This window comes from Mirounga leonina, unplaced genomic scaffold (assembly GCF_011800145.1).
Source record: "Mirounga leonina isolate KUSES-001 unplaced genomic scaffold, KU_Mleo_1.0 Mir_195, whole genome shotgun sequence".
Taxonomy (NCBI): Eukaryota; Metazoa; Chordata; class Mammalia; order Carnivora; family Phocidae; genus Mirounga; species Mirounga leonina.
In genome coordinates, this window is record NW_023270490.1 from 7395339 (window position 1) to 7457099 (window position 61761).

At 49.4% G+C, this 61761-nt stretch overlaps 1 protein-coding gene and 1 long non-coding RNA gene across 2 annotated transcripts; one reads left to right on the forward strand and one right to left on the reverse strand.

Moving 5' to 3' along the window:
• Window positions 1–17331: 17331 nt before the first annotated feature.
• On the forward strand, window positions 17332–21156 carry LOC118023996. Its single transcript, XR_004682972.1, has 3 exons — window positions 17332–17370; window positions 17801–17971; window positions 18123–21156. It is a non-coding gene; the product is annotated as an uncharacterized LOC118023996 (long non-coding RNA).
• An 11745-nt stretch (window positions 21157–32901) lies between these two features.
• On the reverse strand, window positions 32902–60410 carry CTCFL (CCCTC-binding factor like). Its single transcript, XM_035025671.1, has 10 exons — window positions 59904–60410; window positions 59231–59456; window positions 54512–54682; window positions 54067–54200; window positions 51516–51636; window positions 50047–50196; window positions 48002–48162; window positions 45524–45706; window positions 37983–38103; window positions 32902–33350 (listed from the first exon to the last, which is right to left on the reverse strand). Exons 1-10 carry the CDS (start codon window positions 60408–60410, stop codon window positions 33244–33246), a joined length of 1881 nt encoding a protein of 626 aa, XP_034881562.1. The 3' UTR covers window positions 32902–33243.
• Between the last annotated feature and the right edge of the window lie 1351 nt (window positions 60411–61761).

The following is a 61761-nucleotide window of genomic DNA, read 5'->3' on the forward strand; positions in this document are numbered from 1 at the left end:
TGTGTCTCACCTCAAACTCCACTTGTTTTGGAAGCCTCCTTCTCTGACCCCCAAACCAGACAACACTATACACGTTTTCTACTTCCCATCATAACATATCACCACCATCTACATGTGTCAGAGGTGCAGGGTCTAACCCAGCTCTGTGCAGGGTCTCACAAAGCCAAGTGCAAGATGCTGGCCAGTTGCACTCCCCTCTGGAGGTTCTGGGGAGCCCCTGTTTCCTGCCCATCTGGGTTGTTGGCAGGATGTGATGCCATGACTTGTGGCCCCTTCCTCCATCCTTAGGCCAGCCACATCGAGAAGGTCTTCAATCTGCTGTCTTTCTGCTTCTCTCTTTTAATTTTCTCTTCCACTTCTTTTTCCTTGAGGCATAATTGACATATAACATTAAGTATGTGTTATCTTCCACTTTGAAGGATCTCTGTGGTTCCATCAGACCCACCTAGACAACCCAGGATAATGTCTTCACCTCTAGGTCAGCTGTTTAGATAAATAAGTCCTGGGGATGAAATGTACACCACCGTGTCCATAGTTAATAATACCATATTGCATATAGCTAAGTTGCTAAGGGAGTAGACTTTACAGTCCTCAACACCCCAAGAAAAAAAATAAAAAAATTTTTGTAACAATGTATAGCAAGGGACATTAACTAGACTATTGTGGTGATCACGTTGCAGTGCACGCAAACATTGAATCATCATGGTGCGCACCTGAAGCTAACATAATGTTACATGTTCATTATGCCTCTGTAAATAAACGAATAAATAAATAATTTTAATAATTAAATATATTTAAAACAATAAAGATTTCCTCAATGTAAACTGAAATGCAAAATAAAACAAGCAGTAGAAATTTAAAATTAAAAACAAAAGACAAACACCATCTTTAATTTGTTCCCTTAGAAGTGGCTCATTCTAATTTGCCCACAAGCTCCCACTCCACTCTGGAATCCCCCATGCCTTTCTTTTTCCTGTTGGCTGCATAAGTGACCCCACAGCTTTAAGACCTTCTAATCTATGCATATGAAATTGTCACATATATCAACTGTACCTAACGTTTAAAATTAAAAAAAAAGACTCTAGCTGATATGTGAAGAAAAGAAAAAGGTCAGCCGTCCAGTGACCTTAATTCCATCTGCCGTCCTAATTCCCTATGCCACATGACCTAGGGTATTCACAGGCTCTGGGGGATTGGGGCGTGGACGAGTTTTGGAGACCATTATTCTGCCTTCCACACTTACCTTATTGATATTTTCCATCATGTGCCTGTGTCAAATTTGTTATTTATATTCATTGGTGAGATTCTCTGTTTTCTGTCTGTCTCCTTCCGGAGACCATCAGCTCCATGACTGGTAGTTGGAGGAACTGAGCACAAATTCCCTGAACAAACAGTAGGACCAGGATTCGAACCTGCACCTTTGCATAGTTATTTCTCAACAAAGAAGGTTGGATGCTCATTTTCTCCCATGCCCCCATCACGGCTGCTGGGACCAGTTGCATATGTTGTGGACTGCACAATTCCAGGGCTCTGCTCACACCTCAGACTGAGTGATCCTTGCAGTGAGGTAGGGTCCAGCCTTCAAGCCTGTGGGCCGTGGCTCTGCTGCTGAACCTGGAGCTTGTGTTCTCAACCTCGGTTGCCTTTGGAGTCATCCAAAGGTCTTCTAAAATCCTGATGCCCCGGCCATACCCCAGACCAATTGCCTTAGAATCTCTGGAGTAGGCCGAGACATCTGCATTTTTGTAGGTTCCCCAGGTGACCCCGAGTGTGGGCTGAGGTGGGAGCTCCCTGGGGCAGGGTCAGAGAGAGGGTGCTGTAACGCGGAAGGAGGGGAGTTAGCGGAGGCCCAGCAGCTGTGATGACACGTGTGCCTTCCCCGCCCACAGGCCCCCTGTTTCCCCACTCTGTGTGTCTGTGACCCGGCTTGGGGCTCCTGTGGCTGATGAGCTGGCCTGATTTATGACCAGCCAACTCTTGGCTGTCAGTGAACATGGGAAATACAGTGAACATGGGCCTCCGCTCCACGAGGGTGACGCTCATCCCTTCTGGGTGACAAGTTGGCTGCAGAGACAGGCGGGGACGGCTGGGGGCCCATCAGAGAGACAACAGCATCCCTTGAGGAGCGTGTCCTTGCGTCGTACTTGGGAGCCGCCTGAAGGTTGCCCGATCCTAAGTTGTACTTGGCCACAGTCAATTTGCTGGCACATCAACTGGGAATTTTCCCTCCGCGTGCGCTGAGCACAGCTTCCATGGTCCGGGCGGCTCACTCTGGGGGCCGGTGATGAAATGTGCTGGCGGCCGGGCCTGGGAGCGGGGTGAGATAAGGCAACAGGGGCTGTCTGGGGCAATGTGCTGTCGACACCACATTTCCAGGACACTTCTGCTCTGCCCTGCGCTTGGGGACCCAGCTTGAGGGAGGAAGGAAGGGGAGGGGCACCGAGGAGCCTGGGGTGGAAGCCAGCCAGAGATGGGAATGTGTATTTCACCATTTGTGAGAAATACTTATGCTCTTCCTTCTGGCCCCCTGGGAGGCTGTGGCTCTTGGCCGTGCCCCACCCCTGGACGGCAGCGGTCCCTGCTGGGACACTAGTCCCGCAACGGGCCTGGCAGGTGTTTGCGTTCCCCCAGGTCACCCAGCCAGGGTGCCTGGGGCCCATCAGGCCCGAGCCCCCTTCCTCAATTTGTCCTCCCCAAAGAGCTGCCCTTGCCTCACCTCTTGGCTGGGAGCTGGGCATTCAGTGTCTCTCGGGGTCTTCCAGAGTGAGGCTGGTGGTGGGGATGGAGACACTGCTCGGGGCAGGAAAGGGGGGCACTGGGGCTTCTTCCGGGCAACTCCCCCAAAGGCGAAGGAGCAACATAGCAAACCACTCCCTCAGCTGCCAACACGGCCCCTCTACCCATGGCCTTGGGACATTGTCGTACTAATGGTCTGTCATGTTCTCTGCTCTGGCTTGGCCCGGCCCGGGATCAGGCCAATCAAGTGCCACAGCTTGCCCCAAGAACGGGGGTGGGGGAGGGCCTGATGGAAGACCACCCTTCTCTATAGCACTGAGAATTTGTTTCTGTGGTAACACCTGCTTACTGGACACGGGCTGGGGCCATTCTCAGCCTGCACATGCATGAGTTCATTTAATCCTCAAGCAGCGTCGGGAGCCAGGTAAACTCTTGCTCTACCCATTTGGTAGATAAGAAGACCAAGGCATGGGGAAGTCAGTAAACAGGCCCCGGCCACACAGAATGGGGGGCAGATCTGGCCCTGGGATGTGGACCTCCACTCGGCAGGGGCCCCTGGGGAGAAGGCCGCCAAGCCTCCTGTTCACAGGAGCCATGAGGCGGGGGTCACAGCCCTGGCCACATGGGTCATGGGGAGTGCCTCAGCTGCTCAAGAGGAACCGGAACTTTGGAAACCGCAGTCTTATCTGCTCCCCACAAGAGCTGCAACTTGGCAGCACTCGTGGGCAATTAAGTTGGTGGCTCTTCATTCACTTCCTTGTTCGTTCATTCACTCACTCACTCACTCACTCACTCACTCACTCATTTGTTCAGCCAGCGTTAACCGAGTCCTTTTCATGTGCCAGTTCCCAGGCCCCGGGGCACAGGCTCTTCCCTGGAGTTCCAGATCCAAACGGGAGCTGGTACTGAATCGGCAAGCACATGGTATAGATGCTGGGGCGGGTGGAAGGGCTATGAACGCGGGTAACAGGGTGGTGGGTGATGGGACAGGAGCCTGCCCCAGACAGGGAGGTTGGGAAAGGCCTCTGGGGAGGTGACATTTGAGCAGAGACCTGAGTGAGGAGAGAGAGGCAGGCAGAGGAGAGGTGGGTTCATTTTCAATGCTGCATATTTCTTTTTCCTTCCCTTCCCTTCCCTTTTCTTTCTTTCTTCCTTCCTTCCTTCCTCCTTCCTTCCTTCCTTCCTTCCTTCCTTCCTTCCTTCCTTCCTTCCTTCCTTCCTTTTCTTTTTCTTCTTTTTTCAGAGAGAGAGAGAGAATTTTAAGCAGGTTCCACACCCAGTGAGGAGTCCCACACAGGGCTCGATCTCACCACCCTGAGATCATGACCTGAGCTGAAACCAAGAGTCAGACGCTTAACCAACTGAACCACCCAGGTGCCCCCAGTGCTGCAAATTCTCACAAAGTCAGTGGCTCACACAACACCCATTTATTATCTCATGATAATAAATGGGTGGGTCAGGAGTCAGCACATTTTAGCGGGGTTCTCAGCTTAGGGTCTGTCAAGGCTGCAGACAAGTTGTGGGCTGGGTTGTGTTCTCATCTGGAGTCCCAACTGGGGAAAGACCCACCTCCAAGCTCCCTCAAGTTGTTGGCAATTCAGGAATGAGACCCCATTGTTCCACTCACCGTTGGCTAGGGATGGCTCTCAGCTTCTAGAGGCTACTCATAGGTCTTTACCAGGTGACTGCCCTCGTTAGATCCCTTACACTTTCAATCCCTAATTTCAGAAGGGCTTCGTTCCTTTTAAGAGCTCACCTGATTTGGTCAGGCCCATCCAGGATAACCTCCCCCTTGGTGAACTCCAAGTCAACGAATGAGTAACTTACTCATGGGAGTGACCTTCAGTCATAGTCACTGCCCACATTCAAGGGAAGGGAATTCTGCAGGGGGCCTGTACCTGGGACCAGGATTCTCCCTGCTACAAGGGTTGTAACCTCTTCTGTGCTGCAAGAAGCACAAGAACACTCTTTGGAAGGACTCCTGGCCAAAGAGCCTTGGAAAGAAAAACCAGTGTTTCTCCAAGTCCTGGGCAACTGTATTGGGGAGCCAAGTGTGGGTTCTCTTCATGCATAACTGTATCCTTCACAACAGAGGTAGACAGTATATTGCTCTGGGCTCTTTCTGGCATGAGTGACACAAAACTTGACTCAACTGACTTAAGAAAGACAATGTTTATGTGACTGAAATGGTCTGGTCTAGCTTTAGGCATGGCTGGATCCAGGGGCTCAAATGCTGTCATCAGGACTTGATTTCTCTCCAAATCTGGCTCTGTCTTCCTCTCCAGTTGGCCCCTGAGTCAAAGTTTACATCTCCCCACTTCCCTTTCCAATCGAAAGTCAGGTTCTTTCTTCCCAACACTTTCATAGAATTAACTCAGATCATACCAATTTGGGTCACGTTCTTCTCCCTGAACCAGTCGCTGAGGCCTAGAAGGTGGAATAAGCTGATCGGCCAGGCCTGGGCCTCATAGCCACCCTTGGATTCTGAGGGGGGTGCTTTCCCTGCCCAAGCCACAGGGATTCAAGTGGGGTGGGCATCCTGTAAGAACATGCTAAGTGCTCTTTCCCGAAGATGTGGGCATGCACACTGGGGGATGGGAAACAGGGCCGAGAGTGGTGGCAAAGGTGACAGTTGTCTCTGCATTTGGTGAGACAAATGGGGTGGCATAAATGCCTCCCCATTCCACTGCACCCAGGGGCAAGGAGCCAGCGCAGGTAACTTCTACAGCCTAAGCATGTAGGGGGAGATCGGTGGGCCCTCCCTGAGGTGGGCGGATGGAGGGAAGAACCTGCGGGGCGGAAGAGGTGCAGCCATTCCTGGGAGAGCAACACTGCCCAAGACTGGGAAGGGGAGGGTGGCTAGCAAATTTCTTGGCGTGCAGGGTTGAGGGGTAGACAGCAGGCTCTCTGGGAGGACCATCTTCCTGGGCATCTGGTAAGGCCAAGCCCATCTTGGGGAGTTCCAGCTACAGCCAAGGTCCCCAGCTCCAGAACAGCCAGAGGCTGCAGATCTGCCCCTATTAGGGGCAATTTGGGCTCCAATAAGGAGCACATCAAGGTGATGAATGTGGTCTGGCCAGCCAGCACCCGGAATGTTCCACCTGGGGCGGGACCCTGCCTTTGCATGATACCTGGGACAGTGGGACAGGATGTGCATCAGAATTTGTAGGGGCAGGCCTGTTTTCAAAAACAATTAAGAACTTCCAGATGCTGACAGCAGAGCATTAAACCAAGGGCAGGCCTTTCTGGGTGCACACGTGATGGGGCGTGTGATCCCCCTGGGGCAGCCTACCTTCGAAGCCCGATGGTGGTGGGGGAGGGAGCCCAGCACTTCCCTCTGATAATCAAATGTCATTTGACTTAGAAGAACTGAGTCAAGTGATGCCTTCTGCCCCCACTGCTGCATCCTTGTCACCCCCGGCACTCCCCCCGGACCCCTGCCTTCTCTGGGTTGCAGTAGGAAGAGACTGATTCTGCTTGCGTATGCTGGAGGAGAGAGATGGAAGAAGAAGCTGCATGTGACTTGAATCTGGGCTAAATCCAGCTTTTGCTGTTGGTCAGCTGTGTGAGCCCAGGGAGGAGGCTCCTCTCTGACCCTCAGGCTCCTCTTCTATAGGGCGTAGCTATGATAGCAGCATGTCGCAGAACTGTTGCCGGGTTAGTTGAGCCCATGTGGAAGAGCATCGGGGTGGCCATGCGCCTGGGCTCTGGAGTCGGTCACCATGTCTGTAGAGAGAACTTACGCATGGCATGGGGCATGCTTGGCGGGGGGTGCTGTCTGTCTGTAATCGCCCCGGAGTCTGGACACCCTGAGAACAGGGCCTGCTCTCTGTCTGTGGCCACCTCTGCTGGTGTGAGGGGAGGAGTTAATCCCCTGCCCCGCATTCCCATGTTCCTCCTATCACGTGGCCTTGCCACCCATGGGCCCTTGCCTGGTGCTCTGGTAATGCCCTGCCAGAATCCTTTGTGAGTTTTTTCTTAAGGTATTATTATTATTATTTTTAAGTAATCTCTACGTGCAACATGGGGCTTGAACCTACAACCCTGAGTTCAAGAGTTGCATGCTTCACTGACTGACCAGCCAGGCACCCTCAGAATCCTTTTGCTTCATTTTCTTCCCTTCCCCTGTGTGCCCCGATCTGAAGGCCTCCAGGAGGCATCAGGGCCTCAGGCAGGAGCCTTCCCCAGTGTGGATCCCCCAGTCTGTAGGCTCCAGGCCTGTTCTCCTGGCTGCCATTGGCCGGAGGCATCCCAGGGTTGCTCTGGGAAGGTCCCCCCGTGCTACGGGGTTCTACCCAGTGCCGGGCTCCACCCCGCAGGGTGCCTAAGGGACGTATAGAAGGCTTGGAAGGCCTGCCCACTGCCTGGAACAGGGGGTGTCTCTCTGTACGAGTGGATTTTCTTCCTGGACCACAGGAACCGGAGAAGTTCTGTCTCTAGCATCATGGCAGGTGGCTGGCAGCTTGCTGGCTGCCTGCATCGATGGGCTTAATCTCTTGTAGCTGCCTGCTGACAATTTGACTTTTCCCAGAGCCCCTCTCCTCTTCCCTCCGCCGCTCTTGATAATGGTGATAACTGACCGCCAGACCCATCTGCACTTTGACCGATGGGGAGCCACTGGGGAGCCACTGGGGAGCCACTGGGGGAGGCTGGAGGGGCCCGGCTGGTGGGGTAAAGGCCTCTGTTTACAGTGGTTTCTAGATTTCACTTTCAAGGCAGAGAGGCCCCGAGGCAAGGCCAGCTTCACGGACCTGTGACCTGGTCAGCTGCTCAGGGCCCCGAACTCCAAGGGCCCCCACGGTTGGTTTAACGGTCTGCGGTCACTGTCTTGAAATTCTCAGTACTTTTGAAACAAGTGTCCTGAATTTTCATTTGTCACTGGGCCCTGACCTTGGATTTTGGAGCTCTCGGGGGCCCAGGGGTTGCCCCCACCATGGGAAGAGCACTTGTTTCCACATTCAGGAGGGACTACGTCCTCCTGTGTGGTGTCCCCTTGACGTGGCTCCTTCACTCGGGTTCAGGGTCCCCTTGGGGACCGTCTGGGTATTTGGCCACACCCCATTTTGATCCTACTGCTTTTTTGTCAATTTTTGACCTTTCTAACATTCATCAAGTCTGAGCCCCGGGCTCGCCGCCCTCTCTTACAGTAGCATCTTGCTTCGTCTCAGGATACGCCCCCGTGAGTTCCATTGTGCAGATGGGGAAGTCGAGGCTGGGACGTGGGTGCAGGAGCTTGCAAAGGCCACACGGGCTGTGGGGGCTGAAACAGTCCTAAATCCAGGCTGCAGAGCCCAGACCCTTACCAGAAGCTTCCCTGCCCACAAAGGGCAGAGGTCAGAGGAAAGAAGAGCGTGTCCTGTGTCCACACCCTCCTCCCCAGCCATCTCCCTGTCCCAGCACTTACTCTGTGCTGGAGGTGGTGTAAGTCCCTGAAATGCCTGGGGTCCATGGCTGCATCATTGGGGTGGGGGTCAGCCGCCCACCGACCTGCAGGGGGAGCCCTGTGTGGTAAGTACCGGGAGCCAGCCTGGGCCTCTTGGCCTTGCCGGGCCTGGCAGAGTGGCCTCCCCAGGGACTTGACGGACAGGCCATGCCAGGGTTCCCAGGGCTGGGTTCTAAGGGAGCTTTTTAAAGCCATTTCCTGGGCCGGAAAGAGGAAGATGCCAATTGAGTGCCTGGCTGAAGCGTGAGACCCGAATGTCCTTGAGCCGAGTCACAGAGCCTCCCGGCACGGCTGTCCCACTCTCAGCATGTGTTCCCGAGTCACAACGGGTCTGGGGGCCTCTCACTGGAGTCCCTTACAAGGGGAGAGGGTCCCAAGCAGACTTCTCAGACTGTATGTGCTCACCAGTGCCCCAGAAGCTCCTTACAATGCACACTCTGCCCCGGCCGGCTGGGGCAGCTGGAGGCCTTTCTAGCCAGCTCCCAGGTGGCACTGATGTTGCTGGTCTGTGGGGACAGGGACAGGGAGAGGGTCATGTACCCTAGTGGAAGAGAAGCCCCAGGAGGTTCTGCGATGTGGTGTGACTGGTGTGGGCTTTGCCATCGGGGTTCTAGGCCCGAATCCCAGCTCCATCCCTGCTGGCTGGGACTCAGGCCCTCAGTCTCCTCCTCTTGAAAATGGGGCTAATGACAGTCTCTGCTTTATGGGGCGACGTGAGGAGGCAGAGGGCCTGGCGCTGGGTGGAAGCTCAGACCATGTGGGTTTTATGTTACTTGAAGTGTGACCAAGTGTGGATCTTTCCAGAGATACCCCCACCCTCCTTTGGAACTCCTCCAAAAGGATGGGTCATCTGGTATCAGAAGATTCTTTTAAAAGAACTCCCGGGGGCGCCTGGGTGGCTCAGTGGGTTAAGCATCTGCCTTCGGCTCAGGTCATCATGATCTCAGGGTCCTGGGATCGAGCGCCACATTGGGCTCCCTGCTCAGTGGGGAGCCTGCTTCCCCATCTCCCTCTGCCCCTCCACCCTGCTCATGCTCTGTCTCTCTTTCAAATAAATAAAAAATCTTTAAAAGAAATAAAAGAACTCCCAAAGGCAAGGAAAAGCCACACATCACATTTTCGCTACCAGGGAGTGGATTTGGGGCAGAAGGGCTGAAAAGGACGTTAGAATTTTTGGCTTTGCACAGTTCTGTATATACAAGCTCCCTGGGGCTCCCTGTGCACTTCAAGGGTGCCCTTGAACTTGGAAGAAAAGTTGCAAAGACAGTACAGAGAGTTCCCACATATCCCTCAGTCAGTTGTAATCTGCCATTATGTTATCATCTACACGACCAGGGTACAGTTGTCCCAGCTAAGAGCCCTACACCAGCATATTATTATTCACTAAATTCTAGAGTTTGTTTAGAGTTTTTCCCTCCCTTTCCTGCTCTGGGGCCCTGTCACACTGCACTTAGTCCTTGATTCCTTGTTCCTCTGGAACACTTTCTCCAGTATTCCTTGTTTTGGATGATCTGGCCATTTAGGGAGCACCGCTCAGGGGTTTTGTGAAACACCCTCCGATCGGGGTCTGCCTGGTGTTTTTTCATGGTTGGACCAGGGCTATGGGGTTTTGGAAAAAGACACTAGAGGTGAAGTGGTCTTGTCACATCCTATCAGGGTAACATGATATCCATGTGGCATTGTTTTTACTCTTAAGCAATTCTGGGAGGATAAGAATCATGTTAGCTATAGGAGATAAATCTATTGAGATAGATAGATGCACATGTCAACCAAAAGTGTGGGAGGTGTGTAACACCCTCCTCTCTGCCTCCCTTGCTACACGATTTTTGAGGAACTTTCTCTGACATCCTGCAATCTGACTTGGCCAATTTCCTTGCTGAAATCAGACCTCGGCACAACACTGAACCCCCAGCAGCCTGACTTCCTGGAGGCTGCACCTCCCTGCTGGGCTCTTTGGAGAGGTAACGGGTTCAGGGGGATGGACGGGCAGAAGGCTGGTTGGTGGAGGTGTGTTGTCCTGGAGGAAGCAATGTCCTCGGATTCCAAGAAGCCCTCAGTCCTGGGTCTCCCCTCAGGCAGCTCTCACAGACAGAGAAACTGGAGGGTGCACGAGAATGTTCAGCATCTTTTGAGAGGAATTTGGCCAAAAATGAGTCCTCTTGGGGAGAGGCCCGCGGGGAAGAAGGTGTTTGTTCTGGAATTGGACAGAGCTGGGCGTCAGTGCCCCTCTACTGCGTATTAGCTGGTGAGCAACGTGCAGGTTACACCACCTCTCTGAGCCTCACCCTACTCATCCGCGAAAGGGGCTAATAACGGTGCTGATGACATAGATGAAGGTGATAAAGCAGACGTTCTACAGACGCCACGTGTTGGGGCCTCTGTGGTCGTGCGACACATTGCTCCGGAACTAAAGGCAAGGTGTGCTAAGGTGGCGCGACTCGCGACAGTGTAGGGGACGCCTCCTGGGGCCACTTTTGGGGACATTTGGGGGATGGTCACCCAGACCAGACTCTGCCTCTCCTAAAAGACTCTTCTGTTTTGTATTTTCAATTTGGTTTCCTGTGTCCAGGCCACCCCGGTCAGTCGCTGCCTCCCTCTAGGCTTGGACCATCCTCCAAAATGGCGCATGGGGTTGGTGACAGAGGAAGTGGTCTGCTCACTCAGGTCTGGCACCTGGGGAGGAGGCTGCTGGCATGGTGACTGTTCTCCGTGGCTCTCCACGCGGGGCTGGGACTTCCCGTCTCCCCGTCGTACAGACACACTGGCCCCTCCAGCCCCTCCCGGGCTGCCCCACTGCGCCTGTCTGCCTCCAGAGCTCCTTCCTCAAGCCTGGCCCTCGGGGGGCTCCTTCACCTGAGTGTCACGGATTTTCTCGGCCCATCCCTATCCTCTAGACCCATCTGGAGAGTCCCCAGCAACAGCCCCACTCGGCCTGTCCCAGGCTTTCCCGGCGTCTCCTCGGCCTCCACACCATGGATCTGAATGTGACTTTGCTTAACTACTATTTATCAGCCCTCCAAAGACCTTCTGTGTATATAATCTCATTTAAGTCCAGTGATGGTATGAGCACCACTGGCCCCATTTTGCAGTGGGGAGACTGAGGCTCCCGGAGCTCAGGCCGCTGCCCAAAACCACACAGCCAGAGGGAAACAGAAGTGGGGTTTAGACGCAGGGCAGTGTCATTTCCGGGCTCACGTTTTTTCCACGTGGCCACACGGAGCCCTTCTGGAGCCCTTCCAGCAGGGCTGGGACTCAGCGAGAGGCCAGGGAGGCCTTCCCTCAGGCACAGAAAACCCTGTCATCAAGATAAATACTATTTGAATGCAACTTTTAAAAAATGAAAATGCAAAAAAACAAAACAAACCCCCCCAAAAACAAGCTCCCCCTCGCCCCCAACGATCCACAAACAAGGAAGGCATGACCAGCGCCAGGCTGCAGATGTGCCCCGCCCCTCCTCCCCCCATGCAGTCCCACGGCGGCCGCTAAAACCCGGCCCTGGAGCTGATAAAGGTCATTGGCACAAACAGAAGGTGGCCTGAGGCTGTAGTTGACGGGTTTGCATTTACAGATAGAAGGCTTCACGGCTGCGCTGCTTCCCACCTGCCCGATTTTGTTCTGCACACTTCCGAGCACGCAGAAGAGGTGAAAGACTTCAGTGCAGTAACAACCTTTGGCGTGTGCCTTCTTTACCTGCCCCTCTGGGCCACAAGCACCTCAAGGGCTCGGGCAGCGCCGGGGGTGAGGGGGCGGCAAGGGCACGTCTCCCCGCCGCAGACCCGCCACCTCCGAGCTTGCGCTCCAACAAGGTCCCGCGCGTCCAAGCGCACAGTGAGGCTCAGATGCCAGCCCTGGCGTGAGGTCAGATGGCCCTGTCTGACAGTGATTATTAAGTGCGGAGGGAGGGGGGTGTCCCGCTGCGACCTTCTCATCAGGACATCAGCCCATCCCATTCATCTTCATAGCAACCCAGAGGCCCTCAACCAGCATTCTGTCCCCCTCGGGACGCTTGGTGGTGTCTGGAGACATTTTGGATGTTGCAGCGGGTGTGTGTGTGTGTGTGTGTGTGTGGCTGGCGTCTGCGGGGAGGGGCCAGGGGGGCTGCTGCAGCCCGTCCGAGGCGCGACAGCCCCCACAGCAGAGTCATCGAGCCCACAGGACTGTCTGCGAGGCTGAGACGCCTGCCTCGGGGGCCAGTCGCCGTCATTGTCTGTTCTGCGGAGGAGACCAAGGCTGGAGGGGAGGGTTCTGAAGCCCGCCCCCGTGTGGTGTGTGGGGGGTGTGACAGCCCCGCGAGGGTTATGGTAACAAGCCAACAGCTCCTGATTCATTCAGTGCACTGACGACTTTACCAAACCTCTGCTCTGGGTAGGTGCTGGGATCCCGTTGGCATGTGGAGCACCCAGCAGGCATCCAATAAATGCTGCTGATCACAGCAGAGGCACAGAATAGTTGTGGAGCACTCAGGACCTGCGGTGGCCGTTATCCATCGGGTTCTGATGACACCGGTGTCTTCCCCATGTTTGCCCTGGGAGGCGGCGAGGTCCTCTGGGCGGCTGCGGGCTCCTGTTTTCTGCTCCCTGCCCGAAAGTTCTAGGTCTCTGTGCAGAGCCGGGCTGCCCCGGGGGTCGCCGACGCGCTGGGGTCCGCGGCCTGGGCAGCACGCCAGCACGGCCCATCTGGGGAACAGATGTGCTGTTTGCAAACCTCCGCCCAGAGGCCGCAAGGTGGGACGGAGGGGCCCCAGTTCCGGGGACACGGTCCTGCTTACACGCCTAGTGGGTCTGGCAATATCCAGGACCTCCTTATGCTAAAAGGTGATTCCTTGTTTACCTGAAATTCAAATGTAACTGGGCATCCTGTGTCTTATCTCAGTGCTATTTCCTGGACCACCCTCCCCTCCTCACCTCCCTTCCCTGCTTTATTATTTCATGTAAACTTTTTATTGAGGCGTGAAAAAAAGGGCACAAATCTTAACTGACCGGATGCGTGAGACTTCACAAAGTACCCCGGCTAACCAGCGCCCAGAGCTAGAGATGGAATGTGAGCCCGGATGCCCCCCAGGCCCCTCCGGCCCCACCGCCCCCCACCCACAGCTAGCCACCCTCTGTATTCCCAGCCGCATGCATTGACTTTCCAGCTTTGGGGGCGTCTATGTGTGGAAGCCCACAGTATGTTCTTGTGGCTGTTCGGAGCTGCGTCCCTGTGGCTGGGTGCCTCATCTGTTCTCAGCGATCTAGAATATTCTATCATGATACAGCACCCTTTGTTTCCCCATCCCCTGTTGATGGGCATTTCTAGTCTGAGGGTCTTATAAATAGAGCTGTGAAGAATATTCTGGCACTAACCTCCCTCACACTTGACAGACATCACCGGTTACTGGAAGGGCACGGGGTATGTTTTTAAGGAGCACCCCCCCCCCCCCCGCCCAGGCGTGCGTGCCCTGGCCTTCCTGCTCTCTCTGGCAACCCAGCCCCCAGCACATCGCCTGCACAAAGCCCGTGCTTAGTATGCATTTGGGGGATGAAAGAACACGAGCTCCCTCTTCCTGGAGCATTCCGTTCAGGGCATCTCAGAGACAATGCCCGGCAAGGATTAGCTCTGGGGCACAGCACTTGGATTTGCATGCATTTTGACTGAGGACCCAGGCAACTGCCATGCAAATGTTTAGGGAAATGTCTTCCTTGGGCCCCGCGAGAGGACCAGATTGAGTGGATGTGGGGCAGGAACCTGCCTTCTTCCCCGTGGCCGCCCGCCCGCTGGGCTCCACCTGCGTGGGGTGTCCTGTTTATAGCCACCAAGGGCTGCCTGCCCTCCCTCCACCCTGGCAGTCACCAGTGGGAACATTCCTGGGCTTCTGAATGCCTCCAGCGCCCCCCCGCCCCGAGTCCATGCAGTGCTGGATGATAGAGGATAATAAAGGGTTCCAGTCCCAGCACCGCCCTGGCGCTTGGCCCCTCAGACCTGTCCTGTCAGAGTCCTGTAAAAATAGCCTGCCTGTGGCTATTTTGGGTCCTGGGAAGCCTCGGGGAGACTCCGTGTTCCGAGGAGGACCAAGAGGGAACCCAGAGCAGCCAGCTGAGAGGGGAGATGGAGGTCCACAGGCAAAGCTAGCGCAGATGGTGTCTTCTAGCAAACGGGAATGTTTCTAAAAATCACAAAAGAGCGGCCGGTGTGTAAGAATAATGGGCAATGTTCGCATGAAAAGGCAGTCAGCCTCTCTCTGCCGCCCATGCTGGTTGCCTGCCTGGCCTGGAAGGTATTTGAATCGTGGCCCTGGGAGGGCTCGATCCTGTGGGGGGCCTGGTTGTTGGGCGGGGGGGGCTTACGTAGCAGGAACGCGGTCACACATCAGCTGGGGAGTGGAGGGCAGCAGGGCTCTGGTGGGTAAAATAGCGAGGTCCCTTCAGAAGGCCCAGCTGAGAGTTCTCTCTTCCGTTTATATACCTCTCCCTTCAGATGGACTCCGTCTCTTTCTCCGTGAAACTAACGTTAGAATGTTTTTTGGAAACATACTCAGAGAAAACATACTTCGTCCGGTCTCTTCTCCCCACCCGCCCCATCCGTGCTTTATTTTCCCCAGCACCATGACCCCCACCCACCCTGCCCGGCAAGCCTCTTGCTTCTTTCTTTGGGGTCTGTTCCCACCATCAGACTGTATCTCAGCCTGTTCTGTCCCTAGCACTTAGAATACAGCCCTGCACACAGTAGGCGCTCCATAAATGTTTGCCGACGCAATCAACCCACTTCATAAATGGTGGGCTTCTTTCTCATTACTAATGCTGAAAGCACACTCTGATCTCGCATCTGGGACTTCGAGACGTCGGCGTCTCCCCAAAGCGGGCAAGGAGGTAGCAGCCCAGGGTTTCCCATCCCCGGAATGAGCAGAAAGGTCCTGTAGTCACTGGGGAAGCAGCCAGAACGGGCCTCCAGGGGTGTCAGGGGCCCATGCTCAGGCTCTAACACCCAGGGGTCTGTGATTAGGACAGAAGGGAGCGACGGAGTCTGGAATCTGCTCCTCATTCGTCTGCGGAGCCCACACCAGTCACTGTGAAGGACTGCCTGAGTGCTGGAAGCTTCCAGAAGCTTCTCGCCAGCCTTCAGATATCTGCGGCAGGAAGTGGACGCTCAGGCAGCGAAGGACCATTGTTAGAGCCACAAGCATTTCAGGAATGGTTTCGCAAGGCTCACATTTGCCCTCTTTCTCTCTCTGACAGGGACGGCTGGGGAGGGAGGTCTGCTCGGCAGCCGCACTGAGGAACGCCGGAGGCTGCCTGAGCTCCGACTGCCAGCGGAGCTCTGAAAATGCCCTGGTTTTCCGCCCCGGCTGCGGGCTGGGGTCCCTGGAGCGACGCTCAGCCGGGCCCCACCCCGGGGGTTCTGGTGTGATTGGTCTGGACACCAAGAGTTCTAAAAGGTCCCTCAGGAATTCGAGTGCCCATCCAGGCTTCAGAGTCAGCGTGTTAATGCACGTTTGCCTGTAGGGGTAGCCTGAACTACCCTTTACTGGGCGCCTTCTGCATACTAGATGGTTTTTTGTTTTGTTTTATTTTGTGTGTGTTGTTGTTGTTGTTTGCAAATGTTACGAACTGCGCTCCCTGCGGGGCTCTGATGGAAGCAGCAGACCTGCCCAGTGGTTGGACGGAGCCAGCAGGTGGCGGGTTTGGTGCTTTGGCTTCTTCCTTCACTGCAGTCTCCATGGGAGTTAGACGTGAGGAAACACACTCAGACAAGTGGTTTTCTCCAGGTTGCCGTGAGAAGCAGAATAATGCCCCCCAAGACGTGGCCCCGTCCTAGTCCCTGTAACCTGTGACAAGTCACCTTACATGGCAGGGGGGAATGAAAGTTGCAGAGGGCAGTAAGATTGCTGATCAGCTGCCTTTTCAATGGGGAGATTATTCTGGATTATCTGGATGAGCCCAGAGTCATCACAAGGCTCTTTTAAAACGTGGAAGAGAGAGGCAGGAGGGCCAGTGTCGGAGTGGAAAAGGTAAGATGGGCCTTTCCTGGCTTTGAAGATGGGAGAAGAGGCAATCCATCGCGGAGTTTGGCTGGCCTCTAGATGCTAAGAAAGGCAAGAAAACAGATTTTTCCCCAGAGCCTCCAGGAGGCACGCAGCCCTGCCGACACCTTGACTTTCAGCTCAGTGAGACCCATTCTAGACGTCCGAACTCCAGAACTGTAAGAGGACAATTGTGTGTTGTGTTAAGACGCTGACGTTGTGGTGCTTTGTTATAGCAGCTGTCGGAAACCCATACAGTCGCCTAGCTAAGTAAGTGACGGCGTTGCGCTCCGAATGCAGGCAGCCTGACTCCGTGGCAGCGGGAAACATGCACTCACAGCCTGGATTTTCTGGGACAACCCTGATTTCAGTATTCGTCTCTGCATAAGAGCTCGAGGTAGGGACAACACAGCTCTGTGCCTATACGACAAGAAGGAACTTCCTTATTGAATTTATTTTTCCTCAGTAGCTGTCAAACCCCCACATGGCAAGGACCTTAGTAACCTCTAACATCCTTTCTCCCCATAGTAACGGACCCCCGACGGGGAGCAGGGGCTGCCCAGAATATACCCTACACTTCCCAGCCTCTCTGGGGTTTAGGTATGGTCATGTGACTGGCATAGCCAATGGGAAGCACTCTTTGAGGCAAGGGGTGCACAGGGCTGAGACATCCTGGACCTTGCAGACAAGGCATCACCTTAGAAAGGGGACCCAACAGGCTCCTCCGCAGGGTGGGTATTTAGAAGGGTCAGCAATAGGCATGGAGGGCATGCAAGGTCTTTACTAAAAAGCTGTCTGTGAAATACCATGTTTTATCTCTCAGAAAACCTGCTAATTGAATTTCCCCTCCTTTATTGGTTAACTTAGTTTTGGCTAGAGAGGCTTCACCAAGTTTTGGAGTCTCTGCCTTTTTCAACTTGTGACTCTGCCATCCTCATGCTCCAAAATTGTTGCTTGAGCTCCAGCCATTGAATCTCCTTTCCAAGCTGGGGGTGGGGAAGAGAAAGGAACAGAGAAGGAACTGCTCCTTTTTTTCTTTTTTTTAAGATTTTATTTATTTATTTGACACAGAGAGAGAGAGACAGCGAGAGAGGGAACACAAGCAGGGGAGCTGGAGAGGGAGAAGCAGGCTCCCCGCCGAGCACGAAGCCCAACACGGGGCTCGATCCCAGGACCACGACCCGAGCCGAAGGTAGACACCCAACGACTGAGCCACCGAGGCGCCCCACCTCTGCTCCTTTTAAGAACATTTTCCACACTGCTATGTCCCATGGCCACACCTCACTGCAAGGAAAATGTGTCTTTATCCTGGGTGGTCCTGCGACCAGCTAAAATTATAACTGAGGTGAGGGCGGAACACAGATACTGGGGACACCCCACACTTTCTGCTATGTTCTGCCAAATCAGATCTGTTCAGAAGGACCGTCTGATGACAGGTGGGAGCTTGATATAACAGTGTCGTTCCATTTAAGTTGATTGGCTGTGTGGCCTTAGATGAGCCGCTTGACCCTTCTGGGCCTCTTTTGTTCACCTTCAAAATAACTGAAGTAGAATAACAAAGTCTTTAGTGTGTCTTTCGGCAGAACCCTCTTCTACGAGTCTGAGAACCGTCTCCTTTTCAGGCACAGAGGACGTCGTGATATTCAAAGAAAATGGGCGCACGGCATGCTTGGTGCGTCTTTGGTGTCTGGCTGACCCGGCCTCCTGTCCTGAGGGGCGGGGGGAAGCCGCCTTCCTGGCTCGCCTCCTCCTGGCCAAACGCAGATGCAGGTTTTGGACCAAATGACTACAAGGTACCCAGCACACCTTGCATCAGTGCCACTTCCACTGGCCGATCATCATTTTAACCGAAATAAAATAAGGACTGGGTCTGTTTCATCCTGCTGCTGTACCAAATGACCATCCACTTAGTGGCTCGAACAGCCGCGATTTCTTCTCTTACAGATCTGGAGGTCACAAGTCCCACACGGGCCTCGAGGGGCTGCGTTCCTTCTGGAGGCTCCGGGGGAGAGTCCGTTTCCTGCTCATCGGGTCGTCGGCAGAATCCAGCGTCCTGTGGCTGGAGGCCTGACATCTTTGGAAGGCGGCAGCCTGCTTACCGCGGGAATGAAGTCCTGGGTGTCCGTGAGGTCACGAACGGATTTGTTGCCAGAAACTGAATTGTCGTTTAGCAATTAGGCCCCCGGTTGTGTTCGGCCTGCACGTAGCCAGTCAGGTGGAGGTCAGGTGTGAGCAGGGAGGCCGGGACGCTGAGCCACAGCGTCCTTTTCCTCCCCACTTCTGAGCTGTCCTGGACGGGTCCTTGTTATTCCGGCCTCGGGGGTTCCCTGCCTCCCTGGCTAGCTCCTCCCCGAACGCACAGCTCACTCTTTCTGGAACACACTTCCGCATCCGACGATACCTCCTGAAATGTGCCCAAGGCAGAGAACCTCTCTTGTCTCCACCCTCCACCCGGCTCTCCCAGAGGACAGCTCTGCATCTGAGGTTAAGGACCAAGTGGCCAAGGGTGGTCGTTTCGTTGAGGCCTAGATGGTGGGGTGCCCACATCAGCCCCCAGTTCTGGCAGTGGCTGGGGAGGCAGGCCAGGGCGGCTCGGGCACCCGGGCTTCCGAGTCACACTGCCCGGGTTCAAATCCTGGCTCCACGTGAGAGCTGGGGAGCCTGGAGCATGTTTCTTGACTTCTCTGTGCCTTGCTTTCCTCTCTTGTAAAAGGTGAATAATGATGGCATTTCCCTCAAGGGATGGTTGATTGAATGAGATAATCAGCGCCAACTGCTTGCACTGGGGAGAGCCTGGAACTTTCGCCATGGGTTGGTAATCCCACGGTCATCACTGTCATGGGGTCAGCACATGCTCCGCGCTCGCACTGCAGCTGTGGGCTCGGTGGGCATCCCGCATCAGCCGAGGCTCCGTCTGGGCATCATGTGGGCAGGGGCACAGGGTGCTTGGGGGGGACAAGGAGCTGGCACGTGTTTCTCCCAGGCTTGTACTCCCTCTAAAGAAAAGTTCAAAAAGCAGCAACTTCAACTCTCTTTACTTGGGATTCTGTTTCTCTTTTACAGGCCGTGTGAGATGGCTTTGACCTTCGATCTCGCCCCGCTCAGCACCGGGGGTGTCTAGGCAAAGCTCTGGCCAAATTTCTAAGGCTCTTTCTAAAGGGCAGATGCCATTCAGGGCTATCCCATGTGATCCTCAAAGTCCCTTGCAGAAAAGGTGGGATTACCCTCCGTCTATATAGATAGTAATAATGGTAGGAGATACTGCTTAGCACTTCCTAGGTACCAGGGTCTGTGCCAAGCACGATCAAGAATCCAAGGGGTGGCCTGTCTTACAGAGTGAGAACTAGCTGGCATCCCTTACAAATGGGAGGAGGTAGCAGGAATCCAAGACCAGGCTGGTCTTACTCAGCCTGCGCTCTTTCTTCTGTCGCCTGATTAAACAATAATTCCAGATTTTTAATTTCCCCTAAAGCACCAGCTTCCTCCTTGACACCATGCTGAGCACATTTGGACGTGGGGAGAGAAGGGGAAAAGTCACCATCTCCTAGTTGAAGCTTGGTTACTCTGATAGATGTCCTTGCAGAGCCACATCACTCTGCAAAGAGAAACTTCGGTTGTAAAAGATGAATGTTGTGCCCATCTAGATCAGATTTAGAAAGCCCCATGCTGGGAGTTGTGCTACTTACAAATATTGCTCATTATTAGGTTGCTTTTACCGTTTGGTAAGGAATTTAAATCCCCCATCAAGTAAGTGAATTGCTATTAATTTAAAAGAATAGCCTTGGATTTCCACTTCTTTCTAAATAAAGTCTCAGGGAGAGAAAAGGGACAGGTGGACATTACAGGTGAATTTTGTTGCATATTTGTAAAATTCCAAGGTGTGTGCAAATGAGAACAAACACGGGGATGCGGATATTAGCTTAAGCTTGCTGCGAGCGTGCCACTTCTTAACTCACTCTGAAAAATCCAATACTTCAAAAAAAAAAAAAATCTTTACTATGCTGCTACAGTAAATGGAAAACACTACCGCTTGCCAGAAGCAATACTCATCATTGTCATTATTAGTGGGGACATTGTGAGCATTCACCCCATGGCAGGAACTGCCAGAATGCTTTGTAGACTGTGTGACAGGTTCTTCCTCGTGGATGTTACTCTAGGAGACTGGCTCCATTATTCCCATTTGACAGATGAAGAAACTGAGGTCCAGTCCTCCTTAGTACATCAACGATAGGGGTGTCAATGAAGACAGGAAACCTACTTCGATCCATCTTTTTAATGCACCTGGATTGCCTTGTTCCCCTCTCCCCGCCCCTGACTCCACTCACCTATCTCCTATCATCCTTAAAAGTTGAGAAACTTTGCCCAGTGTCACCCCTCCGCCCCCAGCCTAGGCTGGAGGAGGCCCTCTCCCCTCCCACCTCTGGAGCTCGGAGGCACCCACCACAGGCCTGTCCATATGCACCCTTCTCCTTCAGCAGGCGGGCTCCTCCGGGGCAGGGACAGAGCCCCCCCACTCCCCCTCCCCAGCCAGGGCACACGCTGGGGGCTCAGCGAACACTTGTTGAGTAGATGAGTGGAGGAAGCGAATGCGGAAAGCAAGTCAGAACCAGGGTCCTGCACAGCTGAGGTGCCCCGGTGCTTGAGGTGGTCCTTGCCTTTGGTTTCAGTGATGATGTGTCTCTTTTTAGGGCCACTGCTCTGAGCCTCTACAAAATGGGACAACAGAGGAAGGGAGCCACACTACTGCAACTCATCAAGTGAGTTAATACTGTGGCATCTGGAGCCGTTCCTGGCTCAGAGCAAATGCTCAAAAAGATCAGTAACATTATTTATTATCATGCTATATATTGTCTATCCACATATAATCACCATTTATGACAGGTGATGTTGGTTTTCCATTTACGGTCGTGTTGTGAGGTTTCAGTTGAAAATAAATGTATTTGATTCTTAAAAGTGAGTTGAAAAGGATTAAATATCAGCGAGTTGGTACCCAGTCTGGTCCAGTTCCTGCAGTGGTATTGAACGACGGGGTAACAAGACCCCAGGGGAAAGGAACTCAGTGTGGGGCAGCTTTTGTAATCACAGGCTGGTTGCCTGGAGTCCAGGGCCACGTGGCCATCCTTGTGGCCATCCTTGTGGCCTGGGGCACTGAGTGGCCGTGGAGAGGCCAAGGGTCATAGGAGGAGCCTGCACAAACCTGTCCCGAATCGTGGCTGTGCTCCCACCCAGGGCAGCCTGCACCCCAGACCAGGGCTGGTATTTTTAGTGCATCAGCACCCTGCACAGCCTCCTACACTCTGACCAAATTTAGAAATCTCAAGAGGTCTTTGCACTTCCACGCCTTCAGTGGGAGCAATGAATGAAAAGGCCTCCGGCTCTCAGTCTAGCTAGAGCCAGCCTTAACGTTTGCAGGGCTGTCTCTCTGGACTGGTGGGGAAGCCCAGGATTTATCCAGCGGTGAGAGAAAGCAAGCTGCAGAATCACGTGTGTGGTCTGGGGCCACTTCCGCAAAAGCACAACAAAATCCGCCACGTGAAAGCGTGTCTGGGCTGCGGAGCCAGGAGAGGGGTGTGGGAGGGACCCCCTCTGCACAGACTGCCAACAACGGGAATGGGGGTGGGGTGGGGAACGGGGTGGCACCGGAGGCTGGGGAGATGAGAAACTGTGTGTGCTCTTATCAGCGGTTTATATTTACCATTTCCTTTGTTACAACAAGTATGTGTTTCTTCTGAAATTTGAAAACCCTGAGCACCAAAGGTCTAAAAACATCTCAAGACTGAAAAGCCTCAACCTGAACGCTTCTAAGGAATCTCAGTGAACCCAGTGCTTCCAAGACTGCAAGTGGTAGACCCTCACTGCTCTGACAGCCACACATCCATCCCTAATTGCCCAGATGTTCCCCAGAGGCTCCTGCTCAGGGCTCTGGTCCCCCAGTTCTAACTCCACCCCTGGCCCCAGGGAGGGGCGTGGCCATGGCTGGCCAATCAGAGCACTGCATGTCCCTGGCTCTCCAGGACTGGGGCTGGCCCCTAGCAGGGAGATGACTGGAAACAGAAAACCCAAAACCCTTTGCTGAAGAGTTACTGTGGAAGCTCCTGTCCTATGAACCAATTCGTTCCCTGTTGGCGGAGATTGTCTGAGACTTGTCTGAGTTGGGATTGGGTCTCTGTGAGCAAAGGTCTGATGGCTGAATGACCAGGAATGTTGATATAGGTGGTTAAACAAGGCCGTATTAAAATTAAATAATATAAGTTTATAATTAAATGAATTATATTAAAACCAAAGGTAGTAAATACCCAGAACGTATCACCCCCTGGCTTAATTCACTACACTTTACTTTCTATGCCCTTGGGGTGATTTACCTCCACTGTTTCTCTACAGTGGAAATGCCCTATGATGGTGTATGCCTGGGGGGTCTCTTCCCAACTCCACACCCACGGAGTCATGCTGGTAGCTTGGAACATGTCATGGAGGGAGTACTTACACCATGGGATCTGGCAAATGCCACCAATAGGCTTCTCCCACCCAAAGCCCTTGTTAAACGCTTACCAGCAGAAAGGAGGCCAGGTAACACATGCAGGGATTCGTCTGTTCTTCAGGAACCCCAAGTAATAGGAAGGAGAGTGTGTAAGCATCTTCAGGGCGAGAACCCACACTTTATTTCATGTGGTTTTTCCCAGCACCTAGCTGAGACATTCAATTTCTGCGTGTTGATTGACTTACGGAAATGAGGATCCAAGAAGTCAAGGGCTTTGCCCAAGGTCACCTGGGGTGGGGTAAGGACCTGAGCATAGTTACTCCAGATCCTGAGCCCCACCTTGGGATCAGTTCTTTCTTTGTGCACTGCCCTCTGACACCTTGCTGACTGAAAGGCCCTGTGGGATGCTGGGCCAAAATGCTCTGTGGTCAGCAATGAAGGAGAATCTGCTCCTCCCAGTGGCCCTGATGTTCAAGGCCTCTGTTTTGAGCACTCATTCCTTGACAGCTTGCAACTTTGCAAGGTGATTTTAGCAAGTGCATGGGCACAGCATTTAATAACACGGAGTCCCAAGTTGAGGGGGGCATGGCTTTTCCAAAATACATGCAGCAGAAACCAAAAGGACAAATAGACAAATCCACAATTATAGATGAAGACCTCAGCATTGTCCTCTCTAAGCTGTTGAAAGAATAAAAAGACAGAAAATCAGTAGGGATATAAAAGCCCTGGACAATCCTATCAACTTGACCTAAGTGGCATTTTAGAACATTCCACCCAACAGCAGAATACACATTTTTCTCAAGTGCACATTGAACATTCACCAAAGTAGACCTTCCTCTGGACAATAAAACAAATCCTAACAGACTGAAGAGAAATGACATCAGACAAAGTGTTCTCTGATCATAATGTAATAAATTTGGAAATCACTAACAGAAAGGTATCTGAAAATTCCCAAAGATTTGAAAGTTAAACATACTTCTAAATAACCTATGGATCCAAGTGGTAATCTCAAGGGAAAGTAGAAAATATTTTGAACTGACTAAAAATAAAAACACAACATATCAAGGTTTATAAAATGCAAATAAAGCAGTACCGAGAGGGAATTTTATAACATCGAGTGCTTACGTTAGAAAATAAAAAACGGTTTCAAATGAATTCCCCAAGCTTCTACTTTAAGAAACCAGGAAAAGAGTGGCAAATGTAATCAGAAGGAGCGAAGTGATAAAGACAAGAACAGAAATCAATGGACTTAAAATTAGGAAAACGAGAAAGAAAATTAATGAAACAAAAAAGCTGGCTCTTTGGAAAGATGAACAAAATTGATAAACCTCCAGCTAGACTGACCATGGCAGAAAAGGAGAAGACAGAATTAACAGTGTTAGGAAGGAAGGAATTGCTATAGACTCTCCAGACATAACAAAGATAATAAAGGAACATCACAAACAACTTTATTCCCTAGAATTTGCAGCTGAGATGAAATGAGCAGTTGCCTGAAAGACATGAACTACCAAAGCTGGCTCAGGCAAGAAGACTCAGCCATAAAAAAGAATGACATCTTTCCATTTGCGACAGCATGGATGGATCTAGGGAGTGTAATGCTAAGCGAAATAAGTCAGAGAAAGATAAATACCATGTGATTTTACTCATATGTGGGATTTAAGAAACAAAACAAATGAACAAAGCAAAAAAGAGACAAACCAAAACACCAGACTCTTAAATAATTACAGAGAACAAACTGGTGATTACCAGAGGGGAGGTGGGTGGGGGGATGGGTAGGGAAAAAGAAAGAAAAGAAAGAATAGATAACCGGAATAATCCCGTAGTTATCAAAGAAATGAAATTCACAGTTACAACTTTCTAATAAAGAAAACTCCAGGTCAGGTGCCTTCACTGGTAAATACTACCAATCAAGGAGGAAATACTCTTAATTCTACACAAACTCTTCTAGAAAACAGGAAAGGAGGAAACACTTCCTAATTCATTTTATGAGGCTAGCATTATCTTAATGCCAAAGATATTACAAGAAAACTATAGACGAATATTGCTTGTGAACATGAATGAAGAAAATGCTCAACAAAATATTACCAAATCAACTTTGGCAAAATATAAAAAGGATAATAGATCATGACCAAGTGAGGTTTATCCTGAAATGCAGGGCAGGTTCAACATCAGAAAATCAGCCAATGTAATCCGTCATATCAGCAGATATAGAAAAAGCATATAATCATCTTAATTGATGCAGAAAAAGCACTTGACAAAATTCAACACTCTCTCATGATGAATTCTCAGCAAACTGGTAACGGAAAGAAATAAAGGCTTTTACCAAAAACTTATAGCTAACATCATGCTTAATGGCAAGACACTCAATGTAATTCCCCTAAATTGGGAGCGAGGCAAAGATACCTATTCTCACCACTCCTATTCAGCATCATACCGGAGGTCCCAGACAGTGTAATATGGCAGGAAAATAAAAACAGAGACAGATTAGAGAGGGAGAAATAAAATTGTCTCTATTTGCAGATGGCATGATTATCTACACACAAAACATAAGGGAATCTACAAACTACCAGAACTGATCATAAGTGAGTTTAGCAAGGTTGCAGGATACAAGGTCAATATACAAAACTCAACTGCATGTTTCTGTACTAGCAATGAACGATAAGAAACCAAAATTTCAGAAGCAGTACAATTTACAATAGTACCAAAAATCAAAACAAACCAAAAAACCATGAAAAACTTTGGTATAAATCCAACATCTGTGCAAGATCTATATGCTGAAAACTACAAACAATGATGAAAGATATCAAAGACTTAACTAAATGGAGAGATATACTGTGTTCATTGACTGAAAGCCTACATTGTTAAAATGCTAAATTCTTTCCAAAAGGACCTATAAATGTATATCCCTGCAAAGTCTCAGTAACATTTTCCTGTACAAATCAACAAGCGTATTTGACAGTTTATAGGGAAAGGCAAAAGATCTCGGATAACCAAAACAATTTAGGAGAAGAAGAACAGTGTTGGAGGACTCACATTTTCTGTTTCAATGCTTACTCTAAAGTTATAGTAATCAAGGCAGCCTGGTACTGATGAAAGGCTGGATCAGTGGAACAGAATGGAGTCCAGAAATAGATCCCCACATGTGTGACCAATTTGTTTTCAGCACAGCTGCAAGGGGAATTCAGTGGACAAAGGATAGTTCTTTCAATCAGGGGCACCGGAACAATTGGTCATCCACAGTGAAAAAATGAACCTCGATCCACACCTTTCAAATTTGACTCAACATGGATCACAGACTTAATTGCAAAGCATAAAATTATAAGACTTCTAGAAATAGACCTAGGAAAATATCCTGTGACCTTGAGTTATGCAGAGATCATCCATGCCACTAACAGAATGATTCATCAAAGATAGGATAAATTAGATTTCATGAAAACTTGTAAAAAATCTGCTCTTTTGAAAACACTGTTAAGAGAACGAAAAGGCAAGCCACGGACCATGCGAAAATACCTGCAAAACTTATCAAGATCAAGAGTCCCTAAATAACTCTCCAACAACCCAATTTAAAAAAAGAGTTAAAAGATCTGACCATTTTAGCAAAGTAGATATGCAGATGACAAAGAAGCCCATGGGAGGATTTTCAAAATCACTAGTTACTAGTGAAATGCAAATCAAATTAAAACCGCCCCGAGATATCACCACATACCAACTAGGATGGTTAAAAACAAAACAGTGCAAACCCTGACAAAACCGAGTGATGGTGAGGCTGTGGAGAAACTGGAAGGCTCATCCCCGGCTGGTAGGAGGACGGAACGGTGCATCCACTTTGAGAAACAGTTTGGCAGGTTCTTGTGATGTTAGACATACATCTCCCTTAGGACTCTGAATTCTCACCTCGAGAGAAATGGAAATGCATGTTTGTGCACCACTGTTGATGGCTTTGTTCGTTATCTTCCCGAACTGCGAACAGCTCGCGCGTCCTTGAGCTGGTGTACGGATAAGCAAATGGCAGAGTATCGTACGATGGAATTTGACTCACAAATAACAAGAAAGGAGCAAGTGAGCCACACAAGAGCAGGGCTGACTCTCAGAGGCATTCTGTGCAATAAGAGAAGGCAGACCCAAATACTTAGTGTATCATTCTTTCTCTGTGACACGCTGGTTGTGACAACCGGGGACATAAAGAAATCAGTAGTTGCCGGGGGTGGGGAGTGGGGTATGGCTGGCTCCAGAGCCAGATGGGGTGACAGACCTGCTCTGAGTCTTGACCCTGGTGATGGTTACACGACCACGCATCTGTCAAAACTCATAGAACTGTATACAAAGGGGGAATTACTCTGTAGGTAAGTTATACCTCAAAAAAAAAAAAAAGTAAGACAAAGAAAAAAAAGGCATTTTTGGAAAATGGCACTAAAGGATTCTGGTATCCATTTCACTTAATTAAAAAGTATGATTAGTAAACTAATTTGCATTTGGACTCCATTTGAAGGCCCCACCTTCCCACGACAGATTTCTGGTGTTTCACGGAATTTTTTTTAAAACAACACATTTGAAAAGTATAAGCAAATATCTGTCTGTACACATCCAGCCCTCCACGCTGAGATCCTCCCACCTGTCGAAATAAGAGGGAGGAATAATTTCTTTTAAAGATTTTATTTATTTGAGAGAGAGAGAAAGAGAGAGCACAAGCCAGGGGAGGGAGCAGAGGGAGAAGCAGACTCCCTGATGAGCAGGGAGCCCGATGCAGGGCTCGATCCCAGGACCCCGAGATCATGACCTGAGCTGAAGGCAGACGCTTAACTGACTGAGCCACCCAGGTGTCCCCTCAAAGGTAGGAATAGTTTTTAAGAAGACCCAGCTGTTCTTATTCGGAAATGGGTCTGGATGACTCAAAGTGGAACATTGCCCCCAACACAGGACAAAACAGCTTGCCAGGTCAGACAAATGCATTTTCCAGCGGTCAGTCCGTCTTGTGCGTGCTCTGCGTGATACATGTTCTGTCAGCTGGGAGGAGTCACTCCTGTGTCCCTCCCCTTCCCACGGGCTATGCTCTGTCACCGTAAAAAGGCTGTCACATTCGCTCCCCGGTCACCTGAGTGTGTGATCTCAGTGCTAAAGCGCGGAGGAGGTCTGGCAAATTCCGCAACATGGGTCACGTGTCACTCCCAGAGCTCTACCTTCTTCCATTCCTTCTGGAACAAAAACCAGTTGGCAGGTCATCAGAGAGATGCTGAGTCGCTCTCTTTGGGTAGAACCACCTAGAATGAGATGTTTAGGGCCTGGCGACTGAATACACCTTCGGTTTTCCCAACATTTGTGAAAACAGGGAAGAGACCAGCTTGGGGAATAGGTGCCCTCTGCCCCTCTCCCATACTCCCAGGGCTGGCTTTGCACCAAACCTGGCCATGGAAAATGCTGATGCTCGTGTGCCACTCCCCCAAGAGTATCATCCTGTGGGCCTGCAGGGGTCCGGTCTGGGGGTCTGTATTTTTCACAAGCTCCCTAGATCATCCCAACACCTGGAGATTCCTGAACCATGGTTGTTGAGGGCCTTGGGGTCACTGGAAATTCCCCCAAGGTTGATGGGATCAGATGACTGTCAAGTATGTTGTATGGCCAGACACATGCGGAGCCATGATTCAGGAGGAGCCCTGCTCACCAAGGCAGATGGAGTGACCAGGTGACCGGCACAGTGACAAGCACATATCCAAATGCCAGGGGACGCTGCTCTGAGCAGGACCCAGGCACTCGGTACAGGCAGCCGCCAGAGCAGGAAGCACCCCCAGAGAACTGGGGTGTCCCTGGAAGACCATGTGGGCGTGCCACCCCCCCTCCTGCTGCAGGCGGGGACAGGGGCTCCAGCAGCGTCCTCCCCGACCTGCCGACTCCACCCCATTCTCCCAGCTCCTCTGCAAACGGCAAACGCACTAGGCTGCAACCTGGCGGCTCGTGCATAACAGGGCTCTTCTCAGTTTCCTAAAAAATTACTTGCCTTGAGATTTGGCTCTTCTGAGGGATTGGATGTTCAGTAGTCAGATGGAACATGGATCATTTGTATGGGATTGTGTATCCGCATTTTTGGGGTCATGTTCTAAATTCCAGGCTGACAAAGTCAAAAAAAGATCGAGGTCAGCCATTGTGACCCCTTTCTAGGGGAAGTCATGGGGGGCTGACCCTGTGGTCTCCAGAGTTCGTCCTGGGGATAAATGTTCCAGGGGTCTCACTGCTAAGTGGGACACATCCATCCGTGAAGTCTAATTTTCTCCACCTCCTCCCAAAGGGTCCTACTTTCAAATACTAGCTCTTTAAAGTTAGAACTAGCATCAGAACTCTGGGCCGGTTTAATGACGCTCCATGGCTGGAACACAGCAAAGGTGTTTATTCCTGGATTTCCTTTAAAATCAATTTTTGAACTCCTAGGGGCAGCTGTATTTAAATCCTTCTATACCAGCAGCAAACCCGGGCATGCCTCTGTAATGAAACTTTTTTTTTCCTGCTCAAGACAAATTATTTAACTGACAACATGGCTGTTTTTATTGAATAGAAAAATCCTAGAATCTCTTTAAAAATTATTTTGTCCGTATTCCCATATAATTTCAATGCTGCATGCACCTTACTCTCATTTTTTTTAGGGGGAAGAGAAGTTCTCAGGCTTTGAAATACTCGCTGAGCTTCTCCCCACAAACAAGTGCGTGTTTCCAGTTTCCAGGTGGCCATTAAGGAACAGAGCTGCCTTGGGAAAACACAGCCTTTTCTACCAATATAGTGACTGATGCTGATTGACTTAAAGTAATTCATTGTCTAGCATGATCTTTTCTGTTATCATTTGACCGATTCTGATAGTTCAGGCCTCAGGATGTAATTATAGTAACTATCAGGATGAGTCTTTTAATCAGCGACCTTTGGACTCATATACAAACTGTCATATTTCATTAGCAGGAAGTGACGGCAACATGCTGTTTCAGCTCCTTGCTTGCTCCTACGGGGAATATTGCACCACGAGAGCTATTTGCAGCCTTCCTATATGGTCTCCTGTGGCTGGCTTCCAGCCATGGTGGCTCAGTTAAGAGGGTTTGTTTTGTTTTGTTTTGTTTTCCCGAATTTTTGGTCCCCGTGAGCACAGTTGAGTGTCCCGTGCAGGGCTCTCTGCAAATGCACAGAAGAATCAGCATGTGCATCTTTGGAAATCCTAAACTGTGCTTGCTTGTAATACAAGGATTTATTGAAACAAAGCTCCTAATCATAGCCATGCCTTGGAAATTATACAGAAGTTACTAAAGTAGCATCATAAACTAGGCTGCCACTTAAAATCCTTGTTTTGTCTGATACACTCAATTAAAAATCAACTGCCATAAGGAGATGGGGTCATGTGGAAACTTTTAGTTGATCATTTGAGGCTTTGACTGGACGTGTTTAATAGCGCTGCCCATTAACGCTGGATTGTCATAGAGACCACGTTCACGGGGGCTGTTCGGTAAGCTTCTCAATAGTTATCAAAAGGAGTTAACATTTCTAAAGGAAACATCTGGAAAAGGAGAGTTTCTTGCCATTTTCAAAAGGTGGGCACTTTGTAATATGAACTGCTCCCCGCTCCCCAAGCCTTTCACTGACTGACCTCGAACAATAAACAGCATCCGTCAGGCCTTTATACAGTAACGCTGTTGTCAAACAATGTTGTAATCTAAACACCCTTCCCCCAAAACAGAGACGTTAAATTGTGCAAGAGGTGTACATTCCAGAACGGTTTCCTGCTGGATCTCAAAACCGTTGTAAAGCGTTCTAAAACGCAGAGCCGAGCAAAGAGTCCTCCCGCGCGGGTTTTGCAAAGGCCCCTTTCTTAGCCACCTCGAGGGCAAGAAATCCTCCTGCTCCTCTTGAAGACAGACCTGCTTTTGGTTCATCTTTCTGTACCGTACAAAATCGATCCAACTAACCGCCGAGACTTTGTTATAATGGAAAAGAAAGAAATGCCTGCCCTCTTGTGGGTACGATTGTTCTTGCTCCTGTCACGGAAATCCAATGCACTCATCGTGCACTTGAGGACCAAATGATCTTCTCCTTTTGCCCGGGTGTCGGTCTGGGGGGAGTCTGGGCACATAGCTGAATCAAAGCTGAGCAGGCGCGTTTAGCCCTATGGGATACCTCATCCAGGCAAAACACTGCAAATGACCTGTAAGGTCTTGTTGAAGTGTTTGCGATGGTGTTCAGATACAAACTGGGCTTGCTTTTTTGACCATGTTTCTTTTTAAGTTAAAAAAATTTAATTGTAATAACATACACAGTGAAAAATGTACTTTTAACCACTTCTATGTATGCAGTCCAGTAGTGTTGAGTGCCTAACATCGTTTTGCGAGTGGTTCCAGAGCTCTGTCTTGCAAAACCGCAGCTCTATCCCCATTAAACACGGACTCCCATTCCCTCCCACCAGGCCCCCGGTAACCACCATGCTACTTTCTGTCGCTATGAACTGGATGATTCTAACTACTACATGGAAGTGGAAATATATGGTATTTGCCCTTTGGGTCTGGCTTACCTCACTGAGCATCATGTCCTTAAGGTTCATCCCTGTTGTAGCCTGGGCCAGAGTTTCCTTCAAGGCTGAATTATGTTCTACCGAATGGATAGTGCACATTTTATTCATCTACTCATCCACCGATGGACATTTGGGTTGCTTCCACCTTTTGGCTATTGTGAATAACACTGCTGCTCCCCTGGCTGTACGAGTCTCCCTCTGAGAACCTGCTTTCAGTTCTTATGGGTATATAACCGGATTGCTGGATCATACGGTAATTCGATTCTTAATTTTTTGATGGACCCCACTGTTCTCCACAGTGGCCGCACCATTTTCCAGTCCTATCCACAGTGCACAAGGCTCCAATTTCTCCACATCCTTACCAGGCAAAGGGGACATTTTTAGAACCATCATTCACAGAAAGCAAAGATAGCAATTTAAGCCATTTCATTTTATTGAGTTATGCAGAACAGCTTTAAACAACAAATAAGAAGGTGTTACAAAAAGTCAAAGTGTCACAATAGCATACAATAGGGAATTTAAGCCTCATCATGTGAACTCAATTAATTTGCTCTGATGAAAAGAATATAATGCCCTTCCAGCTGGAGAGTGCCCCTACGTGTTCACTTTATACAGGGCTTTTGGGCTTTGAAGATCAGCAGATCAGCATTTTAAGAATTTGAGTTTAGTTAACCGGGTGTATGTGGCGGGGGGGGGGGGGGGGGTCCTTACACAATGCACCTGTGTAGCAAATCATCGTGATGCACGCTTTTAATATCTCACAACTTCATTTGCCAATTATATCTCAGTAAAGGCGAAAAAACGGAATTTGGGACCTATGGATGATTTTAAACTAGGGGGAGAAAAGTTCAGAGCAAACACAGCTGCCAAGCTAAGAAGAAAAGTATGAAAAATATATCATTATAAAGATGGGTACTAGTTAATTTTAAGTACTAAAGGGGCATTTCACATGTTGCTCGAAGCTGAGAAAAGTCTCTTCAACTGGCAAAGGAGAAATACTCACCAATTACAGGGCATGACATGCGAAGTACAATTTCTTCACAAATAACACATTTCATTATCAGTACACATTTCATTACGTTTCTCCTCACTCTGCCACTTATTTTTTTTTAAAGATTTTATTTATTTATTTGAGAGAGAGAATGAGAGACAGAGAGCAGGAGAGGGAAGCGGGTCAGAGGGAGAAGCAGACCCCCCCGCCGAGCAGGGAGCCCGATGCGGGACTCGATCCCGGGACTCCAGGATCATGACCTGAGCCGAAGGCAGTCGCTTAACCAACTGAGCCACCCAGGCGCCCTAAAAAAGTATCAACAAAGTAGTTTTCGCAAAACAAAAGGGTGATGAACTGTATCCTAGTAGGTGACAATGGACTGTCACCAGGGAAATTTCATACCTGCCAGAAAACATAATTTATGAAGAATACAAACTCTAAAAGTGAACCTTGCTCGTAGACCAGAGTAAAATAATTATGCATGACCGTCTAGAGGTTTCCATCTTCTACTCAGCTTTTTTTCCCCACAATATCAAGATCTTTTTTGTTGAATTTAGAACTAATTAAAAGTATTATGGTAGCTTTCAATTTTATGGAAAATTCATTTGTATTAAAAAAGGATATATAAAATTAGGTTTTCAGGTTTAAAAAATCATATTAGAAATATAAAGGGTGTATACAATTTAACATAAAGGATCCCAGCTTTGGCTGTTGGCTGAAGCATTAAGTAGTCTGTACTTACAGCTGAGATAACTGGTGTCCCCTCCCCAATCACTGCCCATTCATTGCAGGCCACCCTGCCAATATCAGGTGAATGAATTCATAGGTTTGAGGTTTTATCCTCCCAATTCAAGATCTTGGCCTTTTATAAAATACTTGCCATGCTTTTTGAACCATCCAGTGGAAAAAAAAAAATAGGCAAACAATTCCTAGCACTAACCCCAAACTTTGGAAAAATCGAGACCCTCCACTGTCAATGAACTTAGTTGTTTCAAAGAAGACGCTACAAACTTCTAAGTTGAAGAGTTAACCGCTGCGAACAGGAACTCTGAATCTCTGTCGCTCAGCCATCACGGGTCACTTCTTCAGCCGCGACGCCTCTGTAGGGGACAGGAACCACCTCTCCCTGGCACTGCTCCAGTCTCACGGCGGGAACCTCCTTAGCGGCAGCTTCTTGGGGAAAAGACACAGGATTTGGGCAAATTTAAAATAAAGTCAAGAAAACAGTGCACGTACCTTTTGGAAACAATCCCTTGATGTTTTAACATAGCAAACATTCTAGAAAATGATTTTTTTCCATTTATAAGACACTCGTGTAAGTATTTCCGATGGCACCTATGTGCCTCAGGGGGTTCTGAACCTTGGTCCCCTAAGCTTTTAGGGCCGGATGATTCTCCGCTGGGGGGCTGTCCCGTGCGTTGTGCAGTATTTGCAGCATCCCCTGGTCTCTACCCACCGGAGGCCAGAAGAATGCCACTCCTCACTTGTGACACCAAACATGTCTCCAGGCACTGCCATATGTTTGCTGGGAAGCAGGCCCGCCGCTGGCCGAGAACCCATGCTCTACACCGAACGCAGGCCCTGCACAACTCAACAGAGGCTGAGCCGCTCGCCTGTCTTGTTTTGGAGCTCAGGGAATGACGTCCCCAGAATGACAAAACCAGCTGCTCACAGGGCATTTGTCCCTATTGCCAGGGAGCCCATGCAGAGTCGGTTTGGGGTCACGCATTGCGCTGGGCACCCACTCACTGTGAGCCACGCCCGGATCCATAACCATCCCTGCCCACCCTCCAGCGGATTCTCACCAGCACAACGTTGGGAGCTTAAAAACGCTGTAAATCCGATGATACTCATCCCTCTACCCATTTCCCAAATTACTCCCCAAGAACACCCACACAACTTCACTGCCTGTCCGTGAGAAGGGCAGACAAAGAGCCCACACTCACCAGAGCTTCACCTTCTGTGGGTTCAAGGTTGTTTGAAGACAGGTTTGCTTGTGGTTTCTGGAAGCATTTTGGGGGGAGTGCGGGGAGAGCACTAAGACCCGGGTCATGCGTATGCAAAGGAACTATGATTTGTAGAGACCTAGCCCGAAACGCTGGGTGACCTAGAGCTGACCCACCGTCACAGCAAAGTAGAAGCCAGACCACTATCTGGATAAAACAGGTTAAAAACCCCTGAAATGCAAATTAAGTATTTTTTGCTAGTATAAGCCGGGTTACTTGTTTCCATTCACACTTTGCTTAGGGTGCGACAGGTGACCATCCAAAATATGAGACAATTTTTAATACACCCGATCTTATCACTGTCTGTCTTTAAACCTACGAGGACTTTCCCATTCCTGCCCTTCTGGAAGGCAAGCATTCGGGGCAGGCAGCATTCCGCACGCCCTTCATGACCTGGTCCAAGTGATGTTCCGGTTTTAACACCAGCGTAAGGCCGAACAGGAGAGGGTGTCAATGCGGACCCACCTCTCATCCCTTTGATTTTGTTCTTTGCTTACTTCAGGGTCAGTGTCCAGGAGGCTCAGGGTCGACAAAGGCAAGGTGCTGCCACCCAGTCGTGGAGGCCCATGGCCACCATGGAAGCTGGTACACTTGAACTCTGCTCCACGGCAAACAGGTCACCAACCAAGGGCTAGACATTTTCAAAAACCCTCCGTCCCCAGTCGTTTGGTCTTCTGACGAAGGCTACTCTTACTCAGATAGGAGTTGGCCAAAGGTTTTTAGAGGCTTGAATAGATAATTAAAAGAAAATACTACATTTAGGTGTCAAGCCAAGAGGTGTCTAATTAGCCGAGAAGTCATACATTTATATGGACATTTTTGGGTCCGTCCCAGTTAGAGCGTGGATCCCCGTAGCCTGACCTCTGGATCTCTTTATGGTGGTCGAAAGATTTGAGGTGGATCTCACCTGTTTATCTTCTCCAGTAAAGGGCTGTGTTCATTATTTGCCTGTTTGGTTAAGTGGGAACGAATGAACCCTGCTAACGGCAGGCCTGGTGTGGACTCGAGGGCCGGGCCCGCCTTGGAGGGGAGCTCAGGGCAGGTGGGAGAGAATCAGATAAATGTGACGCCGAGCACCAGGTGGGGGTGTGCAAAGCAGGGGCATAGCCCTGGGGTGTAAGTGAGGTGGGGCTGACCCAGTTGGGGTTCAGAGCTGAGATCTCCGGGATCCGCAGGTGAGATCTTGGGGATCTGTGGGTGAGTCAGCAGGAATTCCTGGCAAAGGAAAGGGTGAGTCTGGCCTGGCTGGGATGGGGGCGCAGTATGGTTAGGTGCCCGAGAGGGTGGGAGGCGGCGAGCACACCCGAGGTCCCAGCCTTCAGAGCGCTGGGTGCACAGGGAAGGGGTTCCGGTGGTGGATAGCGGGGACAGGGGGGAGAGGCGCTGAGATGGGGTCCCGGACATCTTGGGGAGACAGGGTGGACCCGGTCCCACGCCTGTGGCCTTGAGAAGTGGGCGAGGGCGCTGCCAGTGGGTCATGGCTTCAAACACCAGCGCGGATCAGGAGAGAACGAGGCTGGGGGTGGGAGGGACGGCAGAGAGGTGGCGAGACGTCAGTTTTAAATGGACTGACTGGGAGACCGCTGAGAGGGGACGCTCGCCGGGCAGCGGAATAGTCGCTCCCAGCCTGTGGAGGCTGCACGGGGGCTGCACAGATCACCAGGGACCTGCCGCGGCAGCGGGTGAGGGTCGTGCATGCAGGTGTGGGGCGGGCGCAGGTGCGCAAGTGATACAAGTGTGGAGGGGGTGCCGCCGTGGACGCAAGGCGAGGTGAGAGCGGCTGTGGGGAGGAGGAGAGGAGGAGGGGAGGCGCTGGGGGAACGAGGGAAAACACCAGTAGGGTGGATGCATGTGGGGCAAGCAGGAGGGGACAGGGTCAAGAGGGTGACCAGTCAGAGGTGCCACGGCTGCCGAGGAGGGACAGGCCAGTGGGACGTGCTGACGGGGAGCCTCCAGGCACCTCAGTGGGGTGACGGGGCAGAAGGCAGATGCAGGGGCCCAGGCGGGGCAGGAGTGAGCCCGCCGGGAACATGATGGGAGTTTCTGGACCAGGGAGGGTGGGCGTCATGCGGGGGTTCGTTTTTTCTTATGACACCTAGGTGTGTTTAAGGCTGGCAGGCGGGAGCAGGCCGGGTGCGAGCCACAGGCCAGCAGGAGATGGAGGGGAAATGCGGAGGTAGGAACAGGGAGGCAGGTGCCAGGCGGAGTCACCACGGGGCCTCAGACCTCAGACGGGGGCGGGGTGGCGGCGGTGGGACTCCTCCGTAAAACCATGAAAAATGGTGTTTTACACTGTCAGTGTAAAGACCAGTCTGGTCCAGGCTGGCTCCGTCGTTTTTATATCCGTATTGTGATGTTCATTTCTCTTCTGAGTTTACCCCGCAAGCGCAGTGGACCGACCTGTGCCTGCAGACGGAGAGGCCGGGGGAGCTGGGGGAGGATGGCTGGAACACCAGTCTGAACTCCTGTCCGAACTCCAGCCCGGGGTGGGAAGATGTGGGCATGTGGAAGGAGGTCTGAACAGCTCGTAGTGCCCCGCTCAGAAGATCTCCAGGCCCACCACCCACTTCCCAAACAGGGGGACTGTTTAGTACAAGTATATCTCAAGTAGCAGGTGGGATATACTCACCCTAAACAAGTATTCGTTGTTTATCTGAAATTCAAAGTTAGCCGGGCATCCCCTATTTTATCTGGCAGCTCTGAAGCAAGGAAAAACCTGGCCGCTATCCAGAGGAACATTCACTAGTCAAGGATTGGGGCTGGGATCAAAATATAGGGGATTTAAGAATGAGGATGTCATGCAAACGTTTTCCGTTTGTTTACGCGATAAGGTCGTGTGGTTTCCAGCCATGCTTTTCAGCTCTAAGATTCTCATAGGACAGGAATGGACAGTGTAACAGAACATGTCCGGAAGAGTCAGGTCTGTCCCCTCATGGAGCAGAACCTTTCACAGGGCAGACCAGACACAGGCCCTTTTTACTCTAACCTGGGAACCCACGTCTGCCCCCCTGAGGCCAACGGTAAAGACTCTGATGCCCACAGTGGCCCCAAAAGAGAGAGGTCCCCATCCTAACCCCCCCAAACCTGTGACTGTAACCTTATGTGGAACAAGGATCTCTGAAGATATAATTAGGTTAAGGGTCTCAAGATGAGATCATCCTGGATTTTCCAGGTACTACGTCCAGGGACAAGTGTCCTTGGAAAGGAGAGGAGAGACAGACAGGGAGGAAGGCTGGAGTGATGTGTCCACAAGCCAAGAGACGCCGGGAGAGACCAGCAGCTGGAAGAGGCAGGCGGGCATCTCCCCAGAAACTTCACAGGGAGCACAAGCTCTTTTGACACCTTGAGTTAGGACCTCCGGGCCCCAGAGGTAAGAGAGGGTAAGCCTGCGTTGTTCTAAAGCCACTCAGTTTGTGGTCACTGCTGCAGCAGCCCCGGGACATTTACACGGCACCTACCAGGTACAGGAGACAGCCCTCCAGCTTCAAGAGGGGGCAGCCTTTCGCCTGGGCAGCCTGGCCCGCCAGGAGCCCGTGTGACGGGGGTGTGTGGATGCCACCGGGGCAGGGGGGGGCTCTGCAGCTCTGACAGGTGCAGAAGCCATCAAGCCCACTGCGCCAGGGACCCACCCGGGGCAAAACGAAGCTCAAAATCTGCCCAAGGTGGCAGGGGGCGGCCACAGAGCGGGGCCCGGGACACACCAGCGCATCCCCTGCATGGTAACACCCAGGACCCAGGACGTGATCCCAAGAAAATCACTCGCAGATTAGAACCCCGTTTGTTGAAAAAGAGTTACCGTCTTCCTGGGCTGCCTCTTTTGGGATGGCTGGCTTTCTCTTGGTTCTTCTCGCTTTCCCCAAGGCAGCCGGCTTTCCTGGCCCCGAGCCACACTTCGCCGAGTGTCTCTGCATGTTACTCTGTTGGAGAAATGACACGGGGCGCAGGGAGAGTCAGCAGCCCCGACGGAATGCCATTTAGAATCCCACGGGTAAAGACCCAGGCGCTGGAAAGTGGGGAAACGTGTGCCTGGTATATTCTTTCTTTCTTTCTTTTTTTAAAAGATATTTATCTATTTTAGATTGAGAGAGAGCGCGCACTCAAGTGGGGAGAGGTGCAGAGAGAGAGGAACAAGCAGACTCTGCGCTGAGCACAGAGACCACCACGGGACTCGATCCCATGACCCTGAGATCATGACCTGAGCCAAAATCAAGAGTGGGAAGCTTAACCGACTGAGCCACCCAGGCGCCCGATGCCTGGTATGTTCTTGTACAAAAAAGGTGGCTTTTTTAAAAAAGGGGACCCCTCTGTTGTGTTTAGGTCTAGCCAAAAGTGAGCTTATTTTAAATATATATATATTTTATTTACATATATATAAATTTATATATTTATTATTTTATTATATTTATTAAATATATAAATTTATAGTAAATTTATATATAAACTTAGTAAATTTATTATAAATTTATATATTTATATATAAGTATATAAATATTTATTTTTGAGTAAATATAAATAAATAAAATAAAATAAATATAAAAATATATATTTTTTATCATAGAAGTCAATGAGAAGACAATATCTATTCTTCTAGAATGCGTCTACTCTCCAAAGTGAGGCTTGATGTTGAACCAGAGATTCAATAGACTGTCAATTTTAAGAAAATCAATCATACACTGTATGAATTTCACTGCCCTGCCAACCTCTCTCCCGACCTACCATGCATGGAGTTAGGGAACGTATACACAACACTCAAAATTAAGAGGGAAGTCACAGATTTCCCGGTCAAGACGATTAACGATGCATTCCTACATAGGAACACTTAGGATGACTTAAGTTAGGAATCTTCCACTGTTTGGGAAGTTCATATGGAAAGTAAGATCCTGGTGACGTGTCAGTCAATTTGCTGATGATATAAAATCTCCCACCTAATTTCTACTTGGCTTCAGCATGGTGCTCCGCTGGACTGTCCTGGTTTTTATGGGTAGAAGGGGAAGGATTCATGTGTAAGTGGAGGGGGAATGTTACGGGTTACTGAAACTTCTTCCATTTTGGGTTGGCAAACGATGGTCCATGGGTCAAATCCAGTCGGCCAACTGTTTTTGAAAAACAAGTTTTCTGGGGGCGCCTGGGTGGCTCAGTGTGTTAAGTGCCGGCTTTTGGCTCGGGTCATGATCCCGGGGTCCTGGGATGGAGCCCCTTGTCAGGCTCACTGCTCGGTGGGGAGCCTGCTTCTCCTTCTCCCTCTACCACTCTCCCTGCTTGTGTTCTTTCACTCACTCTCACGCTCTCAAATAAATAAATAAATAATATATATATAAAGTTTTCTGGAACACTGCCATGTCTATTTGTTTATGAATTGTCCATCTATGGATGCTTTTGTGTTACAACAGTAGTTGGGCCAGAAACTGGTCTGCAAAGCTGAAAATATTACTATCCGGCCCTATACAGAAGAAAGTTTGCTGATCCCTGATGTATATGATGATCATGCACAAACGGAGCCTTTTGGGGCCAAGGATTCTTTTGAGGATATGATGATCGCAATGGCCTCTTCCCCAGCAAAGCGCATACTCATGAACACATACAATCTCCCTCCAAATTCATGAAGCTCATGGCTAACGACTCTGGACATCGGCTTTGGATTAATAAACAACCAAAAACACAACCAGCCTTAAAAAGTAAGTGTGCTAAGATTTTAAGTAAACCAATATGACATTTAGATTATTTAGGACTCAGGGGGCAGAGCGGTATGACAGACATATGCATCAGAGGACTGTTTCTCAAGAGAGGAAGGACCCAGCATTTGGAATCCAGAACAGGGGTCCTCACTGGGGAGGAAAGGTGCTCACAGCCCTATGACATTCTGGTGTGGAAACCACCACATGTTAAAGAATGAGAGTTTGTGAACGATGTACTTTCTAAAAATTAAATTGGATTCAAGTACCCAGATATGCACATATTTCTTTATCTTTAAAGAGTTCATATTTTAGGGCAGTTTTAGGTTCAGAGCATAATTGAGAGGGAGACAGAATTTCCCTTATGCCCCTTGCCCCCGCACACGCACAGCCTCCCCCCATTATCCGAATCCTCACCAGAACGGGGGATGCTTCTGTTACAATCGATGAACCTACATGGACACATCACAATCACCCAAAGCCCGTGGTTTACACTGAGGTTCACTCTTGGTGGTGTTTGTTCTGTGGGTGTGGACAAATGTATAATGACCATATCCACCATTCTATTATCACACGGACTAGTTTCGCTGCCCTAAAACTCCTCCGTGCTGCACCCGTTCATCCCTCCTCCCCAACCCCTGGAAACCACCCATCTTGTTACTGTGTCCATAGTTCTGCCTTTTCCAGAATGCCCCATGGTTGGAATCGTACAGTGTGTACCCTTTTCAGATTGGCTTCTTTCACTTAGTAATATGCATTTAGGGTTCTTTCATGTCTTCACGGCTTGATGGCTCATTTCTTTGTAGTCCTGAACACTACTCCCTTATCTCGATGGACCTGTTTATCCATCACCTACTGAAGGACGTCTTGGTTGCTTCCAAGTTTTGGCGATTATGAATAAAGCGGCTATAAACATCCGGGTGCAAGTTTTTGTGTGGACGTAAGTTTTCTACTCCTTTGGGTGAACAGGAGTGTGAGTGCTGGATTGTATGGTAAGAGTATGTTTAGTTTTATAAGAAACCACCGAACTGTCTTCCAATGTGGCTGCACCATTTTGCATGCCGCCCAGCAACGCCCAAGCGCTCGGTCTGCTCCACGTCCTGGCCAGTGTCTGGTATTCTCAGCGTTCTGGATTTTGGCCATTTTTGTTAGGTGTGTGGTGGTGTCTTGATTTATTTGCATTTCCCTGATGACGTACGACGTGGAGCATCTCTTCCTGTGTTTACTTGCCACCCGTATGTGTTCTTTGGTGAGGGGTCTGTAAAAATCCTTGGCCCATTTTTTAAATCAGGTTATCTGTTTTCTTAGGGTTGTGTTTTAAGAGTTCTTTGTGTATTTTGGATGACCGTCCTCTATCCGATGTGACTTCTGCATATCTTTTCCCCCTGTCTGTAGCTTGTCTTCTCGAGTCAGAGGTCGTGCATTTTAGTGAAGGCCAGCTTACAGATGATTTCTGTCATGGATGGCACCTTTAGTGTTGTCCCTGAAAAGTCCCTGCCAAACCCTAACAAGATTTTCTCTTGTTATCTTCATGGGTTTTATAGTTTTGCATTTTACCTTTAGGTCTGTGATCCATTTTGAATCAATTTTAGTGAAGGGTGTCAGGTCTCTTTCTAGATTTTTCATTTTCGCTGAGTACGGAATCCCACTACCCTGAGATCATGGCCTGAGCCAAAATCAAGAGCCAGCCACTCAACCGACTGAGCCACCCAGGTGCCCCTAATGTGCGGAGATTCTGATAGGAATTGTACTGAACCTATAGATCAAGTTGTAAAGGACTGACATCTTGACATTGTTTTCTTATCCATAAACATAGACTAATTTTCTCCATTTATACAGTTTTTCTTTGATTTCATTCATCAGAGCATTTTTTGTTTCCATTGTAGCAATTCTTTGTGGTTCTTTCTTAGGATTTCCATCTCTCTGCTCGTGTTGCTTACCTGGTCTTGCATGCCGTCTACTTTATCCACTAGCGTCCTTAGTGTGGGAATCAGGGCTGTTTTAAATTCCTGATGATTCCAACATCCCTGCCATGCCTGCTTTTGCTGTTCTGTCTCTCCAAACTGTGATTTTACCTTTTGGGATGACTTATTAAGTTTTCCTCATAGCTGGACTTGACGCCCCGGGGAAAAGGAGCTGCTGGAAACAGGGCTTTGGGAATGCGGAGGGGAGGTGTGGGGAGGGGGCGTGTTCTGTAGCCTGTGACAGGGTCTCACTGTGTCCGTGAGTCGTGCCTCTGGACTGTGAACCTCGCAAGTGTTTCTCGGTTTTATTTTCCACCTCAGGTGGGACCGGAGGGCTGCTGTGGGCTGGAGTCGGGTGTCTCCCTTCCACCGGGTCACTTAGTTCTGATGATAGCCCAGTGGGTTAGGCTCTGGTGAACTAGTTTCCCCAGAGGGAGACCTTGTTTGTTAAGGAGAACAGAAGGTTCTGGGGTATTTCAGATCACTTCCTCCCCTTTTCCCGGCTGGAGGGAAGCAGAAGCGGATTCTTTTTCTGACATTCACTGTGAGAACCTGGTCGGGCTCCTGGTGGTAAAACCCCCAGTACAGTGGGGGCCTCTGGGACTGGGACTGTAGTTTCTCTCGGACTTGTCCACCTGAGCCTCCAGCGAGTCTTCAATTACCATTCAGGTTTTCCTGCCCCGGCGCTGGTTCCCCGTGGAGGCTTCTGCCCGCAAGTCTCTGCTCTGGAACCCGTGACTCAGTGTTCACCTGTCCGTCTCCATTCTTCGGGGCGGTGGTTGGCCCTGTGTGCTCCCCTCTCCCTATAGATCCTAGAAGAGCTGATTTTTCAATCTATTCAGGTGTTTACTTGTTGTTAAGACAGAGTAGCAACTTCCAAGTGGAACCAGAAATGGGTTGTTTAATTTTTTTAACAGCGTTATTGAGATTTCATTCATATACCATAGAATTCTTCCATTTAAATTGTGTAATTCAGTGGCTTATTCCTAGTGTTGTAAAACCATCACCACCATCAATTTCAGAACTACATTTCAAAAAGAAACCCTACGCTCTTAGGAGTCACCCTCCGCCTTCCTCTCCCCCAACCCCTGGCAACCACTAAGCTACCTTCCGTCTCTGTGAATATTCTGGACATTTCCTAGAAAGGGAATCATAGAATATATGGCTTCTTTTAAGGTTCACCACGTTGTCACATGTACACATTCCTTTTAATGGCTGTGTAATATTCCACTGCATGGATATACAATGTTTTATCTGTTCATCGGTTGATGTACATTCAGGTAGTTTCCACTTTTTGGAGCTGTTTATGAATGACGCTGCTATGAATATTCGTGTACAAGTTTCTGTGTGGTCCTTTTGAGTATATGCCTGGGAGTGGGACAGCTGGACTGTGCACTAACTTTACGTTTCACTTTTTGAGAAACAGCCAGACTGTCTTCCAAGGTGGTGTCACCATTTTCAGATCCCACCGGCGCTGTGGGAGGGCTCTGATCTTCCCGCATCTTTTGTTATCGGTCTCCTTTGACTGTAGCCACCCTCATGGCTGGCCCTACATGTTCTCGCTATGATTCTGCTTTGCATTTCCCGAGCAACGAACGACGATAAGCATCTTTTCATGTGTTTATAGGCCATTTGTAGATCTTGTGTGAAGAAATGTCTATTTGGATCCTCTGCCCATTTTTCTTTGGGTATTTGTCTTTCTATCCTTATGCTGTAAGAGGTTTTATACATAGGCACACCTCATTTTACCGTACTCTGCTTTACTGCACTTGTAGGTGCTGTATTTTTTATAAATGGAAGGTGTGTAGCAATCTGGCATCGAGCAAGTCTACTGATGCTGTTTCTAGAAAGCTCATACTGTATCTCTGCATCACACTTTTTTTCTTTTAAAGATTTTATTTATTTATTTGACAGAGAGAGACACAGCGAAAGAGGGAATACAAGCAGGGGGAGTGGGAGAGGGAGAAGCAGGCTTCCCGCGGAGCAGGGAGCCCGATATGGGGCTCGATCCCAGGACCCCGGGATCATGACCTGAGCCGAAGGCAGACGCTTAACGACTGAGCCACCCAGACACCCCTCTGCATCACACTTCTGTAATTCTCGCAATATTTCAAACTTTTTCATCATTATTGTATTTGTTATGGTGATCGGTGATCAGTGATGACAACTTGCCGAAAGCTCAAATGATGGTTAGCGCTTTTTAGCTATGAAGTATTTTTAAATTATGGTATATACTTTTTTTTAAAAAGACATAATGCTATTGCACGCTTAACAGACTATAGCATAGTGTAACTAACTTTTATATGCACTGGAAAACCAACACATTCCTCTGACTCACTTTATCGTGAGGTACTTTACTGTGGAGCTGAAGCCCACGCTATCCCCAAGGTACGCCTGTATTCTAGGTGCAAGTCCAAATACACTTTCTTGAACGCAAGAAAAGTTTTCAAAACTTCTGATTGTATGTTCTGAGGAATTCTATGAGGCAGACTCATTCTTTTCTCTGTTTTCTGGTTCTTCACACCAAAGGGCAGGCTCTTTACAATGTTGACAAGGTATGAACGCTGGGTTTGGAGTGTTGTCACTACTTGTATTTGAGAATTTGAACTTAGGAGTATTAACACTCCAGAATTACCCAGAAAACCACAAAGAGAAAAGATAAAGCTTTCTCCTCCTAAAGAGTCAACTTCAGATAATTCAAAACTTTTATAAAAGCTAGCCGGGAGCGCATACATTGTCTAAGGGTCTGGCTCATCATCTGTCGTGGTTTTGCAATGACCACAAATTCTTCCACACTTTTCCTTTCGAAAGGAACCCCATCCCCCACCTCTTGAATGTGGGCTGGACCTAGTGATTGGTTTTTAATGAGTAGAAATAATGGGCCACTTTTAAAACTAGCTGACAAAGGGCACAGTTGCTCTCTCCCCCTCTCCCCCTTGCTCTGGGTCATGAGGCCACTCGAGCAGCCCAATGAAGAGGTCCACGTGGTAAGGAACCGAGGCCTCCTGCCAAAAGCCATGGAAGGGCACCATCTTGGGAGTGGAGCCTCCAGCCCCGCCAGGCCTTGGGTGATGTGGCCCCCAGGGGACAATATCCTGACTGTAACCTCATGAGAGACGCCGAGCCAGACCCATCCATCCAAGCGCCTCCCAAATTCCTGCCCCACAGAGAATGTGCGGTAATAAACGTTTGTTGTTTTTTAAGCTACTAAGTTTTGAGGTGATTTGTTAGATAGCAATAGATAAATAATACACCGCCTAAAAAAAAATAACATGGAAGACTAAATGTCTTTCTTATCAGAGCACCAGCAACACTGCTCTAAGAACGTCTCTGAGATATTTTGAAAATTGTGTCCTCTCTGTGAAATAGCCTAAATCTAATTCACAGGAACAATGTTAACATGTTACACTTAAAGCAGGAGTCTTTGCAGATTCTGGGGAGTATGAGAATTCCCTAAAACGATTTGTAGGATTTTGTTTGCAGAATTGTCTTTTTTCACGGAAGGGGAGACCCCACTTTCGTAAGATTTCAAGAGCTCTGTGACTCCAAAAAACTAATAACCACTTCCCTAAGGCAGGACAGATACTGCCTTCAGGCCTGACAAGTTTCTATAATTGGGTTTAAACTCCCTGAGTGTGTCAGTGCCCGTGAAACAGAGGAACCTCTTCGAGGAGGACTTACTGTGACTCAAGTAAGCTTACCCAGCGGGAGAAGCCCTTGCCACACTTGGGGCATTCGTAAACGGCCGGGATGAAATTGGCATCATGGTACTTCTTGAGGTGCACATTTAGAAGTTGCTTCTGTCGGAAACATTTATCACACGAGAGGCAGGGGAACGGCTTCTCTCCGGTGTGGGTGCGTATGTGAACAGTCATATGACGTTCCTAGGAGGGATGGGGAGGAAGACAAGCAGCTGAGCTACCTATGGGGACTTTCTTAGTCCTTGACGTTATTTATTACATACCTTTCCTCCCTCCCCAACGATGAGCATATGATTAAGATAAGTGAGGGCACAGTCTGGCCATCTAGGAACCAAACTTGTCCACCCTGCTGTGAGGCCACCAGCAAGCTCTGGGCATGCAGTGGAACATTCCTTGCGGAGTGAAACGATAATCACCTGGCCCTCCAAGAGAGCTCAGGGATTTGCAGCCCGACTTCTATAACTATTTGCAATGACCTGAGTTTACAAAGGACAGATAGAGCCTGGACACAAAAATCTAATGTCAGAGGGGAGCCTGGGTGGCTTGATCGGTTAACATCCGACTCTTGGTTTTGGCTCAGGTCATGATCTCAGGGTCGTGAGATCTGCTCTCAGTGGGGCGTCCGCTGGAGAGTCTCTCCTTCTGCCCCTCCCCCTGCTCATGCACTCGAGATCTCTTTTTCGAATAAATAAATAAATCTTAAAAAAATTTTTTTTAAAAATCTAATGCCAGAGTTTCAGGTCAGTGGCTATTTGGGGCTGGAAGAATATTAAGCCTCTAAATATTTCCCCTCCTGCTTCCTGATAAATATTAGGACAAATCTTACTATCTATTTAAAAGCGTAACAGTGATAATAACTCTTCTTAGCAAAGAAATAACCAGAAATTTTAACTAAGATTTATATCAGTAAATAATTTGGAGAAGCAAGACACAAATATATATAAGGTCAAGCAAAAGTACCTGTTTTATTTAAAACACTAGGATCACGCAGAGGAGACACATGCCCACTTCTATGTTATTGTTCATAACTGAATGGACCGTGTTTCTCCAAGGCTCCCTCCTGTGGGTACCCTGTTCCCCACCCGCCTCTCCTCTCACCTTCATTTCCAGACAGCGTGGCCCTGGTGGGACCATGACTCCCAGGGTGGGACTGAGTGACGCTGTCCTGGGAGGAGGGTGGGTGGAAGGGCATGTGGGGAAGAGGGTCCTTTTTGTATTCCATTCCATTTCAATCCACTGATCTATCTTATACTTTGAGTGAATCTTTTACCTACATGCACAATTTTGTAAAATAAGCGACTGATTGGTCATCTGGTAAATCTCAGTTTATTGAGCTATGGAGAGCTTCTAACTGTTGACACATTTCATGACACTGTATAAAGAAATGTTTTCTTAAAATCGCTCCAGTCTCGTTAAAAAAGTCTTCAAGTGTTAGCAAGCTGTCAAGCTCATGGTGGTGGAAATGCAAACTTCTAATTGTTTATTTCCTCGTGACAGCTGAAATCGTATCTTTGCCAACACATCTTCCTTGAAGTGACAGACTCCCTTTATTTACTTTCAAAAAGGCACAGAGTGTTGCCACATGTCTGAGATGGAAGCGGCGGAGTCTGTCACTCGTTCTCTCAAGTGAAAACAACAGCTCAGGAAAGAGTGGCTAGTTGAGCTGGCAACTTGGACAAGGCGCCGGGAGCTTCCGTCCCGATGGCCACTGGGTTTCGGGAGACGGCAGCGGTACCTCATCACTGCAAGTATTCGGGGTCAAGACTGAACGAAGCCGGTGACTGTCACCACCCCATCGAGAACAGTCTTAAGGAAAACTGCCTTTATCTTTGCAGCCAGCACAGGACCGTGAGGAACACAGTGGAGACCAGTCCTGCTTCGTCGCATCGCTGCTCAGCTTGGTTCTGACACACCTTCTGACGCACGCCACTTTGGTACCATCACCACCCAGGTCAACATAGCGAAAAGGGCAAATACTGTGTTGGCGTTAATTAATTAGTTAATCATCATCTTGATTTACGGCCCTGACTGGTTTCAAGGATGTGCAGGAGTCGTAAACCGTATCTTTTTTTTTTAAGATTTTATTTATCTTAGAGAGGAAAGAGAGAATGAGAAAGCACGCACAGGGAGGGAGGGGCAGAGGGAGAGAGAGAATCCTCAAGCAGACTCCTCACTGAGTGTGGAGACTGACTCGAAGCGCGATCCCACGACCCTGAGATCATGACCTGAGCTGAAGCCAAGAGCTGGATGCTTCACCGACTGCCCCACCCAGGCGCCCCTGTCAACCATACTTTGAAGAACTGTAGCTTTGACGTACTGGCCCCTGGCTGCTCTCTGGTTATTCTGAACACCATCTTCCAAGAAAGCATGACCTTGTTCAGTATTTTCAAAGTGACAGAGGACCCCCTTCCGACCCGCCGTTTTTGCACACCCTGCTGCCTTCCTCTGCCCCCCCCCAAATCGCCTGAAACCTGGTACCTGCTTGCAGGCATAACTACAGTGTTCACACTTGAACCTCTTCTCGTTCTTATGAGTCTTCTGGTGCTGAATGAGGGCGTAGCGTTCATGGAAGACAGCAGAACAACAGCGACACTTCATCTCTGCGGCCTTGTAAGTATGCAGGTTCCGCAGATGGACACCTAAAATAGCGACAGAACGGGGGGCGCTGAAACCGTATTACTTCTGTTAGCTGCTCTCCCGAGCTCTGTGTCGGAGCTTCTCCATCTCAGCACTACTAGCACCTGGAGCTGGTTTCTTCTTGGGGAAGCTGTCCTGGGCGCTGTAGGAAGTTTAGCAGCATCCCTGGCCTCCTCCCAGTACATACCAGTAGCATCCTTTCCTCCCCGGGTGTGACAACCAGAATGCCTCTAGATATTGCCAACTGCCTCCCAGGGAATGAAATCCTTCCCCGCTGGGTGCTACTGCTAAGAATGCACCGCATGCTGACAAGTCCGCTGAATACCCTTTTCACCACAGAGTGAGATGTCGTTTAGGCTGGGGCATATCGGACCCAACGTGTTCATTGAACAAAGCACCTCGAGAACCTCATCATGGTGCGGGCGGGTTTTTGGGATAATGTTAAGGTGGTTTCACATTAAAAACATATAACTTCTGTATCTTAACTTAAAAAAAAAGCCCAGATGTTCTGTTGGAAGTCAATGCCCTGGTTTTTTCCTCTGTCGTAGCTGACCTAGGACTCGCAGTGAGGTCTGATTGGACACGCTCTAGAATAATTTCTGCTGAACTGCGTCTAATGCGTGGTGGTTTGTGGTCCTTTGTGGAAAAGGCCAACCCCAACAGACACCTGGAGGAGGTACACCCTCGATGTGCTGACTCAGGTCACTGAGGAGCCTGATCTCTCCAGTGGCGGCAGAAGATTTCACTGGTTCACAAAGCATCTTACCAGGTACGCGGAATGGGCCGCCTACTGAAGTGGGTGTGACCCACATCATTTCGTGTTTCCTTTCTGGGCAACAGGCTTGTGGTTCTTGTATCCTACAAAGTCCCACTGGGCTGTGTTTTGTGGCATGCCAGTAACTACCGTAACATTGACAGAATGTTCCAGATTTTAAAAAAAGAAAAAGTTAAGGCTTCATAAAACATCCTCACTCTTTCAGAAATGTTCTCAAAACCGTGTATCTCATCTCCGGAATTTCTCCGGGCAGATCGGTGACTTATATTTGTGCTAGCATGTTGAGTGTTACATGTTTTGGTAAGAGAAGTAAGATCACGGAAAATGGGAAGCCCAGAAGCCCCAAAACATAGGAGAGAGGCTCATTCACTCACGGTTGCTCCTACTCCTAAACACTGCCTGGTTTTCCCTGTGGGCAGGATAAAACCCAGACTCCTAAATCTGGCATTCAGAGTCGCTCATCGTGCATTCCATTTTTGCTCTGTGATGTTTCCTGCCATTGAGAGGGCATACCGTATCACAGCAAGGATTTCAGACCATAGGCTGGCCTCTTTTACTGAAGTGAGTTCCCTAAGGAGAGGGCCCTTTAAGTTCTTCCTTTTGTAACCTCAGCACCCTGAACTTTTTAGGATCACAGCAAGAGTCTAAGAAAGGTTTGCAGAGTATCACTGATGAGAACATTAAGAGAGTCAGAACCTACCTCCAGGCCACCTCCCGGCACCCTGGCACCTCCCAACTTAGGGGACCATGGAGCAATTCATGCTGTCTCTCTAAGCCCCTCCATCATCTGTAAAAACAGGCCTGCTATGGAATGAAACAGTATCCGTGGAAGTGCTTTAGGAGCTTAAATACCCGTGACTGCTTAGCGGGTGTACCTGGAAATGAATGGGCTCTAGGCCAGGACTCCAAAAACAAGCCATGAACCCGCACTTCTGCAATCTTGCCACTAGATGGCACCACAGGACCTCTGAAAAAACCCCTCTTGAGCTGGTCCTGCAGACCAAGGGCCTCCCTGTCATCAGGCCCAGCGCTCCACGGGTTTCCAGGCTGTGCCCCCCTAAGAGCCAACCAGTACTGTCCTTAAAGGAAGTTCAGGAAGCCAGACACTCACGCAGGTCGCTCTTCCTCGCGATGACGGTGGCACAGTGCGGACACTGGTATTTGGGGACATTCTCGCTGTGCTTCTGTAGGATGTGTATTTTCATGGTGCCGCTCTGGGTGAAGCGTGCGTGACAAACGTGGCATTCGTACGGCTTCTCACCTGTGACACGGACGACGGAAGTGACCCTCTGCACGGGGGCTCCGCCCAGCAAGCCCGGATCCTCTCCAACGCTCCCTGGAGCTGAAAGCCTTTCTTTTATCCCCGAGGCCCCGCTCTCAACCCCTTCCTTGTGTATTTAGCCCCACGGTTGGAGCCCGATGCCCAAATCAAGCCCAGACAACGTTACATCAAGTACAGCTGGGGGGACGGCGGCCCAGACCGGCGGCCCTCCTACCATCTGGGGGCTACTCGTCTGCTGGCCACCCGGTTCCCACCCTGGTGTACAGAACGAGACACACACGTAAACATAGTCTTCATACAAAAAATATATATAAAGTAAGTGCTAGAAATACCATACAATCCACTAATTCCACTTCTGGGCATTTATGCGAAGAAAACAAAAGTAGTGATTTGGAAAGATACGTGCCCCCCGTGTTTATTGCAACGTTACTGACTGCAGTTGAAATACGGAAGCAGACCGACTATCCACTGAGCGATGAAAGGATAAAAAAGAGATGGTGTATATATATGTTTATATATAAAATGGAATATTGCTCAGCCATCAGAGAAGCATGAGATCTTGCCATTTGCAATGACATGGGTGGACCTAGAGGGAGTTACGCTAAGTGAAGAAGTCAGGCAGAGACCATAGGATTTCCCCTGTATGTGAGATCTATGTCACAAAACAGACAAAACAGACTCATAAATGCAGAGAACTTGGGATTGCCACAGGGGAGCGGGGTTGAGGGACGCGCCGAGAGATGAAGGGGATTAAGAGGTATGAACCTTCAGTTGCAAAATAAAGAAGCTACGCGGATGAACAGCTCGGCCTGGGGCATGTGGTCGGCGGTATTGTAATCACGTTGTACATGTGAGCTTGTGCGGTGGCAGAAGGGGACCACACTTACGATGACATCGGGTACAGTATGTGACGGGACAGTCTCTCTGTTGTACACCTGAATCTAGTGTATGTGTCAACCATAGATCCATTAAAAATAAGTAAAAAATTAAGTGCATTGCAAAACCAGCACACTTTACATTCTGCCTTAAAATTGGAGGGTCAGTTACCAGGGGACTTAAATCCCCGACACACCCACAGAGGCAGACACGGGACGGCGGTCTGCTTCTCCCCACGGCCCCCCACCCCAAGGCTAAGCGCACATAACGGTGCGGATCAAAGTCCCCATGTCAGGAAGAATGGAGATGCTTGCTCTGACATCTGAGCTTCCCACGGGCCTCGAGGAACATTCTGTCCGGGATCCCTTGGAACAGGGACACCGCACCGAACCAGCGGGGCCTCCCGCGCGGGCCGGCGTTACCTGAGTGCGTTCTCATGTGCCGCTTCAGCTTGTAGGTGTCTTTGCTCGCGTAGCTGCACAGAAGGCACTGGAAGGGGCGCTCCCCCGTGTGTGAGCGGATGTGGCGCTTCAGCTTACTGGCCTGCGAAACAAACAAGGGGCACGGAGCGCCATCAACACTTAAGAGTCCTGAGAGTCTTCCATTAATCAGCATGATAAAAGATCTGGAAATTGCTCCTACGTTAACGTCAGCGCGGATTTCACGGGCCCAACATGGTGCACCGGTCATGACTTTTTGTTTTCCGCCCTGACGTTTTCCGTTTGATGCGTGCATCTGAGGTCCTTGGTGGGTAACGAGCGGTAATTTCAAGAGACTCTCAGACTCAACTTCACTTTACAAAGGGAACACTGAAATCTAGTGGCTCAGAGCCATACAGGATTTGGTTTTCATTTCCAAAGCAAGTTTAGATCAGCTCGCAGAGGCCAGAAGACATCTGTTGGCGTAAATAACGCGGGAGCCTTGAAACAGTGGGTCTTTAATGGACCACAACGTCCCTGTGAAGCATTTCACAGTTGCGAGTTCTGTGGACCCGAAATGGCACGGGAGTGGAGAGAGGCCTCCCTTTCTAGTAAGGCCAAGTTCTAGGTGTTAGTGGTTTCTTTATAAGAAGAAACTTTTAAGTAAAAGGAAGCAACTTCTCTAATTTGATTAATTACACATCCCAGGCAATTAATTAAAAGGCAAACCTCATATTCCCTCCGTTTGATCTTTTTTTTTTTGCTTGACTGTTTGATCACCTTCTAGAACTGTTCTTTTTCTGTACGCACTTACTGCAGGCCTTTATCTGCCTCGGGCGGCTGTTGTCAGAAAGCCAGTGTCAGCCCTACCTGCGATCTCAGGAAGGCTAGGCTCGGTCTGGCTCCCCAGTAAGGGACAAGCATTCATAAGCCTGGAGAACATTCGAGAACAACAGAAGACTTAGAACGGAAAACAAGGTCTGAACGGAAAGCTTCAGCTTAGCATTTTAGAAGCAAAGTGGTCGTCTTCGAGTCTATGAGGAGGCAAAACAGAAAGTGTGAACAACTGCAGCATGAAAGGTTTGCTGAGCCAGGCGGCAAAGGCAGCTGGGCAGAAACGTCCTCCATGGCTTCGGAGGGAGCAGGGAATGAGGGGCGCTCACAAGCCGTCGGGAGTGTGGTAACCTGCCCGCAGCCTGGATACATTCCTGCTGGCCCCAGCGTGAAGGGACGGTGCTGGGGGAGCTTAGGCTACTACCCCTGCCCCTTACAACAGAGCAGCGGGGCAGGGCCTGGAAACTGCACAAAAGGGGTGAGAGCCGTGGCAGAGCGTCCTTCAGTGTAGGTGAGGGACCTGCGTGTGGATGGCCCGTCCCCGAGAAGGGTCTCCGCTGACACGCGAGCTTGTGCTGAGACCGCGCAGGGCACCAACATGGGGGCCATTCGAGTCAGGGAGTCTCAGGTGGCTTTGTGCTTTGAAACCTTCACTGCGTGTTTCCACACACAGCCACCACCTTTAACTCCGATGACAAGTAATTTTTAAAAATAGTAATAGGGGGAAAAATTTCTTGGAACCAAATCCTGACGCCGTCTGTGAGCTTCCCTCGTTTACGAAATGCGGTTGCATCATGCCTATATAAACTCCAGCCCTCCCCTCTAACTCTGTTCCGAGTGAGTGTGTGATCTGTCCCCAACTGGGCTCGGACCCAGGACCCAGCGTGCACACGAACAGAGCGCGACGGAGCCCTTAACCCTTCCTTGTAGGGAGCTGACTTTGCAGAGTAGGTGTCCCAGGCGGCTGTCATTCCACTTGGAGTGTGGCTGAGCCAGCCAGAAGGTATAAATAAAACAGTCTGGCCGAAATGACCATGACATACCACTGAAGTCTGAGAAAGGTGGTCTCTCTATAATTAAGAGAGGAAATGGGCCACGTCTGATTCTTCACACAAGCTGTTTTGTATCTGACCAGGTGCCACTGAGGAACGGTCCTAAGTTGCAGTGAAAACTCAGATTGGTTCTGTGTTCTCTTAGACCAAATACCCCTGGATTTTGTAGAACAGAGTTACACTCCGTAAAACGCCAGATAGGACTTTCTAACACATTTGAGAAACATCTCTCAAGTATAAGTAATTTCATTTGTAATTTTGCTGTGGTTTCACTAATTGGGAATCAAAGAAAAAAATTCAATTTTCTATTTTTCTTTCTTTTTTTTTTTTTTTAGAGCGAGAGAAGGGCAAGCAGGGGATGGGCGGCAGAGAGAGAGAATCTTAAGCAGACTCCATGCCCAATGGGGCTCAATTTCGCAACCCTGAGGATCGTGACTTGAGCCGAAATCAAGAGTCAGACACTTAACCTACTGAGGCACCCAGGTGCCCCTCCAATTTCCTATATTAAATTTAGAAAACAGAATGAGTATTATTTCCTGCATAGATTTTGTATGAATAATATCTTTAGTGAAACCTATTTTGTAAGAGATTCTATTAGCGTAGCTTAACTTTCACATCAACTTCTTACTAAGAGTGCCATGAAGCTTTAAGTACATGAGTGAACTTACTTCCACACTGGCGTACTTGCACATGGAACACTTAAAGGGTTTCTCGTGAGTGTGTTTATAACGTCTGTGTCGGACAAGTTCTCCACTGGTAACAAACGCCATGTCACAGTCACCACACTTGTAGGGTCTGGTTCCTGAAAAATCCCATAGTTTATCCTATTAAACAAGGCTTAGCCACACAGTTTCCTAGGAATTTATAACCTATTAATTAGACTCAGTTTCAGAATGCTTTAAAAATTAAGAAGAGACCCTTTATAATCACAAAAACGCCAGACATATAGGAGAAAAATCTTTATAACATTTGATGTTTTTAGGCAAAATCGAAGACAAAACTGAAGTCGTGAAACCAAACATGTTATTTTGACGTTCAGATAGGTAGATTTCACATTCGTATATAATTTTAACACTTATCCTTAACAGGAAAGATCCTTCTCTTCTGGTTTACCTGTGTGGGTGTTGACATGATTCCGCAGAAGAGTGACGGTGCGGAAGGCTTTCAGGCAAAGGTGGCACATATGGGGCTTTTCAGCAGTGTGAGTTTTCATATGACGATTAAAACTCGAAATTCTAGAAGAGGTGAACATGCAGATATCACAGTGGAAGGTTCGTTTTATTTCTGCAGGAAGAAGAAGATGGAGAGTTTACAGATTTGTAAAAATCTTCCTTGAGATGTTCAAATTCCACTGAAACACAGCAAAGTAACTTGGCTTGTCCTTTTTTTAGTGTCATGGGGTAACCCAACAAAAAACATTTCATGCAAACTGTAGTAATAGACAAAACAAACTTAAGACAAAATCTGTTACAAGAGACAAGGATATTATACAACAAGAACAGGCCAAATTCATCACAAAGGTAGACCAATCATAAACATATACGTGCCTAATAACACAGCCCCAAAATATCTGAAGCAAAAATTGACAGAGCTGAAGGTAGAAAGAAGCACTTCAGTAACAGTGGGAGACTTCAATACTCTACTTTCAACAATGGAGAGGACAACTAGACAGAGTATCAGCAAGGAAACAGAAGACTTAACACTATAAACCAAACAGACATAACAGATCTACAGAACACTCCACCCAACAACAGCACAATGGACGTTCTTTACAGGTGCATACAGAACATTTTTCGGGAAAAACCATGTGTTAGGCCACACGACAAATATCGATAAATTAGGGGCGTCTGGGTGGCTCAGTCAGCTGAGCATCTGTCTGCTTTCGGCTTGGTCGTGGTCCTGGGGTCCTGGGACTGAGCCCTATGTTGGGGTCCTGGGATTGAGCCCCACATTGGGTTCCCGGCTCAGCGGGGAGTCTGTTTCTCCCTCTCTCTGTCCCCCGGCTCGTGCTCTCTCTCTCTCTCAAATAAATAAAATCTTTAAAAAAATGTCGATAAATTTAAAAAAAGCATAGAAATCATATGCTCTCTGACCATCATGACATGAAATCAGGAATCAATAAAAGAAGGAAATTTGGAAAATTCATAAATATGTGGAAATTAAACAACGCACTCACAAATGACCAATGGGTCAAAGAAGAAATCACAAAGACACTGTGGAATACTCTGAGCTGAATGGAAGTGAAACCCCAGAGACCAAAGCTTACAGACTGCAGCTAAAGCAGTGCTCAGAGGGAAACTTTTAGCTGTAAACACCTACACTGAAAAAGAAAAAGCATCTCAGATCAATAACCTAACTTTACATCTGGAGGAACTAGAAAAATAAGAGAAATCTAAACCCAAAGCTAACAGAAGGAAGGAAATCATGAAGATCGGAGTGGACATAAATGAGATAGAAAACAGAAAAATAACAGAATCGATAAAAGCAGAAGTGGGTTCGTCTAAAAGATCACCATTAACAAATCTTTACCTAGACTTGCAACCAAGATACAAAGAGAAAAGTCAAATAAACAAAATCAGGAAGGAATGTGGGGACATTACTATCAACTGTACAGAATGAGAGAGGTTGTAAGTGAGTACTTTGAACGACTGTATACCAAAGAACCAGATAACCCAGATGGAATGGAAAATTCCTAGAAACACACAAACTACCAACACTGGCTCAAGAAGAAATAGAAAATCTGAATAGCGCCATAGCAAATAAAGAGATTGAGTCATTAATCAAAAAACTACCCACAAAGAAAGCCCCAGGACCAGAGGCTTCACTGGAGAATTCTACCAGAAGCTTAAAGAATTAACATCAATCCTTTTCAAAGTTCCCACACAGAAAAGTAGGACACTTCCTAATTCATTCCATGAGGCCAGTATTACTCAGATACTAAAGCCAAAGACACAAAAGGAAAACTATGGACCAATACCACTTATAAATATAAATGGGAAAATCTCCAATAGAATACTAGTAAACCAAACCCAGCAGCTTATTAAAAGGATTGTGCACCAGGACCAAGTGGAATTTATCCCAGGAATGGAAGGATGGTTCAACATATGACAATCAGTGCAACACACCATATTAACAAAAGGAAGAGGAAGAAAAGCACCATCATCTCAATAGATTCAGAAAAAACACTTCACAAATTCCAATGGCCTTCATGATACAACACCCAACAAACTTGAAATAGAAGGTTTATGGGTTGAATTGTGATCCCCCCAAAGATGCACTGAAGTCCTAATGGCAAATATCTGTAATGATGACCTTGGCAGATGTCATCAAGCTTAGATGATCATATTGGATGAGGGTGGGTATGACTGGCGCCCTTAGAAGAAGGGGAGAAGAAACACAGGTAGACACACACGGGGAGGGAGAATTTTCCGTGACAACAGAGACAGAGACCAGTGACACAACTATGAGCTAAAAAAAATGCCATGATTGGGACAATTCCAGAAGCTGAGAGAAAACACATTCCTGGAATACATCCCTTCCTAGAGCCTTCCAACACCATGATCCCAGACTTCCAGCCTTCGGGACCGTGAGAGAACACCATCCTGTTCTCTAAGCCACCCAATCCATGGTGTTTTGTTGCCCAAGTGCCAGGAAACAAATACAGGTACCAATTAAAAAATAGGCAAAAAGGGGCGCCTGGGTGGCTCAGTCGTTAAGCGTCTGCCTTCGGCTCAGGTCATGATCCCAGGGTCCTGGGATCGAGCCCCGCATCGGGCTCCCTGCTCGGTGGGAAGCCTGCTTCTCCCTCTCCCACTCCCCCTGCTTGTGTTCCCTCTCTCGCTGTGTCTCTCTCTGTCAAATAAATAAATAAAATCTTTAAAAAAATAAAAATAAAATTAAAAAAAATAAAAAATAGGCAAAGGATTTCAGTAGACCCTTCTCCAAAGAAGACATACAAATGGCCCATAAGCACATGAAAACATATCATCTTGCAGTTAATTTTTCACCATCTTCCTACATCATTAGCATCAGGGAAATACAAATCAAAACCACAACGGGGTCACTCTTCATCTCCACTAGGATGACTCTAGTTTTTTTTTTTTAAATGGAAAGAAGTGCTGGCAAGGGTGTGGAGACCCTGGAACCCTCCCACACTGCTGGGGGGAAAATGTAAGTTGGTGTAGCTGTTGCGGGAACCGGGAATTCCTCAAAAACCGAAATATAGACTGAAATACAGACCGACCATATGACCCAGCGATTCCTTTCCGTTCCTATGAACACACCCAAAAGAATAGGAAAAGAGCGTGCAAACAAAAACCTGTACGTGAATGCTCCCAGCAGCACTCCTCACACTGGCTAAAACACAGAAACAGCCCAGATGGTGATGGATGGATGGATGGAGAAACAAAACCCGTGTTATCCGTATGACGCACGGCTACTCAGGGATGAAGGAACGAAGCACTGATAACACTAAGTGAAGAAATCCAGACACAGAGGGCCACATACTTTATGTGTATGAGTCCATTTAAAGAAATGTCCAGAGATGACTGCTAAGTGGGTACACTTCTCTGTTTTTCTTTAGATTTTATTTATTTATTTTGGGGGGGCAAACCAGGGGGGAGAGGCAGAGGAAGAGGGAGATGCAGACTCCCCACGGAGCAGGGAGCCTGACCTGGGGCTCAATCCCAGCACCACGGGGATCATAACCTGAACCGAAGGCAGACGCTTAACCCACTGAGGCACCCAGGTGTCCCTGTGGCTCACTTTTCTTTGGGGGATGAAAAGAGCCTGGAATTAGCGGGGACAGTTGCACACGATTGTGAATAGATGAAAAATAAAATGAGCTAAGAACTGGGAATTTGGGGGTATGATCTCTTGATTTAAATACAAGAGAAGCATGATATATATGTACATATATTATAGCAAAGACTGCAAACTCAGCCGCCTACTGAAGCCAGAGGCCATGAACCCAAATGAATGATTTGAACCACATGTAGGAAGAACAGGCAGTGTGACTTTTAAAAGAGTCACCTCCCGGCCCTGGCACCTGTTGCTGGGAGGAAACAGCCACGTGTGGCCAGAGAGGACTGTACAAATGAGCTAGAAACTGAGGTCTGGGGGGTGAGCTCTCTTGTTTTAAGTAAGTGAGAAACTAGTATTTTCTAAAAAGCTAAACAAGTAATTTTTGAGGGTCAACTTCCCTCCGTGGGCTGCGGCCGCCATGCAATCTTAATTTTAATATGACTTGACTTGAGCTTCAAGGTCCTTCCTAACCTGGCCTAATCTCCCTCTTTGAGAACCCATCTGAGGAGCTGTCCCCCATCAGTAAGAAGCCACATACTTTCGGAGCTACCCCCACAGGCCGCTTCCAGCTGCCTAGAATGGGATCCCCAGTCTTAATGGCTTCTGAGTCCTCTTCCCTGGCCTCCCCTAAGCATCCCCTCCCTACAAGGCGACTCTGCTGCCTTCTGGACATCACTCCTTCTTCTGGTCCTGAGGCCCCTGCCCTTGCCTCCATCAGCCCAGCGCCACCCCTCCTCTCCCCATGGGGCTGCAAACCAGGCGCAGATCAGGGCCCACCTTCTATGTGTCTCTACAGCACTTTCCAGAAGCGTTTCTACTCTGCTTTAAAAACATTTGTGTCCAAGACACAAACTCTTCTGGATTGGATTCACAACACAGAACATTAGTTTAAAGTTTCTCCCATTTCCTGGCAGTTGGAAAGCACCTAAAAGTCAACCACATGAAATTTCAACCACCATCTCGGTCTCCTAAAGAACAATGGCAGCCCCCTCGTACGCACGGTCTCCTATGCTACACGAGCTGGCCTACCCTTCGTCTTTTTTGGTTTTTTTGTAGAGGTGGCTTTCTCAACATGTCCTTGACTTGATGCAGGTTTATCTTCTTGCTCTTCCACGTTTAAGTCTGAAATGGTCAGCACAATTTCGTCTCTTCCTTCATCTCCAGGCTTCGCTTCCACAAGAAAGAGCTGCTCTCCCACCTGCAGATCGAATCCTCCTTCAGCCAGCAGCTGGTCCTCCTCCTGACCTTTCTCAAACTGATAAACAAAAATGAGTATTCACACAAATACTATACTCTTAATGACAATCCATTAAACTCTTTGCCTTGATAAATCCATAGAACACAGAGAGAAACACCAGAATTAAAGAAGCACAGAAGATCATCTATTGCAACCAAAATGCCGACACCATAATTATTAAGCATCCAGGGTTTGGGGAAGGAAACATAACACTGTTTTTTAAAAACACAAGGCGCCTTATAGCGTTCTCCTTGGTGTAACTTTTTAAACTCGTCGAAAATAACAGGTGGTCGCCCAAGATTGTCCCTGGGTGGTCTTTTTACTGTGTGTAATTTAAACTGCAACTTTGAACTCGCTTGTCCCTACCTAATGGTGCACAAAGAGCAACTAAGAAAAGAACAAACGCAGTCTGAGTTTTTTTTTCCCCCACCCTGCCCAGGGTCTGTTTATTCAACCCAGCCATACCTTTAGCAATCCAGCGCTTTCAGCCAGGCTCACCACAAACTTACTCTCTTCACTGGCCACGGCCATGCTGCCTTCCAGAACGTGCAGCTCCATCACCTCCTCCTGGATGCTCACGGCGACGCACTGCTGGGTCCCCTCGCCCAGCCACAGCAGAGACTGCAGCCCGCCGCCGGCCTGCTGGACCATCACCTGCAGGCCTTCCTGGGGCTGCGGGCTGAGCCAGCTGATGTCCTGCAGCTGCATGTCTTCGGAGAAGGGCACCGTCTGCAGGGTCAGAATGTGCTTCTCGCTCTCCTCCGTGCTGAGTGGCGGTTCTTGCTCTCCCTCTGGCACCTTGGCCTGGAGGGGCCCGTAGGGGCCTGGGGCCTGCACGTCTCCGGGGCCCGGGGGCTCCCTCCCTCTGCACCCTCCATCTTCCTCCTCCTCTAATAGGACTTCTGGGATCAGCTCCAGTGCTTTGATTTTGGTAAACTGCTCGGGAGGGACAGAGAGCTCAGTGCCTGCCATCGTGAAGTGGCCTGTGTGAGAAATAAGAGAGCGGTCTTGGTAGGGCACAGTGGGGTTGGATCAAGGCATGACGAGGTCCTGGCCTCCCAGGAGTCAGGACTAAGTTGATTCGGCATAGGCCTAGAAGGGACTGAGCCTAAACAGTGTTTAGGCGAAGGCAGGAGTTAGTCCAGAAGATTCTAGAACTAGTAAGTTTGGGCTTGAGTAAGCTTTCAGCACATGCAAATGCTAGGCCTAGCAATGTGGGGCCCCAGATGGGCCAGTGCACGCTGCTAGGCCTAGGAAGCTCGGGCCTGAGCGGGCTTTCAGCAAACCCGCACGCTAGGACTAGGGCTAGCAAGGTGGGACCTGAGCACACTTTCCACCATTACACAGTTCCAGGCTGAGCACCATCTGCGCCACGCGGGCTTTGGGCCCAGAGCCTCTAGCTCACGCAAACTTAGCCGAGCAGGCTTCAGACCCGGTATGCCCACCCTCTGGCCTGGGGGCGCCCCCACTCCCGGTCCCTCCCTGGCCCCGTCCCTCCACGCCAAGCCGGGGCCTCTCCACCCACCCACGTGGGAGCAGCCTGTGTTCTGGAGGGGGCTGGAGTCTAGTCCCTGGGGTGGCCCCTCACCCGGGAGGCGTGGCCCGGCCGCGCAGCCCACCCCGTCTCGGTGGCTGCTGCCTCGTGCCGCGTGCTGCCCGCCACTGCCTGCCGCCCGTGGGCCGCCTGGGCGCGAGGGTCAAGGGCGGCAGTGCGGCAGTGCGCAAGCGCGGGGCGGGAAAAGAGGGGGGGTCGGCGTGTAAGGGGCGGAGCCAGGGAGAGGGGGCAATGGATGCTGGGGGAGCCAAAGGGGGAGGGGCACCCTCAAGAGGGGCTGAGACCTGGGAGGGATGGCTATGGAGGGAAAATAGGGGGACACCCTGCAAGGGGTGCACAAAGACCCCTTGGGAATGGATGTGGAGGGAAGTAGAGGGGGCACCTGCGGGGGGCGCTGAGATGGGGGGCCAATGCAGAAGGAGGGGAAGGGGAGCAGGACCTGCAGGGGGCGCTGAGAGACCCAGGGGTGGATGGATGGGGAGGGGAGTAGTGGGGTCACCTGCAGGGGGCGCTGAAATGGGGGGGGATGCACGAGGAGGGGAAGTGGAGCTGGATCTGCACGGGGCGCTGAGAGACCCGGGTGGGGGTTAGATGGATTGGGAGCGGAAGTAGAGGGGGTATCTGCGGGGGGTGCTGAGATGGGGGGCAGGATGCACGAGGAAGGGAAGCAGAGCAGGACCTGCAGGGGGCACTGAGAGACCCAGGGGCGGATGGATGGGGAGGGGAGTAGTGGGGGCACCTGCAGGGGGCGCTGAAATGGGGGGATGC

What these genes read in the sequence shown, in the direction of transcription:
- CTCFL (XM_035025671.1), bottom strand. Translation starts at nt 60,410, where the DNA reads ATGGCAGGCACTGAGCTCTCTGTCCCTCCCGAGCAGTTTACCAAAATC. An exon ending in GCACATGAGAACGCACTCAG is followed by an intron (nt 50,197 to 51,515) that starts GTAACGCCGGCC and finishes TCCGTGTCACAG; the next exon opens with GTGAGAAGCCGTACGAATGC. An exon ending in GTAGTTATGCCTGCAAGCAG is followed by an intron (nt 45,707 to 48,001) that starts GTACCAGGTTTC and finishes CATCCCTCCTAG; the next exon opens with GAACGTCATATGACTGTTCA.